We start from the raw sequence: 60948 nt of genomic DNA on the forward strand, positions 1-60948 counted from the left end.
CAGCTTTCGCTTTAGTTTTAGCAGTTGAGGAACTTTTCGTCGGCTTCTTGGTTTCAATAGGCTTCCCTTTTGAAACACCAGTAACATTATCACTAGTTGACAGCAAGGCCGTGGGTGACTTTACCTGTTCTTTGACAACTCTTGGACTCAAACACGATCCTCCACTTTCAGAGCTGTTGGTTGTCGATGTGGAGTTCTTATTTCTTCCAAGCTTAGGAGATACAGCACGTGTTGTTGGTATCTGTATGATCAAGAAAATTATCATGTGTGCTACTTTTATAAATTCAAGTTAACAGGAAGAGAACATGATGAGTCATGAAATCTTAAAATGTAACCTGGAAGCTAATATGGGGTAGCCTTAAAACTCTGTTGGCATATACTTAGTAACTAAAGCATTCTATTGCAGGATAAGCACTAGTAAAATGTGGAAAGGGAAAAGGAACACGCCATATCATTAGATGAACACACAACCCTTATCATCCAGCGGGATCTCTCGAATGTCCTTGAAAGAGAAGCAGCAATGGTCATTCAAATGAAGTATCACAATCAAAGAGCGACCTGACATATCAAAAGTATACTAGCCTTTTGTAAATACTTAAGTAGTACCTTCTTAAAACCATCTTTATGACTGGAAACATAAACGAGCGCAATTATACCTCAAACTATGTCAGATTTGAAGAAAAATTGATATGCTTCTTTATTAGATAAATAAGGTTTATACAACAGTTTTCAGGTATTGCAAGTAATGCATTACTACTTATTCATTTATGGCTATCAAAGTCCAATACTATCTACAATTGTCATTTTTAAGGAAAGAAAAATCCATCAGCATAGACCCCATTTTGGTTTTGATATCAAGAAACAATCCCAATCCGCAACATTCGAGTTTTGAACATTATCTCTAAAAGTACAAGTATCTCATGCTAACGAGCAACCATGTTTACAAACTTTGAACTTAAAAAGGAATATGCCACCTTTTTCATCCTTGTAGCATAAACAAATAAGTATTTTAGGAGAAGAGCATTTAGTTAACAGAATTTCAGGCAGTGCCATGCCAGTAAAGTGTTTTCCAAGTCTTGTAATTTCATCATAAACACTGCATAAAAATTGCAGTCATGAAATCAGCATCTTTTTAGCTCTGCTCATTGAACTCAAGAATTTCTATCAATAAAGCGTACTGATGATACTTATCACATTAGTTGGCAGCACATTTATTTTCTTAAGGGGGCGGGGGGTCGCTATTACGTATCCCTGCTCTCTCAAGTTCCCATTCATGAACATGAGATCATTTTTTCCTCAAGCATCCACTAAGATAATGTAGATGCATAAAAATATAGGAAAAGCTGGAACTCAGCATCAAAATCAATGGAAAAAATAACAAAGCAACTGAGACAAGTAACTGGGAACTTGAACATGTAGAAATCCTAGTACAATTCAGCAGTTACGCATCCTATCCATGCGCCTTTACTGCAACGGGTGGATCCCCAGGATGGCCAATGCCTATGCCATCAGTGTGAGGGCATCCTGTCGGGCGAAGTGGGGTGGATCCCCAAGATGGCAAATGTCTACGCCATCAATATGAACTACTATCTTGAAAGGATTTCGAAAGTTAAAACCGCTCTACTAGCAATTACATCTTGTTAATTTCTGAAGTTAAGAAAAACTTTAACATGTCAAGACATGCTGAAGATGAAGGTTTTTCAGGTTAGAGGATGTCAAAACTAACACATTAATGTGTTTTCTGAAAGTTAGGAACCAGTGTGTCAACAAAGAACACCCCTGTTCTCTTTTCGAATTAAGATCAACACTTTACCTTCCTTAGCTCAACTTTTGGAGGGGGTTCCTTGTAAAAGCTTGGCATTGGTGTAGCTTTAAATGTCAAGCTCTTCCTCAGTTGCTTTATCTCCGCCTCTTGGTTTTCCTACATTCAAAACCCAACTTCAATTTTTTTTTAAAAGGCTTGGGAGAGACTAGATCTTAAATAGTTAACCAGAAAAAGTACAGTAATATATTTTGAACCAACCTTGGATTTTGCTTGCATGTTATTCTTTTCCTCTTCCTTTGCCTGTATCTTCTCTTCTATCTTTGCCAAGAACTAACAAAGAAAGAAACTTTGCACTTGAGCTTTGCATAAAAAATCACATTCCCTCATTGGTAAAGAAGAAACAAGTGCGAACTACAAACCTCCTTCCGCTTTTCAGCACGTTCTTCCAACCTGAAAGAAAATCCAGCAATACTGGCCCTTCGTTGTCCACGAGGAGTGGTACTTCTGGTAACCGCAGAAATAAAAGTAGATTTAATTGGCCTAGAACACTAAAGATGATGAACAAACCAATGGAACAACAGAATGACAACAGTGTAAAGAGAAAATCAGTACGAGGAAGTGGTAGAACGAGCATCCTCATCCTCTTTAAGAGGCAGCAATGCAGCTTTAGTAGGTTTTTTGTTTTCGTCATTTGATCTGCAGTAGGAAGAAATAACTTAACTAAAGAAAAGTTCTTCGGCAAAATGAAACATAATATAAAGTAAAAACTTCGATTCTAAAGGCAACAAGTGTAGACCAAAAAAACTTCATAAAAATGCAAGCAACAAATTCACTTACACTTCAGATGTAGCTTTCTTTGCACTTCCACCGGCCGGAAGAGATTTCCCGGACTAATAGACAAAAACAGGTTAGAGACATAGTGAGATAAAGCATCCATTAAACAAGTCAAAGGCAAAATATTATAAGGGTCAATACCATAGACTGACGGAGACTGGGAACGGCTGCAATAGTTGTCCTTCTGCTGGTTGCAACACCTCCATTTGCGTTTGCGTTCTTCAATACTCCAGCTGATATACCCTTCGGATTCAAACTAGAAGCTGATGATCCCTTAGAAAGTGAAGTCTCATTTTTAAACCCCTTTGTTTTCAATTCCTTGGCATCTGATTTCTTTGGGTAGACATCAATGCTCTTCCTCATTACATCGGAACTATTACCTCTTGCAGGGAACGATAGACTTTGTGATATACTTGCCTTTTTCGAACGAGTCAATGCAGCTGTGCCTCTTAAACTAGCCTGATCCTTAGCCATTTTATTGTTCTTTGTAGTTTCATCACTAGCAAGCTTTCTTTGACTTGATGTTTTGCTCTTTGGAACATTCCCAGACAATTCAGTTTTGACATTAGGTGTTACATTAGCCTTCTCCTCATTTGCATTGGTTTTTTCACTCACATTCTCCTTCACACTGACATTCTTTTCAGCCACAACAATCTTTTCCTCTTCAACTGGAACCCCATTTTCGGACTCCATTTATCTAAAATATCTAAAGTAACACACACAAAAATGCACAAGAAATCTGGAATTTTAGGTTGAATCAACAAGGGCAAGACAAACTACACAAGCCTAAATCCAATTTAACCAGCACAAAACTTCCATACTGAAAAAATCTTCCCAAACAAGTCACTTTCTTCCAAAATATCTTCAAATAAAACGACAAAACACATAAATGTGAGAAAAAAGAAAGATTTTCAATTCTTGTTCTCAGATAACCAGAATTTCAACCATCTAGACTCTTTACACTGACAATCAACAAACAATTCAAGAACAACCAAACAGGGCATAAAAGGTAACCAAAAATGAATACCAACCTCGTAAAATCCCATAAAAGTAAGAAAAAGACAAAGATCCAACAGAATTCAAAACAGTAACAAAGAGTGAAAGGCTACAGTCTTGAAAACCAACATAACCAAAGGAATATGATGAGAGGAAGGAGGGTACAGTACCTTTTGTCTGATTGGTGACAAATTGTGCTTCTTGAATAGTACAAACAATTATGATTTGAGAATTCAAATACTACTTTGGAATGAAAAGTTAGTTAGAAATATTAGAAACAGAGGACATACAGACAGAGTAGACGGTGGTGTCCAGTGGAAGTTAAAAAGGTATAGGCAAGTTCTTTTTTCTTTTTCCTTTTTTTCTCCAAAGGGGATGGAATTGTGGATTGATTCAATTGGTAAAATGACCTCTCTTTTTTGTCTTGATCAGAAAAGAAGAAAATAAGGGAGAAGTAGAGAAAGAGAGAGAATGTGAAACCTTTTATAATACTCTTTCCGTTTTATTTTATGTGATACAATTTAATTGGATATGAGTTTAAGAAAAAAATTATAATTTAAAACAAGTCATATATATTTATATAGTTATAAATCATATCATTAGAAATAATATTTAACCTAAAATTTAGCTTTAAATTAATCAATTAAAATTTAGGTCACAAGCAATCGAATTAGACCAATTTAACTTAACTCTTCGATGAATTAGAAATGATTGTAATAGAAGATAAAAGACAATAAAATAGACAATTGCACTTAAAGAAGGGTAAAGAGATTCTTATAAATAAAACAGTGATCAGTGTTAGTGGAACGACCCATTTGTATATACACATTACTCCCTCCGGTCCACAATTAATAATTTTTTGGTATTTTTTTTATGGTCCAAAATATCTGTATTTTTCAGATTTTAAGAATGAATTAATTATTTTTTTCTTACATTGCCCTTGGAGTAAATAGTGTTGGAGTATATGTTATGAGTGTTTATGTGAAGAAATAGTAAATGTTAATATGATCAATTTCATTACTAATTAATGTTAAAATGTGAATTTCTTAATCTGTATGAAAACAACCAAAAAAATTACTTATTGTAAACCGGAGGAGTAATATTTAAGGAAGTAAAATGAGACCAAGGTAGTTTTTGGATAGGCTTGGCTTCATTAATTATATAGATTACTTGTTTTTCCTTACATTAAGAGTTGGAATATCGAAGGGAATATCCATTATCTATTACAGATTAATGAATACAAATACCTGAAATTATTAGACATGAAAATATAAGTTTGATAAAGAGAATCAAGTTCTAATATGGGAGGTAATCATCTGATAAACCTAAATTATTTTTCTGTTATGTTTAAACGTATAAGTGTTATATATGTTCTTTTGTTTGAGTATTCAACATAAATTTTGGTAACTTACTCTTAAAATAGCAATAATAGTATACATGTCATCTCAATAATTAAACCACCAGCTGATTATTGTATCCATTAATGGATAATTTTGTGATTATTATTTAGTCCCAAAGGTCAGCATGTGGAGGACACGTCTGTGATAATCTAATATCCATGTCAAGAAGAGTATAAAAGATTTTTCAAATATAAAAAGAGCTAATAATATTACTAATCAATTAGCCAATGCTTTCATTTTGTTGGACAGGGTCATGCAACTTTTCCAATTATTTAATATCTTGAAATTGTCTTATTATGTGATGACAAAAGAATCCTAAGAAAGCAAGGAATCCGACCTATATCTTACTAATAAATTAAAATCTGACCTGTATAATTATATATCTAAAAGAAGGTAAATGAATGAGAAGTATGGTTTTTGTTTTGTATTTCTTGCTGATTCAATAATGCATGCTTCCAACAACCAAGAGATCTTGTCAACAATATATTTTATTATCTCTTTGCAAGACTTGCACATACTATTAAATAATTCTGACTCTCATCACAATCTTACCTATCGAGGAAGCCAAAGATAATTCAGAATTTAAAATTTATGAATTTCTACAAATTCTTCAATTAATACATAATAATTTTGAGTTTATAATTAATATCTATATATATTTAGTGAATTTTTTTAATATATATATATAGAGAGAGAGTGTGTGTTTGAAAAAAAAAAATTCCCGTAAACTTGTATGAAACACCGGAAGAAGGTAGTACCTTTTCTGTTTGAAAAAGATGGAGCAAAAAATGTTTGACTCGAACATTGCCGAGTTGATAGTTTCTTTTTTTGCAATTTCATAAAAACCATTAATAGATGACAAAATGTTGGGTACCACATCCTATTTAGCAATCAACATCCTTAGTTTTGACGTATTATCATGAAATTTGATTTGTAAACAAAAGAGCGATTTGAGTACAATAATCCGTTCTTTTACTTAGGAGTAAATTCTAAGATTAGAAGTATGATAATCTCACTTCTTTTGTCTCACGACTAATTTCAATGTTAAAACTCTAATGAATTTTTTCAATATTTGGGATAGACATGCTTGAATTGTTCAGTTTTATAAACCGTATCATGGGAAATTTCCAGTAACATGAATTAGTTTCTGAAAAAAACATTTTCCTCGAAATTCAGTGTTTGGTTGGAAGTTGGAATATTTTAAAAAAATTATTTATTAAAGATTAATTATAATGTTAACAAATGGGATATTGCACTCAAAATCTTAGCAGTTCAATTGATTGGCTACATGTACTTTCATGTTGTTAGCTAGAATTCAATTTTCCACCTTGTTATTCCTTCTCTATTTTTTTCTCCCTTATGTATAATAAAAGATTTTTTTTAAAAATGGAATGGTACCCTTATGAAAATTTTTAGTATTAAAAAATAATAATCCCTTTGTCCAAAGATTAAGAAATAAAAATAAATAAAAAATAAATAATTATTTGTGTGATTATAAATCCAAACAAAGAGCAGCCAATGATTCAATGCTAAATTACATCCCTGTAGGAGAACGTGCGTATTGAGTCTGGTTCTGGAATTTGGAGGGGCCTGTCACCTTTGTGCATGCAGCCTACGTGGCACTACCACAGAACGTGATCGGGTCCCACGTTTCTCAATTTCTTCCTTTCATTCGGGGCCCATCCCTAAACGTGTTCCAACAACCGTTTCGCGGCGTGAGTTGTCAGAACGTGCCGGGTCTTGATCCTACGGCGGATTTGTTCGGTGTGAAGGCATCACAGCCGTAGATTTGGAGTCAAATCATTTTCTCCGTTTGGAAAAATTATAAGTGTATGGGATTTTGTGGATGGTACGTTACGTTGTATTCAAGATTTATTAAATATAATTTCTTAATGGAACTATTCAATTAAAAGGAACTTTATAATTTTATACTTTAATTTATATCAAAAGAGGAACAAAGATTCCATTTACATGGAAGATACGAAATATACTAGTACCTCCACTCCTTTTCTCTTTTCCTTTCTACACATCGATCAATTTTACTCAATTATTCTTAGTTTAACATGATTTATTCATACTCGTTTGTTTTGATTTGGTTAGTTAACTTAAATCATTAACCAATCAAATTGAAACAGTAATAATATCATGTTTAATTACCAAAACTTGTAATTGTAAACATGAAGTTTTTTCATTGACTTTCTAATTTTACTTGGATACCATGTCATTTGGCATGCAAAATGATCGGATTGGCTCCTTCATTTGACTCCGCGCTCCACATCATGACACATGTTTTGACCTTTAGGATAAGATGACATCCAATAGTGAGCTCATTATTTATAACCCAAATAAATAGAATAGCCCGATAAATTTAACTTTTAAATAAATTAATATTTATTTATTTGATTTAAATAACCGATTCAATAAAATTTAAATGTCCCCTCGATTCAACAAAATATATCAAATAATTTTGAAGTATTTCTTTAGTTCATGTCTTGCTCTTTAAATATAGTGGTTTATATGGCCTTTGGTCCGCAAAATCAAAATACGGAACATAATTCTCTTGAGAAGTGGTAGATAGCGATACATTTTTATATCCGAGGGTTCAAACACTTTATATTTTCGGATGTGATCCAAACAAGTCTTATTTATGATTTGTGTTTACCCGAAAAACGGATGGAGTTAAATTTATATGTAGTTCTAAGAATACCTGGTATAACTTGATACGAATTGAAAAGATAAGTAAAAATATATCGAATATTGACTGTAAAAATGAATGAATACCAAACCAATTTGAGTAAAGAATGGTTGATAAATGAACAATATGAATCAATGTCCAAAGCCCAAAAAGGGATAATATTTGCTATATGTATGTAAATCTCAATAATCTCTGGATGTGAGGGTGTCTCAATGTATTTCAATGTCCGTTTCACAAATGATAGTCACTCTTCATATAGTAGAGGAACCCTACTTTGGATATAATTAAAAATATATAGTGGGGATCCCCATGATAGATTAGTTAATTAGCTTTTCCTTGATTTCCGCCGAGATTCTCTTCCCTAGTGCAGTTACAACGACTCTTTGTCTCTTGGCTCGATCTCGATCTTGGTCGGTCTCGGTATTGGTCGGTCTCTGGGTCTCGAGCTTGATCAGTCTTTGGGACTCGAGTTTGATATTAATTGGTCTCTGGGTATCGATCTCGATATTGACTCGAGCTCGGTATTGATCGGTCCCTGGATCTTGAGCTCGATAACTCAACTTTACATCACAGCTTGAAATTATAATGTCGACCCTCGGTCCATCATGCTCCCATCTTGACTAATTACATGAATGGCAAACTTGATTTTGACTGTATACAGATAGTCCACTCGTTTCTCGGAAAGAAGGTGGTGAGAAACGATATAATTTTTCAACCTCTGACTAGATACATACTGACGTCTGCGTCGAGCCCGATTGTGACGTATGTGACAAATGTCTCGTCGGTCCAGTTATCAAGGCATTAAATGCGTGTCAGTCGATGGTCGGCCACTACCAATTTTGAACCGTCACTGTGAAATCTATAAATAGCCCCTTCTTCATCATTTCAAACTTTTACCTTCAAATCTCTTCTTATTTTAATCTTCACAGTTCTTCGTCTTCCCCAAAGCTCTTTATTCCCAGGTTTTGGATTTTCTTTACATGTTCTTCTCAAAACACGAAATACCTTACTCTCCCTTCTTCTTTGTTCACAAAAATTTAGATGGCAAAAATATCTAAAACTGTTCCGCAGAAAGAGGCTGCTTCCTCATCTCGGCCGGCCGGCAAAAAAACAACGGTGGAGCCACGCCTTGAAGAACTTGTTCCTAGGGGGTGTGTTATTGATTTCGATTTTAAGGTCGAGAAACCCTCATCGATGGATGGTCGATGTGAGCCGGTATCGAGATATATATACTCGATACCAAAAAACCTTCTTGACCTGGTAAAAAAGGACTGCCATTGGAAAAATAAAGAGGTTGTGATACCAGCACCGGAGGAGGCGATTACTACCCACGTGGAAGGGTACCTTAGTATTTACACTTACCCTTTTACGCTGGATCCCCTCGATCCGATCATCATCAATTTTTGCAAGAAGTACCAGGTGACCTTTTGCCAAATTCATCCTTCTTTCTGGAGGATCGTGATTCTGCTCCATTTCTTTGTGAGCAAAATCGATGGGCTTTCGTTTACCCTCAACCACCTCGTAAGATTATATAGTCCTCAGCTTTATTGAGGTAGGCTGATAAAGCTTCATCGCCGGGCCACCAAGTCTTTTGCCTTGAGCATAGATGAAGACACAGATCGAGGTTGGATGGGCCGGTTTGTTTGGGTGAAGACTTCGGACCTGATCCCAGCTGAGAGTATGCTATTTCTCGAGAAATGGAATATGAAGCGTAAGTATGATCTTCTTTTATATTTTGTTTGTTGTTTTACTTCTTCCCCCTTTCTTATCAGTATTTTTCTCGATGCAGTCGTTGTTTGGATGCCGGGTGCAGTTCCCCATCTTGAGAACTGGGTCACGAGCCTGGTTTCGACGTCAAAATACGTCGAGCGCGCATGGCGTGATTTGTCAAAGGGCCGTTGGGAGGCTCGTACTCACGGTAAGCCTTCAACTTGGATTACCGACTTGCCAATCATTCGAGGCGACATATTTGCCCGAAGCATGAGTTTTTCTTATTTTTCTCCTTTTGCAGGTCTTGAAAAGGATGCAGCTATGAGGCCCCCGTCCGGTAATGAAGAAGTGTTATCGTCGGTCTCGAAATCGGGGAAGGAAAATAAGAGAAAAAAGACCTCGGACTCCGAGGGTTAAAAACCTAAGAAGAGAGTGGCCCGTAAACCCAAGAGGATCACAATCCCACTGTCTATGGAGTCAGTCCAAAGACTAAGGGACGAAGAAGAAGAAGAAGGTGATTCCGGGCTGGTGGCCCGTGCTCAAAATACTCCGGTACCGGTGGGAGCTGATACCGCTCTGTCCAGGCTTGAAGAGGTCGAAGAGGAGATTCTGACCCAAGTTCCCGAGCCGAGGGCGACCGAGGATGTTTTACCTCGGGGTAAAGAGACCGTCGAAGAGGCGGTGAAGGAACCGAGCTTGAGGATTCACAAGACGGAGGCTGCACCCCGAAAAGCTTACTCGGGGCAATAGAGATCGGTGATGCCCCATCGCTTCCTTCGTTTTTGCAGTCGATGATACGTGACGCTCAGGCCATGGAGGCCTATCATGGGGAAGGAGCCCATAAAGAGGAAGACCCTTTCCGTGGTTATTTTATCGGGGTAGAAGATGTCACCGATCTTGGTGACTCGGAAGCTCCAAAGAAGAGCTCGGGCGAGGTGGGAGTGTCATATCTTTCAACGAAGCTCAACAAGACCTGAATCGGGTAATTTTATACTTTGTCTTTGTCAATTTCTACACTTTGTATTTTCTTTCCTTGTATAATTCCTTTTTTTATTCCTGTAGGCTTCTGCGCTTCATCACGAAGCATTCCTCCTATCCCGAGGGGAGCTGAGCCGGTATGAAGCCGAAGTTCAAAGTCTTACTGAGCAGAGAGATGTCTTTAAACTTCTCAGTGAGCGGAGAGAAGGAGAAGCAAAGGGACTTCGGGCTAAGCTAGAAGCAGCTCGGAAAGAAAAGCCGATTTGTCTGAGAAAGTAAAAAGAATTTTTGAAGCTAATGACACTGCCTTAGGCGTGATGGTTAACAGTTCGGTTCCATAGGTCCAACAAAAGTTTGACGTGATCAGGCAACTTCGTGTTGAAGTAGACGTAGTGAGGGCGGAGGCTGAAGAGTGGAAAAAGAACATGGATCGCCTTGACTCAGAAAAGGAGGCCGCCCGAGCTCAACTGGCGTCGACTGAGACCCAACTCCGAAGTTTGAAAGAGAAAACCTCGATGCAGGATAAGAAAGTCGAGGAGTTCCAGTCTCGGTTGGGCTCCGTAATTTCTTATCGAGAGAGACTGACCACAGAACTTGTAGTGGCCAAATCGGAGGTCGAGATAGCCACTGTTAATGTTGACGCAATGGTGGCCGTCTATCGGTCCGATGCCGAAGCTGCTCAAGTCCGAGCAAAAGAGGTTGTTGAAGCTGCTCAGGCTCGGGCAAACTGGGTTGCCGAGCATGTTAAATGCCAATCTCTAAGGGAGACTCTCGAAGAGATTCATGCTCGTGGCTTCGATCTTACAGCCGAGATCGAGAAAGCTAAGGAGCTTGAAGCTAAAACTAGAGTGATGGCTTTTCCCGATGATGATGATGATACCGGGAGTACGAGCGGATCTGAAAGTGAAGGTCGTGCTGGTCTTTTATAGAGAAATTTAATCGGGTCGTGTTGTTCTTGTAAATGATTTTTGACATGTAAAAATAACTTTTTCCCTTTTGTAGCTTCTGAATCTTTCTCCCCTTTTTGTTAATTTATACAAAGGTCAAAAAGTGCCTTAGCATGGAATAATTATTTGAAGGTCCAAGACTGAGATAGTAAGGACTGGTAGCAAGTACTGTGCTTAACCGTTTCTTATAGGTGTTCCCCGAGTGAATGTTCGAATTTGAACTGAGGCGGCTCTTGGGCTTGATAGATTGCCCCCAAGTGAGAATGATTGCTCGAACTCGAGTTAGAGTAGCCCTTAGGCTTTATGGTTGAGTGAGGATTTGCTCAAACTCGAAATAAGGTAGCCCTTGGGCTTTTGCACTCGAGTGAGGATTTGCTCGAACTCGAAGTATTGCAGCCTTTAGGATCTGTAGTCGAGTGAGAATGATTTCTCGAACTCGAAGTAATGGTAGCCCTTGGGCTTTGTAGTCGAGTGAGAATTTGCTCGAACTCGAAGAAAAAATAGCCCTTAGGCTTTATGGTTGAGTGAGTGTTTGCTCAAACTCGAAGTAAAAACAACCTTTAGGCTTTATGGTCGAGTGAGTGTTTGCTCGAACTCGAAGTAAAAAATAGTCTTTAGGCTTTATGGTTGAGTGAGTGTTTGCTCGAACTCGAAGTATTGCAGCCTTTAGGCTTTGAAGTCGAGTGAGAATGATTTCTCGAACTCGAAGTAAAAAATATCCTTTAGGCTTTATGGTCGAGTGAGTGTTTGCTCGAACTCGAAGTAAAAAATAGCCATTAGGCTTTATGGTCGAGTGAGTGTTTGCTCGAACTCGAAGTATTGCAGCTTTTAGGCTTTGTTGTCGAGTGAGAATGACTTCTCGAACTCAAAGTAATGGTATCCCTTGGGATTTGTAGTCGAGTGAGAATTTGCTCAAACTCGAAGAAAAGCAGCCCTTAGGCTTTATGCGTTGTTTCGAACTTGAATCAATGTAGCCCTTGGGCTTTGTATAATTCGATTTCGTTGATTTTTCGGATGATAGTACCCGATTTATGGGGTAATCATTCAAACTCCAGTTATGGTTGGCCCTTAAGCTTGTTTGCATAATAGATCGAGAATATGAAGTAGAAGAACCTTTCTGAGGTATGAGATATCGGTAAAGAAGAAATTTCTCTTTATATGTCATCATACATGTGTACATATTTTGTGTCAGGGCTTGAGCAAACTATGCGGGCATGGTTCATTTGATCATTTGTCCCTTACAAATTTTTCTTGTCGAGACCCTGTTGCCATGAAGTAATTTCCTTGTATTGAACTTGATATATTCGAGGGCAATACCCCCCAGTATTCGAGGTTGATTGTAAAGAGACCTCGGATACTGTTGAATTTCTCTAAGTTAGCACAATCAATGGTCGCCTCATTAAAAACCTCGCCGAAAAACCAATTTGGGACAAAATCGGTCTAAGGGAAAAAGAGTGCAACGCATGCTTTCAGACCTAAAGGCTTCAAGTTGAATAATCCATTCCTGTTTCTGGTCGAACACCTGCAATGGTTAGTTTCGAAATACAAATGAACATGGGAGGGTCGTACCTTAGCAGTAGTATTGCTTCAGGTGCGATATGTTCCAATTGCTCGGTAGTCGTTTGCCGTTTATCATAGCGAGATTGTAGGATCCTTTTTCGATGATTCTGAGAATCTGATACGGTCCTTCCCAGTTCGGACCCAGTTTTCCTTCATTCGGATTTTGGGTGTTGAGGGTGACTTTTCTTAGCACCAAGTCCCCGATTTTAAAATGTTGAAGATTGGTCCTTCGATTGTAGTACCTCTCGATTCGCTATTTTAGAGGCCAATCAGACGATAGCAACTTCTCGTCTTTCATCCAACAATTCTAGGCTCATAATCATGGTCTCGTTATTCGAATCCTCTATTGCATATCAAAACCTGATGCTAGGTTCTCGGACCTCGGCCGGGATCAGGGCTTCGACGCCATAAACCAACGAGAATGGTGTTGCTCCGGTACTGGATTTCGATATTATGATGTATGCCCATAGGACCTCGGGAAGTATTTCTCTCTATTTTCCTTTGGCGTCTGTCAATCTCTTCTTAAGATTTTGGATGATGGTTTTGTTGGTCGATTCGGCTTGTCCGTTCTCGCTGGGATAATACGGTGTTGATAGGATCCTTTTGATCTTGTGATCCTCAAAAAATTTAGTTACTTTGCTTCCGATGAATTGTTTTCCATTATCACATACAATGTCGGATGTCATTCCGAATCGACATATGATGTGATCCCAAATGAAGTTTATCACTTCTTTTTCTCTGACTTTCTCGAAAGCCCGTGCTTCAACCCATTCAGAGAAATAATCAGTCATAAACAAAATAAACTGAGCCTTACCTGGGGCCGATGGGAGGGGGCCAACGATGTCCATTCCCCATTTCATGAAAGGCCATGGAGATAGGACCGAGTGGAGTAGCTCCCCGGGTTGATGAATCATGGGCGCTTGTCTTTGGCATTTGTGGCATTTTCGAATGAACTCCCTTGCATCTTTGCCCATATCGGTCCAATAATACCCTAATCTGATTACTTTGTGGACCATCGAATCAACACCGGAATGATTTCCACAAGTGCCCTCATGAGTTTCCAGTAGGATGTAATCGGTATCTCCCGGTCCTAAACATATTGCCAACGGTCCATCGACTTCTAAATAGTGTTCCATCTTCGTAGAGGGTGAATCGTGCTGCCTTTGTGCGCAGAGCTCTCGATTCCTTCGGATCCGATGGGAGCTTCCCATTCTTAATGTAATCTATGTATTTGTTTCTCCAATCCCAGGTTAAGCTTGTGGAATTTATCTCGGTGTGACCTTCTTCGATTAGCAATCTCATGAGTTGTACGACAGTCCCCGAGTTGAGTTCGTCATCTTCGACCGATGAACCTAAGTTTGCAAGAGCGTCGGCCTCGCTGTTCTGTTCTCGGGATACATGTTGCAAAGTCCATTCCTTAAATCGACGTAGAGTCACCTGTAGTTTATTCAAGTACCTCTGCATTCGGTCTTCTTGGGCTTCGAAAGTCCCGTTAACTTGGTTTACCACGAGGAGGGAATCACACTTAGCTTCTACGACTTTCGCTCCCAAGCTCCTAGCTAGTTCGAGACCTGCAATCATGGCCTCATACTCGGCCTCATTGTTAGTCAATTTTGTAGTTCTGATAGACTGTCTGATTATATTACCTGTGGGTGATTTTATTACAATGCCTAGTCCCGACCTTTTCACGTTCGAGGCACTGTCAGTAAAGAGGGTCCAGACTCCCGAAGAGGTACCTGATTTTATCAATAGCTCTTTTTTAATCTCGGGTAAGAAGGCCGACGTAAAATCAGCCACGAAGTCCGCTAAGATTTGAGATTTGATAGCGGTTCAGGGTCGATACTCAATATCGTACCCGCCGATTTCTGTGGCCCATTTGGCCAATCGAGCCGAAAGCTCAGGTCTGTGGAAAATATTTCGAAGAGGATAAGTTGTTACAACATGTATCAGATGACACTGGAAATATGGTTTTAGTTTCCTAGAGGCGCTTATTAAAGCAAGCGCTAATTTTTCTAAGTGTGGATATCTAGTTTCGGCCTCGCCTAAGGTTCGACTGACATAATAAATAGGGAATTTTGTACCTCATTCTTCTCGAACCAGAACTCCACTTACCCCTATTTCCGAGATAGCTAAGTACAGGTAAAATTGTTCGTCTACTTTCGGGGTATGAAGCAGCGGCGGGCTCGATAAATACCGCTTTGGTTCTTCCAAAGCATGCTGGCATTTCGGAGTCCATGCAAAGTTGCTTTTCTTCTTCAGCAGCGAGAAAAATCGATGGCTCCTATCTGAAGATCTCGAAATGAATCGTCCTAGGGCGGTTATCCGCCCCGTTAGCCTATGCACGACCTTTACATTATCTACTACAGTGATGTCCTCGATAGCTTTGATTTTATCGGGGTTGATCTTGATCCCTCGATTGGACACCATGAAACCAAGAAACTTGCCCGAGCCAACCCCGAATGCACATTTTTCGGGGTTGAGCTTCATATTGTACTCCCTTAGTATGTCGAAAGTTTCCTGCAAATGCTTTAAATGGTCCTCTACTTGCAGGGACTTAACTAGAATGTCATCAATATAAACTTCCATTGATTTTTCTATTTGTTTTTTAAACATTCAATTTACTAGGCGTTGATAAGTTGCACCAGCATTTTTTAGACCGAATGGCATTACGTTATAACAGTATGTACCATACTTAGTGATAAACGAAGTCTTTTCCTGATTCTACGGGTTCATCTGTATCTGGTTGTACCCGGAGTAGGCATCGAGAAAATTGAGAGTCTCATGGCTGGCCGTGGCATCGATCATACGCTTGATATTAGGCAAAGGGAAAGAATCCTTAGGGCATACTTTGTTCAGGTCTTTATAATCTATACACATTCTAAGTTTGTTTCCCTTCTTAGGGACTACCACAACGTTTTCTAGCCATTCGGGGTATTTTTCCTCTCGAATGGATCATATTTTAAGAAGTTTGGTTACCTCGTCCTTGATGAAGGCATGTTTGACTTCGGACTGGGGCCTTCTTTTTTGCTTCACCGGATGGAATTTCGGATCCAAACGTAGTTTATGAGTGGTTATTTCCGGTGGGATCCCTGTCATGTCAAGATGGGACCAAGCAAAACAGTTCATGTTAGCTATAAGAAATTGAATAAGACTCTTCCTGAGCTCAGGATTTAACCTCATGCCCAGGTATACCTTTCATTCGGGCAGATGTTTGATTAACATGATTTTCTCCAGTTCTTCAACCGTTGATTTGGTAGCGTCGGAATCATCGGGGACCATGAAGAATCGAGGGACCCCATAATCATCATCTTCGTCAGTCTTTTGATTCTCTAATTGGGTTGAGGCTAACGTTTGTGATTGCTATTTGGTGTCCCGTTTCTCCTTCGAATCTGATCCATTTGATGATAATGATGATATCAGAATCATTTCATCGACGACAAACATTTCTTCTGCAGCCGGTTGCTCCCCGTAGACCATTTTGATTCCCTCTGGTGTTGGGCATTTTAGAACCTGGTGAAGGGTCGAGGGTATTGCTCTCATGTTGTGGATCCACGGCCTCCCGAACAGGGTGTTATATCTCATGTCACCCTCGATCATGTGGAACTTCATTTCTTGGATGGTTCTTGCCATGTTTACTGGAAAAAGTATCTCGCCCTTAGTAGTTTCACACGCCATATTGAATCTGTTTAGTACCAGGGTTGCGGGCACGACCTGATCCTGTAGACCGAGTTGTTCTACGACCCTCGATCGAATGATGTTGGCTGAACTACCTAGATCAATTAACACACTTTAATTTGAGTTTTATTCATAAGTACAGATATTACCAGTGCATCTTTATGGGGCTACATGATTCCTTCTGCGTCTTCGTCACCAAAGGACAAGGTTCCTTTAGGTATGTAATCCTGAATTCGAATCGCTTCTCTCTTGTAATAGACATCTTAGTGCGTTAAGCACCGACCCCTGGGGGATATCGATTCCTCCGATGATCATGTGGATGATGTGTTGTGGCTCTTCTTGTTCGTTTTGTCTGTTGAACTCTTTGTTTTTGAAATGGTTCTTGGCCCGGTCACTTAAAAACTCTCGAAGGTGCCCTTCATTGAATAACCGGGCTACTTCCTCTCTTAACTGCCTGCAATCGTTTGTTCTGTGGCCATGGGTACCATGATATTTGCACATTTGATTGGGATTTCTCTAGGCTGGATCATACTGTAGAGGTCGAGGCCATTTAGTATCTTTGATACGTTCGATAGCCGATACAATGGCTGATGCATCAATATTGAAGTTATATTCTGATAACCGTGGTGCTTCCTTAGGTCCGGCATGCCTGTCGAACCCACTCTTGTTCATCAGCCCTCGAGACCCTTGGCCTTGATCACTTCTCCTTTCGCCTCGTACGAGGTTATGTCCCGGTTCGCTACCCCTATTATCTTCGTTAAACGGCCGGTATCAGTCCCTGTTCGACCTTGGTTCTCGGTTGATGTCCCTTTTAATAGGGGACCCAAAACCCAACTGGTCGTCTTCGACTCTAATCTTTGATTGATATCGATTGTGTACGTCGGCCCAGGTAACAGTCTGGTGCTCGATCAAGTTATGTTTCAACCGTTGTGAAGCCATCGAACTTCGTTCGTTCAGTCCTTGGGTGAAAGCTTGAACGGCCCAATCGTCCATGACCGGTGGTAGATCTATTCATTCCATTTGAAAACGAGATACGAACTCTCTTAGCATGTCGTTATCTGTTTGTCTTACCTTAAAAAGGTCCGACTTCCTGGTTTCGACCTTTATGGCTCCGACATGTGCTTTTATGAAAGAATCTGCAAGTATAGCAAAAGAATCGATAGAGCTAGGCGGTAAATTATGATACCATACCATCGCTCCCTTTGACATGGTTTCACCGAACTTCTTTAATAATACGGATTCGATCTTGTCATCTTCTAGATCGTTCCCTTTGATGGCATATGTGTAAGAGGTGTCATGTTCGTTGGGGTCGGCCGTTCCATTATATTTAGGAATTTCGGGCCTGCGAAACTTCTTGGGGACCGGTTTTGGAGCCGCGCTCGGGGGGAAAGGCTTTTGTACAAACTTTTTGGAATCCAATCCCTTCAATATTGGTGGTGCCCCCAGATCTGATCAACCCTGGAGTTATAAGTTTCCACTTTTTTGTCGTTTGCTTCAATCTTTCTTTTTCCTGACTCTATTCGTTTTGTCAGTTCCTCAAGCATTTTAATAATTTCGGGATTAGTCCCCGATTCTTATTCATTTGACCTTACTACAGCTGGCCCCGTTTTGTGGGTGACTTCTTGGGGTGGACCGGGCTCGAGCCTACTCGGTGCCTGGGTTTGGCTCTGCAACTGAGCTATCCTACCTGTTGAGCTTGCAACATTTTGAAAATCATACGCATGCTGATCCCGTCTTCTCCAGCATTTTGGGTATTTCAAACTGCAGATCGAGGTCCACCATGAATGTTATTTTCGGGGTCGGAACGTTGGTTCGCCTCAATGGCCACATATGAATTAACGTCAATTGGATCTATGACTCGAGTTCCAACGGGGTCGGCGGGTGGCCTTTCATCCCCGGGCGTCAGGTTGTTATTCTCATCTTGAAGGCCAGCTTCGTTATCGATAGGTAGGGCCATTATTTGGGAGTTCGTCATTTTTAACTTGAAATCAAAGTCACTTTCAAGAGCAAGTGTAAAATAGTGTTTCACAGATATTCATACCAAATAACCACTATTATCCTTAGCCCCACGGTGGGCATCAAACTGTTTACCCAAAAAATGGATTGAGTTGAATTTATACGTAGTTCTAAGAATACATGGTATAACTTGATACGAATTGAAAAGATAAGTAGAAATATATCGAATATTGACTGTAAAAAAGAATGAATATCAAACCAATTTGAGTAAAGAATGGTTGATAAATGAACAATATGAATCAATGTCCAAAGCCCCAAAAGGGATAATATTTGCTATATGTATGTAAATCTCAATAATCTCTGGATGTGAGGGTGTCTCAATGTATTTCAATGTCCGTTTCACAAATGATAGCCACTCTTCATATAGTGGATGAACCCTACTTTGGATATAATTAAAAATACATAGTGGTGATCCCATGATAGATTAGTTAATTAGCTTTCCCTTCATTTCCGCCGAGATTCTCTTCCCTAGTGCGGCTACAACGGCTCTTTGTCTCTTGGATCGATCTAGATCTTGGTCGGTCTCGGTATTGGTCGGTCTCTGTATTGGTCGGTCTCTGGGTCTTGAGCTTAATATTGACTCGAGCTTGATCAGTCTCTAGGACTCGAGCTCGATATTGACTCGAGCTCGATATTGATTCGAGCTTGATATTAATTGGTCTCTAGGTATCGATCTCGATATTGACTCGAGCTCGATATTGATCGGTCCCTGGATCTTGAGCTCGATAACTCAATTTCACATCACAATTTGAAATTATAATGTCGACCCTCAATCCATCATGCTCCCATCTTGACTAATTACACGAAGGGCAAACTTGGTTTTGACCGTATACAGTTTGCATGATCAATTAGATGAAAAATGGTTTATGTCAGTAACTTTCGATGTGTAAAATAAAAAAACATCAACTTCGATGACGATTGAACAAGGTTTATGGTTTGATAAATGCAATTGCTCCTGTTAGTCAAAGTACTTGTTACCCTACAAAGCTGCGCAAAATAATTCGATATTGTTACGACCCAAAATCCCAACCTGTCGTGATGGCGCCTATCTCGATACTAGGTAAGTCGATAATCTCGATAAACCATAATTTCTCTTAAGTTTAAAAATACAATAATTTAACAATACAAAATCCCATAAATACTGACACGAACACTTCCCAAAACCTGGTGTCACTGAGTACATGAGCATCTAATATGAATACAAGTCTGGAAAATATGGTCTATAATAGTCTGAGACCAAATACAGTAAACAAGGAGATAAAAAAGGAGAGACAAGGTCTGCGAAACACGACAACTACCTCAAAATCTCTGGAAAATCAACCGCGCGAAAGGAACAACACCCGCTATGTCCGAAAACACCTAGATCTGCACACGAAGTGCAGGGTGTAGTATGAGTACAACCAACTCAGAAAGTAACAATAATAACTAAGGAACTGAAGATAATGACGAGCTACACAGTTATAGTTCACTTTCAGTAATTCAAGCAAAGAATAGACATGCTTTCAAATCCAGCAGTTTAAGTCAAATCAATTTTATACAGTTCAAGTTCATGTAATCCGAATATAAAATCTTTCAGAGATTTCACAACAATGATATATAGCAACCAAGTGCAACAACAAGTGCAAAGCAAGCACAACCTCTCAGGCAACAATCACTCAACTTATCACTTGGCTCTCAGCCCTCAGCACTCACACTCAATGGGTACCCGCGCTCACTGGGGGTGTACAGACTTCGGAGGGGCTCCTACAGCCCAAGCGCCATAATCTGCACAAACAACTCATGTGCTATAATATCCTGCACGGACAACTCACGTGCCATAATATCCTTACCTCACTGGCAGGCCCTCGGCCTTACTCAGTCCTCAACCTCCCTTGTCTCTCGGGCTCTCAGAAATCACAAAGATTATCCCAAACAAAGATAACATAATGCATCAACAAATATCAAGAAATACTGAGGTATGATACGCAAGTAAAATCATGACTGAGCACAAGATAGCAATTAGCAAATAATTCAACAAGTATGTGACCTCTGTGGGTCACAACAATACTATCACATAGCCTAAGCATGATTTCTAATATGATTTATAGTCAAATTTCTTCAACACATAGAGAGAATATAGCTAACAATAAGTTATTTAACTTTACAGTTTCACGGGACGGACCAAGTCACAAACCCCTCGGTGCACGCCCACATGCCCATCACCTAGCATGTGCGTCACCTCCAAAATATTCACATGACATAAAATTCTGGGGTTTCATACCCTCAGGACCAGATTTATAACTGTTACTTACCTCAAATCGTGAAATTCTTATTTCGCTAAGCCTTTGCCTCGTGAATTGGCCTCCAAACATCTCGAATCTAGCCACAAATAATTCGATTCAGTCAATAAAATTTACTGGAATTAATTCCATAAGAAAATGCTAATTTTCCATAAAAATCCGAAATTTAGCTAAAACATTGCCCGTGGGGCCCACATCTCGGAACCCGACAAAGGTTATAAAATCCGAACACCCATTCCGATACGAGTTCAACCATACCAATTTTATCAAATTCCGATAACAACTCGACCTCCAAATCATAAATTTATGTTTTTGGAAGATTTTGCAAAAATCTTGATTTCTTCCATTTAAATCCAAAATAAATGATGAATATAACCATATAATCATGAAACATAATCATTTTCGGATATAGAACACTTACCCCAATCCATAAGGTAAATATCGCTCAAACATCGCTTCAATCCGAGCTCCATAGCTCCAAATATGTTAAAAATGGCTGAAACTTCGAAATATAGTGCCCAAGTATTTACTCTTCGCGATCGCAAAGCACAAAATTTTTCAGCCCCAAAACTGCTCTTCGCGATAGCGGAAAACCAATCGCGATCGCGAAGAACAAACTCCCCAACATCTTCCAGATAGCCTCTAGTATAATGGTCATAACATTTTGTACAAAACTCCAAATTGCAAATGGTTTACAATATCTGAAAACTAGACATCAAGGGTTACAACTTTCATTTTTGGATCATCTCCAAATTCCTTATACATTGCGAGATATAAGCTTTCAAAGTCGGGTCAGTGCAGTAGGATTTTCCTCTACGCGATCGCAAAAAGGCTTCCACGATCGCGATTCACAGTGTCCAAACAGCAAAATTGCTCTTCACGATCGCAACCATTTGTCCGCGATCGCGATGCATACCTCTGTGGCCGAAAACCAGCAACTAAGAATGGCCTAGAAATGGCCTGAAACCACCCCGAAACTCACCCGAATCCCTCGGGACCTTAACCAAATATACCAACAAGTCCTAAAACATCATACGAACTTAGTCGAAGCCTCGAATCACATCGAAAAAATGCTAAAACTACGAATCGTACCTCAATTCAAGCCTAATGAAATTTGAACTTCCAAATTCTATATCTTGTGCCGAAATACATCAAATCAATCCGGAATGACTTCAAATTTTGCACACAAGTTATAAATGACATAACGAAGCTATTCCAATTTTCAGAATCGGATTCCGACCTCGATATCAAAAAGTCAATCCCCCGGTCAAACTTTCCAAAATTCAACTTTCGGTATTTCAAGACTAATTCCACTACGGAACTTCAAATAATTTTTCGGACACGCTCCTAAGTCCAAAATTACCATACGGAGCTATTGGAATTATCAGAATTAAATTTCGAGGTCGTTTACACATAAGTCAATATCCGGTCAACTATTTCAACTTAAGCTTCCAACATGAAAATTCATTCTTCCAAGCTAACTCCGAAATACCTTAAAACCAAAACCGACAATTCACACAATTCATAATACCTCGTAGGAAGTTATTCAAGACTTCAAATAGTTGAAAGGAATGTAAATGCTCAAAACGATCGGTCGGGTCGTTACAATCTCCCCCACTTAAACATACATTCGTCCTCGAACGTGCCAAGAGTTGTTCTTAACCTTCAAATCTATATTCCACCTTACCACGCACATACCCGGGGGTGATCTCATGTCACCCTATTCTATATAGGCCTGACCACACAACATAACTGAAAATCATTAATTTAACATTAGCCCAAAAACCTTGGAGCCAAATTTCTAACATCCAGAATTCTTTTCAAGAGCCGAATCTCACATTTACACACTGTATAAGCCTGAACAAGCTGTATCAAGCCATAACCATAATCCTAGATATAATCGCATAACATACTACACAACTCGCATACTCGTAACACCATTTCTGATCACAGTAACTACTCAAAACCAACAAAGTACTAGTATAAAACCTCATATCAAGCCAAAACTCGTTCCTAAACCTTCGTACACTGCTGATAATAAAAGAAACATGCAAATATCTCATGACCCCTTATCAGAGCAACAAGTCATGGAGCTCTCTCACCCCAACCAGAACCATAATCACTTTCTAAGCCGACTTTCAATATTATCCTCCCGAATATACCCTAATCAAACCTGATAGTAGCCATTCTAGGTCCAATGACCTTATATAATTAAACACAACTATCCCACAGACACGCCACATCAATATAACTCAAGCCACAACTGCGCAATCCGTGTACCCAAATATGGGAGATGTCTCAAGGAAGAGAATCGTATTGCAAGTTCAACAAGCACCACCACAACCGCAATGTTATAACCAACTCCTCAAATTTCGCAAAGCCGTAGGCGCATGTGCACAATTGTAGAGGAAGGAAATTAATGAATCAGATAAAGTATCATAGAAATAAAATTCCCACACACGACACGGACGACTCACGTGCCAATAATATGAATCGCCCGGCATAGTCACAGGCCCCCAGTCCCAGCATATCATACAAGAATAAGATTCCCATGCTCTTGGACCGGCATAAATAACACTCCATAGTGTAAGCATGTGCAAAGTCTACTATCACACTTCAAATAGGCAATTTAACACAGAAATAGTAACTACCCTGTTTATTCAAGGAAATTGACCTCTTTGTAATCTCAAATGTAGCCAAGATAGTTTTCAACAAAGGTATGAACATGTGAAACGTTATAACTTTATGCTTAACAGTCAACTCTAGGCATATCATAGCCTAAGAATTCTTTCGAGTATGAATACATGCCCTGATGCTCGCACATTGGCTCAAACCTCTCATATATGCACACTTATAGCGCGTAGCTATCACAAATAATTAATGCAACTAGTGCCTCCACTGAGTTTAATGAAAATACTCATCTCAAACAGGTCGCAACCCGAAACAATATACTTCAGAGAACTCCCAGTCTCCAAATTCATCAAACACATGAATCACCGTAACTGATCTCAACTCCAGCACTAGAATGAGTAACACATCTTCCATTCACGATCTTCCCATAAGGAATACTTTCATAATCCTTCTGTGCCACATAGCAATAATTTGAATATCAGCATTCTATCAACCAGGTGAGTACTGCACTACAACATTCGTAAGTCAAAACACAATGCACCTTTTGAAATGCGCACCCTTCTCAGGGATTACTGAGCAGTTGTAATATTTATCTAATTACCTGAAATTGACCATTCTGTCCAAAATTCGTGATCTTCCTTTCAAGAATGAACTGCCACCTTGTACATGTAAATCTTAATCCTGCGCCACATACCACATCTATCATGTCATCATGTGAAAAGCACGAGAATCTCATTATCAACTTTGGGTAACCAGCAAATTACATACCCGGTCATTCAGTAACCTTCATCTTGCTTCCTTCCAGGAGAAATTCATAATACACAACACGTTCCCTACACCGGTAGAATATATCCGGTTTAACCCATGGTAGAAACCATTAAGAACACTTTGAAATCCATTTGCACATAACCAAGCTATCAGAACTAAATCCCTATAACTCCACCAAGCCACACAAGTTGCCAAATCCGAGAGTATTGCCACAAAACACCCGTAAAGCCTCACCTCATCATAAGAACTAAAAGAACCGAGCATACCATTACCATATTGATCCATCATGTTACCCATTTGTCCTATTTTCTCTGAGTTTCTTCTGGATTATCCTCAAGTTGCCATTTCCCTTGTTAGAACAACACTACTTTACCCAAAGCTCACTACAAGACATCCTAACATAAAACTACACTGCCCTAAGGCCCATAAGCCACTGTATTCTTCTTAAGCACCTCCATAAATACCACAACTGTAACACTCACTCTGAAAATACCTTATGCGAATTTAAAATTGTTCCTCTTTCCTTTTTTTATACTGAAATGTAGAATCCCTAGTCAAACAGAATCACCGCACGTCCCGATACCATACAATGTAAGTAACCGATTCTAGTGATATATAAATTCAAAAAATTTTCAATTTTCACATATACAGTTTGAATCCATTAGAACCCTCTCGAGAGTCATTCACTTTGCTCAAATCTAATTTACTCCGCCCCAAACGGGCCAAAAGATATGTGCTCCTTTAGCACGATCAACACTCAAAGAAGTAACCATGCCTTAACACGACCAATCGAATTCATACTTCGTGTGCACCACATCCTTCAAATTAACAACTTAATCATTCCATAATTTTCATATTTTCATAAAGTTTAATATAACTCGTATCCAGGAATTTACTTACCCGAGTCGTCCTCGATCTCCACCTCTGCAAGTCATAACTAACTCACAAGTATGCCTCAAACCAAAACTAAATTTTAACATATATCCATGAAATTGAATTGTCAATAGCAGACTCCTCACTTGGCTCAAAGCCATAGAACAAAACACTCGATAACTCATAATACCCATACTTCATTACTGCCATAATACTGTAGTTAGTTCAATGAAAATGCTTCTCAAGCTTATGCAACACCCACCATAAAATACCTCAATCACCCGCTAAGTTAGCATTTGTTCTCGTGACAATCAAGTCAAATTTTCTCAACCCGATTCAAATTCAAATCTCAACACATACGCCCCGTTGGTAGAAAAGAAACTCTCTATTCACATCATAAGGAATATACCTACATAGATTACTGTGCAGGAAATAACCCACATGCTTAGTCTCAAATTGGCATCTTGTTATACCCTTTCGCAACCACAATTACTATGAAATCACTTAATCTTTCTCAGTCCAAACTCATTAACCAGACACGAGAATTTAATTTGCCCCAAAATTTAACAACGTGAAAGATCTTTCAAAATATTCACACTCGAGATTGTACGTCACATCAAAACAAAAATAAAGCACCCAATGGCCTTCCTTTACATTTCAAGGAAACACTTCTCGTCACATTCAAATCGTCTTAACACATCCTGCAGTTACATCATACTCATCACAAAGCCTTTTCACCGCTCATCGAGCCATAAATTCCACTCGTATGGATATTATCGGACATATGAGTCCAAATGTACAGGTTAAAACTGAAGCTACCGAGCCTAAGCTGCAGTCTAAACCTGGCCTCAAGTCCTCCAGACTAGCCCATCACCAAAACACAGAATACACATCCTGAACCTCGTTCATAGAATCACAAGCCGGTGATGCACAGCTGATACCGAGCACTCATGTGCATATATGAATGCGTGGAAGAAATTCAAAGAGTTATGTTTTAAGATGAATCAATTCCGCATGATAGAATACAAGAAAGTAAAATTTTCCTAAGGGTTCGGCAGCCTCTCGAAGATAAGTACAGACGTCTCCGTATTGATCCGCAAAACTCTACTAAACCCGCCCATGACTTGTGAGACCTATGTAACCTAAAGCTCTAATACCAACTTGTCACGACCCAAAATCCCAACCTGTCGTGATGGCGCCTATCTCGATACTAGGCAAGACGATAATCTCGATAAACCACAATTTCTCTTAAGTTTGAAAATACAATAATTTAATACAATACAAATCCCATAAATACTGACACGAACACTCCCCAAAACCTGGTGTCATTGAGTACATGACCATCTAATATGAATACTAGTTTGGAAAGTACGGTCTATAATAGTCTGAGACCAAATCAGTAAACAAGGAGATAGAGAAGGAGAGACAAGGTCTGCGAAACACAACAGCTACCTCAAAATCTCTTGAAAATCAACCGCGCGAAAGGATCAACACCCGCTATGTCCGGGAACATCTAGATCTACACACGAAGTGTAGAGTGTAGTATGAGTACAACCAACTCAGCAAGTAACAATAATAACTAAGGAACTGAAGATAATGACGAGCTACACAGTTATAGTTCACTTTCAGTAATTCCAGCAAAAAATAGACATGCTTTCAAATCCGGCAGTTTAAGTCAAATAAATTTTATACAGTTCAAGTTCATGTAATCCGGATATAAAATCTTTCAGAGATTTCACAACAATGATATATAGCAACCAAGTGCAACAACAAGTACAAAGCAAGTACATCCTCTCAGGCAACAGTCACTCAACTCATCACTCGGCTCTTAGCCTTCAGCACTCATACTCAATGGGTACCCGCGCTCACTGGGGGTGTACAGACTCCGGAGGGGCTCCTACAGTCCAAGCGCCATAATCTGCACGGACAACTCACGTGCTGTACGGACAACTAACGTGCTATAATATCCTGTACGGGCAACTCACGTGCCATAATATCCTTACCTCACCAACAGGCCCTCGGCCTTACTCAGTCCTCAACCTCCCTAGTCTCTCGGGCTCTCAGAAATCACAAAGATCAACCCAACCAAAGATAACATAATGCATCAACATATATCAAGAAAGACTGAGGTATGATACGCAAGTAAAATCATGACTGAGCACAAGATAGCAATTAGCAAATAATTCAACAAGTATGTGACCTCTGTGGGTCACAACAGTACTATCACATAGCCTAAGCATGATTTCTAACATGATTTACAGTCAAATTTCTTCAACACATATAGAGCATATAGCTAACAACAAGTTATTCAACTTTACAGTTTCACGGGACGGACCAAATCACAATCCCCTCGGCGCACGCCCACACGCCCGTCACTTAGCATGTGCGTCACCTCCAAAATATTCACATGACACAAAATTTCGGGGTTTTATACCCTTATGACCGAATTTATTACTGTTACTTAACTCAAACCGTGAAATTCTTATTCCGTTAAGCCTTTGCCTCGTGAATTGGCCTCCAAACGCCTCGAATCTAGCCACAAATAATTTTATTCTGTCAATAAAATTTATTGGAATTAATTCCATAAGAAAATACTAATTTTCCATAAAAATCCAAAATTTAGCTAAAAAGTCACCCGTGGGGTCCACATCTCGGAACCCGACAAAAGTTACAAAATCCAAACATTCATTCCGATACGAGTTCAACCATACTAATTTTATCAAATTCCGATAACAACTCGACCTCCAAATCTTAAATTTCCATTTTTGGAAGAATTTGCAAAAGTCTTGATTTCTTCCATTTAAGTCCAAAATAAATGATGAATATAACCATATAATCATTAAATATAATCACTTTCAGATATTAAACACTTACCCCAATCCATATGGTAAAGATCGCTTCAATCCGAGCTCCATAGCTCCAAATATGTTATAAATGGCTGAAACTTCGAAATATAGCCACTGCCCAGGTATTTACTCTTCGCAATCGCGAAGCACAGAATTTTTTCAGCCCCAAAATTTCTCTTCGCGATTGCGAAAAACCAATCGCGATCGCGAAGAACAAACTCCCCAACATCTTCCAGACAGCCTCTAGTATAATGGTCATAACATTTTGTAAAAAATTCCAAATTGCAAATGGTTTAATATTTCTGAAACCTAGACATCAATGGCTACAACTTTCATTTTTGGATCATCTCCAAATTCCTTATAGATTGCGAGATATAAGCTTCCAAAGTTGGGTCAGTGTAGCAGGATTTTCCTCTACGCGATCACAAAAATGCTTCTACAATCGCGATTCACAGTGTCCAAACAACAAAATTGCTCTTCGCGATCGCGACCATTTGTCCGCGATCGCGATGCATACCTCTATGGCCCAAAACCAGCAACTAAGAATGGCCTAGAAATGGTCTGAAACCACCCCGAAACTCACCCGAGCCCCTCATGACCGTAACCAAATATACCAACAAGTCCTAAAACATCATACGAACTTAGTCGAAGCCTCGAATCACATAAAAAAATGCTAAAATCACGAATCACACCTCAATTCAAGCCTAATAAACTTTGAACTTTCAAATTCTATATCTTGTGCCGAAATACATCAAATCAATCCGGAATGACTTCAAATTTTGAACACAAGTCATAAATGACATAAAGAAGCTATTTCAATTTTCAGAATCGGATTCCGTCCTCGATATCAAAAAGTCAACCCCCCGGTCAAACTTCCCAAAATTCAACTTTCGGCATTTCAAGCCTAATTCCACTACGGACCTCCAAATAATTTTCCGGACACGCTCCTAAGTCAAAAATCACCATACGAAGCTATTGGAATCATCAGAATTAAATTCTGAGGTCGTTTACACATAAGTCAATATCCGGTCAACTATTTCAACTTAAGCTTCCAACATGAAAATTCATTCTTCCAAGCTAACTCCGAAATACCTTAAAACCAAAACCGACAATTCACATAATTTATAATACCTCGTAGGAAGTTATTCAAGACTTCAAATAGTTGAAAGAAACATAAATGCTCAAAATGACCGGTCGGGTCGTTACAGATATTATGTTATACCGTATTTGATTGACATTTCGTTTTCATTATAAGTAGAACCATTATAATTTTATGTCATAATTTCAATATTTTGTACTTGATTTAACAAGAGATACCTTTTACGGGAATCAACTTAACAGAATAAAATGCCTAAAACACTAAAATAACTTTTATTCATGTATACGGTCAAAACTGAGTTAGCCCTTCGTGTGATTAAGATTGGAGCATGATGGACCGAGGTTTCATTATAATATCGAGCTGTGATGTGAAGTTGGGTTGTCAAGTTCGAGACCCAGAGACCGATCAATACCGATATCGAGTCAAGATCGAGAATGAGTCAAGAGACCGATCAATATCGAGCTCGAGTCGATATCGAGCTCGAGACCCATAAGTTCAATCTATATCGAGCTCAAGTCAATATCGAGCTCGAAACCCAGAGACCGACCAATACCGAGACCAGCTAAGATCGAGATCGAGCCAAGGGACAAAAGAGTCTTTATAGCCGTATTTGGGGAGAGAATCTCGGCAGAAATCAAGGAAAAGATAATTAATTAATCTATCATGGGATCCCCACTCTGTATTTTTTATTATACCCAAAATGGGATTCCCCCACTATATAAAGAGTGATTGTCAATTTGTAAGAGGAGGGAGATTGATACATTCTCACATTCAGATATTATTGAGATTTATAGCATATAGTCGAAGATTATCCTTTTTTGGGCTTACGATATTGACTCATCTTGTTCGTTTATCAATCATTCTCTATTCAATTTGGTTTGTATTCATTCCTTTTTACAGTTATTATTCGATATATTTCTACTCATTTTTCCAACTTGTATCAAGTTATACTACATATCCTTAGAACTACGTATAAATTCAACTCTATCCGTTTTTCGGGTAAACAGTTTGGCGCCCACTGTGGGGCTAAGGATAATAGTGGTTATTTGGTACGAATCTCTGTGAAACACACTATTTTACACTTGCTCTTGGAAGTGTTTTTGATTTCAGGTTAAAAACGACGAACTCCCAATTAATAGCCCTACCTATCGATAACGAAGCTTGACTTCAAGATGAGAATAACAACCTGATGCCCGGGGATGAAAGGCCACTCGTCGACCCCGTTGGAACTCGAGTCGTAGATCCAATTGACGTTAATCCACATGTGGCCATTGAGGCGAACCAACAATCCGATCCCGGAAACAACATTCATGGTGGATCTCGATCTGCAGTTTGAAATACCAAAAATGCTGGAGAAGACGGGATCAGCCTGCGTATGATTTTCGAAATGTTGCAAGCTCAACAGGTAGAGATAGCTTAGTTGCAAAGCCAAACCTAGGCACCGAGCAGGCTCGAGCCCGGTTCACCCTAAGAAGTCACCCACAAAATGGGGCCAGCTCTAGTAAGGTCAAATGAACAAGAATCAGGGACTAATCCCGAAATTATTAAAATGCTTGAGAAACTGACAAAATGAATAGAGTCGGGAGAAAGGACGATTGAAGCAAACGACAAAAAAGTGAAAACTTATAACTCCAGGGCTGATCAGATCCCGGGGGAACCACCAATATTGAAGGGCTTGGACTCCAAAACGTTCGTACAAAAGCCTTTCCCTCTGAGCGCGGCTCCAAAACTGATCCCTAAGAAGTTTCGCATGCCCGAAATTCCTAAATATAATGGAACGACCGACCCCAACAAACATGTCACCTCTTACACATATGCCATCAAAGGGAATGATCTAGAAGATGACGAGATCGAATCCGTATTATTAAAGAAGTTCGGTGAAACCATGTCAAAGGGAGCGATGATATGGTATCATAATTTACCACCTAACTATATCGATTCTTTTGCTATGCTTGCAGATTCTTTCGTAAAAGCACATGCCAGAGCCATAAAGGTCGAAACCAGGAAGTCAGACCTTTTTAAGGTAAGACAAAAAGATAACGAGATTCTAAGAGAGTTCGTATCTCGTTTTCAAATGGAATGAATGGATCTACCACCGGTCACAGACAATTGGGTCGTTCAAGCTTTCACCTAAGGACTGAACGAACGAAGTTCGATGGCTTCACGATGGTTGAAACAGAACTTGATCGAGTACCCGACTGTTACCTGGGCCGACGTACACAATCGATATCAATCAAAGATTAGAGTTAAAGACGACCAGTTAGGTTTTGGGTCCCCTATTAAAAGGGATATCAACCGAGAACCAAGGTCGAACAGGGACCGATACCGGCCGTATAACGAAGATCGTAAGGGTAGCGAACCGGGGCGTAACCTCGTACGAGGCAAAAGGAGAAGTGATCGAGGCCAAGGGTTTCGAGGGCTGATGAACAAGAGTGGGTTCGATAGGTATACCGGACCTAAGGAAGAACCAAGGTTATCAGAATATAACTTCAATATTGATGCATCAGCCATCGTATTGGCTATCGGACGTATCAAAGATACTAAATGGCCTCAACCTCTGCAGTCCAATCCAGCCCAGAGAAATCCTATTCAAATGTGCAAGTATCATAGTACCCATTGCCACAGAACAGAAGATTGCAGGCAGTTGAGAGAGGAGGTAGCCCGGTAATTCAATGAAGGGCACCTTCGAGAGTTTTTAAGTGATCGGGCCAAGAACCATTTCAAAAACAAAGAGTTCAACAGATAAAACGAACAAGAAGAGCCACAACACATTATCCACATGATCATCGGAGGGATCGATGTCCCCAAGGGGTCGGTGCTTAAACGCACTAAGAAGTCGATTACAAGAGAGAAGCGATCTCGAACTCAGGACTACATACCTAAAAGAACCTTGTCCTTTGGTGACGAAGACGCAGAAGGAATCATGCAACCCCATAACGATACACTGGTAATATTTGTTCTTATGAATAAAACTCAAGTTAAATGTGTGTTAATTGATCCAGGTAGTTCGGCCAACATCATTCGATCGAGGGTCGTAGAGCAACTCGGTCTACAAGATCAGCTTGTTCCTGCAACCCTGGTACTAAACGAATTCAATATGGCGTGTGAAACTACTAAGGGAGAGATAATTTTGCTAGTAAACATGGCCGGAACCATCCAAGAAACGAAGTTCCACGTGATCGAGGGCGACATGAGATATAAAGCCCTGTTCGGGAGGCCGTGGATCCACAACATAAGAGCAGTACCCTCGACCCTTCACTAGGTTCTAAAATTCCCAACACTAGAGGGAATCAAAATGGTCTACGGGGAGCAACCGACTGCAAAAGAAATGTTTGTCGTCGATGAAGTTATTCCGATATCATCATTATCATCAAAGGGATCAGATTAGAAGGAGAAATGGGACACCAAATAGCAATCACAAACGTCAGCCTCGACCCAATTAGAGAATCAAAGGACTGATGAAGATGATGATTATGGGGTCCCTCGATCCTTCATGGTCCCCTATGATTCCGACGCTACCAAATCAACGGTCGAAGAACTGGAGAAAATAACGCTAATCGAAAAGCTGCCCCGAACGAAAGGTATACCTGGGCACGGGGTTAAATCCCGAGCTCAGGAAGAAGCTTATTCAATTTCTTATAGCTAACATGAACTATTTCGCTTGGTCCCATCTTGACATGATAGGGATCCCACCGAAAATAACCACTCATAGACTAAGTTTGGATCCGAAATTCCATCCGGTGAAGCAAAAAAGAAGGCCCCAGTCCGAGGCCAAACATGCCTTCATCAAGGACGAGGTAACCAAACTTCTTAAAATAGGATCCATTCGAGAGGTAAAATACCTCGAATGGCTAGCAAACGTGGTGGTAGTCCTTAAGAAGGGAAACAAACTTAGAATGTGTATAGATTATAAAGACCTGAACAAAGCATGCCCTAAGGATTCTTTCCCTTTGCCTAATATCGATCGTATAATCGATGCCACGGCCGGCCACGAGACTCTCAGTTTTCTCGATGCCTACTACGGGTACAACCAGATACAAATAAACCTGGAGGATCAGGAAAAGACTTCGTTTATCACTAAGTACGGTACCTACTGTTATAACATAATGCCATTCGGTCTAAAAAATGCTGGTGCAACATATCAACACCTAGTAAATCGAATGTTTGAAAATCAAATAGGAAAATCAATGGAAGTTTATATTGATGACATGTTATTTAAGTCCCTGCGAGTAGAGGACCATTTAAAGCATTTGCAAGAAACTTTCGACATACTAAGGGAGTACAATATGTAGCTCAACCCCGAAAAATGTGCATTCGTGGTTGGCTCGGGCAAGTTTCTTGGTTTTATGGTGTCCAATCAAGGGATCGAGATCAACCCCGATAAAATCAAAGCTATCGAGGACATCACGGTAGTAGATAATGTAAAGGTCGTGCAGAGGTTAACGGGACGGATAACCGTCGTAGGATGATTCATTTCGAGATCTTCAGATAGGAGCCCCCGATGTTTCTCACTGCTGAAGAAAAAAAGCAACTTTGCATGGACTCCGGAATACCAGCATGCTTTGGAAGAACTAAAGCGGTATTTATCGAGCCCGCCACTGCTTCATACCCCGAAAGTAGACGAACAACTTTACCTGTACTTAGCTGTCTCGGAGATAGCGGTTAGTGGAGTTCTAGTTCAAGAAGAACGAGGTATGCAATTCCCTATTTATTATGTCAGTCGAACCTTAGGCGAGGCCGAAACTAGATATCCACACTTCGAAAAATTAGCGCTTGCTTTAATAAGCGCCTCTAGGAAACTAAAACCATATTTCCAGTGTCATCCGATACATGTTGTAACAACTTATCTTCTTCGAAATATTTTGCACAGACCCGAGCTTTCGGGTCGATTGGCCAAATGAACCATAGAAATCAGCGGGTACGATATTGAGTATCGACCCACTGCTATCAAATCTCAAATCTTAGCGGACTTCGTGGCTGATTTTACATTGGCCTTCGTACCCGAGATTGAAAAAGAACTACTGATAAAATCGGGTATCTCTTCGGGAGTCTGGACCCTTTTTACGGACGGTGCCTCGAACGCGAAGGGATCCGGACTAGGCATTGTACTAAAATCACCCATAGGTAATGTAGTTAGACAGTCTATCAGAACTACAAAATTGACTAACAATGAGGCCGAGTATGAGGCCATGATTGCAAGTCTCGAACTAGCTAGGAGCTTGGGAGCGGAGATTGTGGAAGCTAAGTATGATTCCCTCCTCGTGGTAAACCAAGTTAACGGGACTTTCGAAGCCCGAGAAGACCGAATGCAGAGGTACTTGAATAAACTACAGGTGACTCTACGTCGATTTAAGGAATGGACTTTACAACATGTACCCCGAGAACAGAACAACGAGGCCGACGCTCTTGCAAACTTAGGTTCATTGGTTGAAGATGACAAACTCAACTCGGGGACTATCGTACAACTCACGAGATCGGTAATCGAAGAAGGTCATGCAAAGGTAAATTACACAAGTTTAACCTGGGATTGGAGAAACAAATACATAGATTACTTTAAGAACATGAAGCTTCCATCGAATCCGAAGGAATCGAGAGCTCTGCGCACAAAGGCAGCACGATTCATCCTGTCCGAAGACAGAACACTGTTTAGGAGGGCGTTCGAGGGCACTTGTGAAAATCATTCCAGTGCCGATTCGGTGGTCCACAAAGTAATCAGAGCAGGGTATTATTGGACCGATATGGGCAAAGATGCAAGGGAGTTCGTTCGAAAATGTGACAAATGCCAAAGACATGCGCCCATAATTCATTAACCCGGGGAGCTACTCCATTCGGTCCTATCTCCATGGCCATTCATGAAATGGGGAATGGACATCGTTGGCCCCCTTCTATCAGCCCCAGGTAAGGCTTAGTTTATTTTGTTTATGAGTGATTATTTCTCTAAATGGGTTGAAGCACAGGCTTTCGAGAAAATCAGAGAAAAGGAAGTGATAGACTTCATTTGGGACCACATCATATGTCGATTCGGGATGCCATCCGAGGTTGTATGTGATAATGGAAAATAATTCATCGGCAGCAAAGTAACTAAATTTCTCGAGGATCACAAGATCAAAAGGATCCTATCAACACCTTATCATCCCAACGGGAACGGACAAGTAGAATCGACCAACAAAACCATCATCCAAAATCTTAAGATGAGATTGACCGACGCCAAAGGAAAATGGAGAGAAATACTACCCGAGGTCCTATGGGCATACCGCATAACATCGAAATCCTGTACCAGAGCAATACAATTCCCGTTGGTTTATGGAGACGAAGCTCTTATCCCGATCGAGGTCAGAGAACCTAGCATCAAGTTTCAATATGCAACAGAGGAGTCAAATAACGAGACTATGAATACGAGCCTAGAATTGTTGGACGAAAAATGAGAAGCCGCTCTCGTCTGTTTGGCCGCCCAAAAATAGTGGATCGAAAGGTACTACAATCAAAGAACCAATCTTCGACATTTTAACATCGGGGACTTGGTGCTAAGAAAAGTCACCCTCAACACCCAAAATTCGAATGAAGGGAAACTGGGCCCGAATTGGGAAGGACCATATCAGGTTCTCGAAATCATCGGAAAAGGATCCTACAAGCTCGGTATGATAAACGACAAACAACTACTAAGCAATTGGAACGTATCGCACCTAAAACGATACTATTGCTAAGGTACGACCCTCCCATGTTCATTTGTATTTCAAAATTAACCCTTGCAAGTGTTTGTGCTAACTTAGAACAATTCAACAGTATCCAAGGCCTCTTTACAATCAACCTCGAATACTGGGGGGCATTGCCCTCGAATATCATGTTCGGGCAAGATCGTTACTTTATTTCAACAGGGTTTCGATAGGAAAAATTTGTAAGGGTCAAATGGTCAAACGAACCATGCCCGCATAGTTTGCTCGAGCCCTGGCACAAAACATGTGCGCATGTATAATGACCTATAAAAGAACAATTTCTTCTTTACCGATATATCATACCTCAGAAAGGTTCTTCTACTTCATATTCTCGATCTATTATGCAAACAGGCTTAAGGGTCGACCATGACGGGGGTTCGAATAATTACCCCGTAAATCGGGGACTGCCATCCGATAATCAAAGGGCTATTTTTTACTTCGAGTTCGAGCAAACTCTCACTCGACCATAAAGCCTAAGGTCTGTTTTACACTTCGAGTTCGAGCAAACTCTCACTCGACCATAAAGCCTAAGGTCTGTTTTACACTTCGAGTTCGAGCAAACTCGCACTCGACCATAAAGCCTAAGGGCTGTTTTACACTTCGAGTTCGAGCAAACTCTCACTCGACCATAAAGCCTAAAGGCTATTTTTTACTTCTAGTTTGAGCAAACTCTCACTCGACCATAAAGCCTAAAGGATATTTTTTACTTCGAGTTCGAGCAAACTCTAACTCGATCATAAAGTCTAATGGCTGTTCTACACTTCGAGTTCGAGCAAACTCTCACTCGACCATAAAGCCTAAGGCCTGTTTTTTACAATTTCACAGAAAGGAGGAAAGTTTTTATACATGTCGAGAATCATTTACAAAGGCAGCATGGCCCGATTAAATTCCTTTACAAAAGACCAAAACGTTCTTATAAGAAACATAAAAAATACTAAAGGACTTAATCCTCTCCAGGAGCAGCATCTTCGCCCTCGAGGCCCCCTCTACTTTTAAATCCGCTTGTATTCCCGGTATCATCATCATCGGGAAAAGCCAACACTCTGGTTTCGGCTTCAAGCTCCTTAGCTTTCACGATCTTGGCTGTAAGATCGAAGCCACGAGCATGGATCTCTTCAAGAATCTCCCTTCAAGACTGGCATCTAGCATGCTCGGCAACCCAGTTAGCTTGAGCCTGAGCAGCCTCAACAACCTCCTTTGCTAGAACTTGAGCAACTTCAGCATCAGATCTATAAACGGCCACCATTGCATCAACATTGGCCATGGTTTTCTCGACCTTCGATTTGGCCGCTGCAAGTTCTGTGGCCAGTTTCTCTCGATCAGAATTTGTTGAGCTCAATCGAGACTAGAACTCCTCGATTTTCTTGGCTTCCACCAAGGCTTTCTCTTTCAAGCTTCGGAGTTGGGCCTCAACCGAAGCCAGTTGAGTTCGGGCAGTCTCCTTTTCTGAGGTGAGGCAGTCCATGTTCTTCTTCCATTCCTCGGCCTCCGACTTCACTACGTCCACTTTAACACGAAGCTGCCTGATCACATCGAACTTTTGCTTGACCTGCGGGACCCAACTGTTAGCCACCACTCCCGAGTCAATATCGTTAAATTTAAAGATTCTTTTACCTACTTGGACAACTCAGTTTTTTCTTTTCGAGATGCTTTTAGCTCAGCCCGAAGTCTTTTTACTTCTCCTTCTCTCTGCTCACTGAGAAGCTTGAAGGCATCTTTCTCCTCAGTAAGCCTTCGAACTTCGACTTCGAACCGGTTCAGCTCCCCTCGGGATTGGAGAAATGCCTCATGATGAAGCACAGAGGCCTACAAACATAAAAGGAAGGGATCATACCAGGAAAGAAAATCACAAGTATGAAATTTGGCAAAGAAAGTATGAACTTACCCGATTCAGGGCCTGTTGGGCTTCGTTAAAAAGGCAAGGTGCTCCCACCTCGCTCAAGCTCTTCTTCGAAGCCTCCAAGCCACTCGGACCGATGACATCTTCTACCCTGATAAATTAACCATGGAAAGGATCCTCCTCTCCATTAGCTCCTTCCCCGTAACCAGTCTCCACAGCTTGAGCGTCACGTATCATCGACTGGGAAAATGAAGGAAAAGAGGGGGAATCCTCGATCTCTATTGCCCCGAGTAGGTCTTTTTGGGAGCCGTCTCCGTCTTGGGGAGCTTCAAGATTGGTTCGCACACCAGCATCCATAGCTTCTTCGACGGTCTCTTTGCCTCGAGGTAAAACATCCCCGGTCCCCCTCGGCTCGGGGACTTGGGTCAAAGTCTCCTCCTCGACCACATCAAGCCTGGACGGAGCAGTATCAACTCCCACTGATACCGAAGTATTTTGAGTATCGGTGCTAGCCCGTGTATGGGCCACTAGCCCGGAATCACTTTCTTCTTATTATTCATCCCTTAGACTCAGGACCAACTCCATAGTCAAAGGTATTACGTTCACTTTAGGTTTACGGGCCGCCCTCTTCCTGGGCTTTTGGCCCTCCGAGTCCGAGGCCCTTTTTCTCTTAATCACCTTCTCCGGTTTTGAGATAGGCGGTAAAGCTTCTTCATCACCTGATGGGGGTCTCATAACCGCATTTTTTTCGAGGCCTACAAAAAAAAGAGTAAGTAAAACTTATGCTTGAAAATCTACTCGAACGGTAAGCAAATAGGTAAGCCAAGAAGAAGGTTTACCATGAGTACGAGCCTCCCACCGGCCCTTTGACAAATCGCGCTATGCGCGCTCGGTGTATATTGACGTCGAAACCAGGCTCCTGACCCATCTCTCGAGATGGGGAATCGCACTCAACATTCAAGCAATGATTGTGTCAAGAAAAACACCGATAAGAAAAGATGAAGAAGTAAAAACATCAAAAACTGAAAACGGGATCACACTTACGGTTCATATTCAATTTCTCGGGGAATGGCATACTCTCAGCTGGGATTAGGTCCGAAGTCTTCACTCGAACGAACCGGCTCATCCAACCCTGATCTTTGTCTTCATCTATGCTCGAAGTGAATGCCTTGGTGGCCCGATGTTGAAGCTTTATCAGCCCACCTCAATAAAGCCGAGGACTATATAATCTTACGAGGTGGTCGAGGGTAAAGGGAAGTCCGTCGATTTTGCTCACAAAGAAATGAAGCAGTATCACAATCCTCTAGAAAGAAGGGTGAATTTGACCGAGGGTCACCTGGTACTTCTTGCAAAAATCGATGATGACTGAATCGAGGAGACCCAGCGTGAAAGGATAAGTGTAAACACTTAGGTACCCTTCCACGTGGGTAGTGATCGCCTCCTCTGGTGCCGGTATCACAACCTTTTTATTTTCCCAATTACAGTCTTTTTTCACCAGGTCAAGAAGACTTTTTGGTACCGAGCATATATATCTCGATACCGGCTCGCATCGACCAGTAACCGATGAGGTTTTCTCGACTTTAAAATCGGAATTAATAACGCACCCCCTGGGAACAAGTTTTTCAAGGCGTGGCTCCACCACTGTTTGCTCGCCGGCCGGCCGAGATGAGGAAGCAGCCTCTTTTTGCGGAACAGTTTTAGATATCTTTGTTATCAAAATTTTTATAAACAAAGAATAAGGGAGAGTAAAGTATTTGGTGTTTTGAGAAGAACAAGCGAAGAAATTTCAAAACCTGGAAATAGAGAGCTTTGGGGAAGACGAGGAACTGTGAAGATTGCAATGGAAAGAGATTAGAAAGTAAAAGTTTGAAATAATGAAGAAGGGTGATATTTATAGATTTCACAGTGACGGTTCAAAATTGACAGTGGCCGACCATCGACTGATGCACATTTAATGCCTTGGTAACTGGACCGATGGGACGTTTGTCACATACGTCACTATCGGGCTCGTCGTAGATGTCAGTATTCATCTAGTCGGAGGTTGATAAATCATATCATTTCTCGCTACATTCTTTCCGAGAAACGAGGGGACTATCTGTATACGGTCAAAACCAAGTTGGCCCTTTGTGTGATTAATCAAGATTGGAGCATAATGGACCGAGGTTCGTCATTATAATATCGAGCTATGATATGAAGTTGGGTTGTCAAGTTCGAGACCCAGAGACTGATCAATACCGAGATCGAGTCAAGAGACCGATCAATATCGAGCTCGAGACCCACAAGTTCAATCTATATCGAGCTCGAGTCAATGTCGAGCTCGAAACCCAGAGACCGACCAATACCGAGACCAGCCAAGATCGAGATCGAGCCAAGGGACAAAAGAGCCGTTATAGCCGCATTTGGGAAGAGAATCTCGACGAAAATCAAGAAAAAGCTAATTAATTAATCTATCATAGGATCCCCACTATGTATTTTTAATTATACACAAAATGAGATTCCCCCACTAGATTAAGAGCGGTTGTCATTTGTAAGAGGAGGGAGATTGATACATTCTCACATTCAGATATTATTGAGATTTATAGCATATAGTCGAAGATTATCCATTTTTTGGGCTTACGATATTGACTCATCTTGTTCGTTTATCAGTCATTCTCTATTCAATTTGGGTTTGTATTCATTCCTTTTTACAGTCATTATTCGATATATTTCTACTTATTTTTTCAATTTGTATCAAGTTATACTACATATCCTTAGAACTACGCTTAAATTCAACTCTATCCATTTTTCGGATAAACAATTCATCTTTCTATTTTTAATTTAATTTAAAACAAGGGTAACATCGTAAACTCTTATATTACACATAACATTATCCCATTTTTAAATAATGAACCAAATATTCGTTAGAAATAACTTATGTACTAAATAATTTGATTATTAATAATCCTTATATTACAATTTCTATATAATTCAAACCTCAAACCAGACAACTCCTAAGCACTTTTATTCATCTTTAATTGTACCTGTTTACCCTAAAATTCGAGTAACAATTAAACTTATTTAGTGATTTTAAGGATACGTAATTTAATTCAATACCAATTGATAAACAAGGAATTGAATCGATAATCTGAATAGTAAAATAAATCAAACCAGTGTTCTAGCAGTGCTTTTGACCTCGATTCGAGATGGTTTCGAGGTTGGGTAAAAAGAACAGTAAAGAACAGAAAATAAATAATAATGAACAGTAATGGATAGTAAGTGAAATTGAGAGCATCATTTTTGTATATTCTTATCAGTCAAATCCTCCGCTTCCAACCAAGAGGTTGTGAGTTCGAGTCACCTAAAGAGCAAGGTGGGGAGTTTTTGGAGGGAAGGATGCCGAGGGTCTATTGGAAACAGCCTCTCTACCTCATGGTAGGGGTAAGGTCTGCGTACACACTACCCTCCCCAGACCCCACTAGTGAGATTATACTGGCTTGCTGTTGTTGTTGTTATTATTAGTCAAATCCTGTTTACAAATGAATAGGGTCCCTATTTATATAGTAGATGAATCCTAAATAAGGTACAATTCTAAAAACGGAAACAAATCCCATGATTGGTGTCAATAACCGCTTGATTCGATCTGTTCCGGGATTTTCACCGAGATCTTCGGTCGGTTGATAATATCTCGCCATTCCGTTATTATGCTCGGTCTCGATCTTCAGCGAGCACTTCGATCTTCATGCTCCATACTCTGCCATTGACCTCGAGCCTGATCTATTACGAGCTTACTCTCGAAGCAGCTCCTCGTGCCTATGAAATCAGACATGCCCGATTTCGACCGTATACAATATCAAACAAAAAGACAAAAATGAGCGGTGAGAAAAAAACAAGACAAAAACGAACAAAAGATAATGCTTCCCTCCCAAAAACAAAAGATGTAGGGTGAAAACAAAATATTTTCCATCATGGAAAAAATGAATGGAAAACAGCCAATGGAGGTAAAGCCACATGATAATTTGTCTTCATTCATAATCATAACAAGACTTTCCAAATAATAACGAGAAGAGCTTTGACATCCCTCATGTTCCTGAATCGTTACTACTCCTATTTCTTATTTGTACCTTTATTACTTACTATAATTTGCTAATAACAAATCTTGGAAGCATTGTATTCATTGTTCTCTCTCAATTTCAATGATTCAATATGTTTTTTCTTCTTTATCTTCTCTTCCATATTGTTCATCGTCGTCCACTACTCCATATATAGAGAAACTAATAATACAAACCAATTTATTGATGAGCACCCATCTCTCTTCATGAACTTCAGATTAAAAGTAATTGACCACCCGTAATTTAAAAATTCGTGATCCGCCACTTACTATTCTTTACAACACACTTACAATTTCTAATAAAAAATATTTTGATAGGTCACATTTTTTATTTTTTGATAATGATAGTGTGTGCCAGCATGTGTGATTTTGTACTAATTCATTAACTACGTGTTATCTTCTATCAATATAGGTATTCACAAACCTATCTACGAAGACTTAGACAAATAAGAAATAATCACTTGGCTTTTTTTTTTTTCCAATTGCTTGTCACTAATGGTTAATCCAATTTCATTAACCGTTCGGACATACTCTTGAATGCACTTTGATAAATGATAAGTATTAGTATTTCATCCGATCTTAAGTTTGTAATGTTATTTTGAAATTATAATTTTGTCTACGTTTAAATTACTTACGCAAGAATGACAAACTAGTTGTGATAACTGATACTTAGAGAACATAGGTTGCCAATACGCCACCAAAATGAAGGTTGTCACTTTTAAATTGCAATTACTTTAAATTGTCAGTACTAAAAAATTTCAAAGATGATGACTTTCCTTTTCTCCTAAATTAACTAGGCGGGACCCAACTTTATCATCACAATTTCTTTTAGTTTATCACTTTGATTAGACAGGTTTTGAGCCAACTGTAAGCTAAATTAGGTTGAAAGTACAATTAAAGAAGGATATGTACACCCCACTCGGATTTGCATTATCAAGTTGACTAATTTGCTTAATTTTTATTCTCTAAATTCCTCCAACAAAAACTGGTTCTAACTTGTTATACAGAAAGATCAGTCATTTCCATAATTTAGTCATCTTAATTTCTAAACAGCCTTTACACGGTTATGTATAATAATGACCTTCGAGAGGTGCGAATTATACTACTATTCTTGATTTATCAATAATTAATCAGTTGAGTCCAGCAAGTGGTTAAATAGCTTAGTTTAACAAAAAGCAAATTATGTGGTTATAATTGACATAAAGAGGCTCCACAAATATGGGGAATAAGATAATAATGGAGTATAAAGAAGGTATAAAGTACACTCTGTTGAAGATATTCAATACAACAACAAATAAAAAAAGGGCAAAGGAGAAATGGTAACAGCCATTATCTTGCTTCCTTTGAAATATAATGCAAGACTACATCCTATAGTTTTCAATACTTTATCTTTCGGAGTAAACACTGAACTGGCAAGCAAATAAGCCACAGCTCCAGACTACATGAAAGGGAGCTGGCATTTGCTATGTGCCAGCATCAAATGATACTTAAATCTGCTACACTTCTATACATGTTGAAAATGTGGGATTATTACAAAGAGAATACAAGACAGGAAAAGAAGAATTACAAAAGGTCATGACTGTATCAGCAAACCTCCATTGCTTCCCTAAATCCAATGTTAAAATTATTTGGCAACCGATTCTTACCCAAGTCTGCATTTCCTTTGTGCATCATGGCCACAAACTCATTGTAATCTATCCGACCATCCTGAAAGATTAGAAGATAGTCAGTTGTACTAATAACAGAACAAGAATTAGTGCCAGTAATAAGGACGGAAGTATCAATGTGCGGTCAGTGACGGATTCAAAAATTAGACGCTAAGGGACCTAAATTTTGTGTCTAACTCTATCTATACTTGTTTTCTGGCATATATATAAGGTTCGACCCTGAATACTATGTTATGCTGAACCCACTGTTGGATCCAGCACATGGAGCCTTATAGTCTAGCGAAGCATGAAGGCTCCAAAGCCTGAATACTATGTTATGCATATGTTTTTTATGAACTTTGACTAAGGCCTAATAATCGGCTTCATTGTCTGACTGTCCAGCACTTAGTGTGCTCAATGTGACATCTTTTTGGGCCACCAAACTCTACAACTGGCCCTAAGTCTATGCATAATTTAGAAGCTTACCTATACTGTTTAGTTAGAGTAGTTAATAAACACATTATAAAATGGTCAATAATATTAAATCACAAAGAGAGAAAAAGAATTCGTCCTTTTTCTTATTTTGTGTGGCACAAAATCTGGAGTTTTTCCTTAGACGCGAATTTCTTAACGAAATCTTTTAAATTAGCATCTCCTTAAAAAAAGTCAGGTTTCTGGTTTATGAACTCTCAAGTTACAAGCTAATACAAGTTTCATGTATTGTTAAGCTCTTATGGAGTAAAGAAATGGCAGAGGAGCCAACTTACATTGTCTTGATCAGCTTCTTGAATCATTTCTTCCAAGTGAACATCCTCAATGCCGAATTCTTCACAAGCCTTTTGAAGCTCGTCAGCTGTAATATAACCACTTCCATCTTTGTCGAAGTATGAAAAAGCTGCAAACAAATAATCTTCCTTCTCGATTTTGTTGGCGTGCAGCATTGCAGCTACGAACTCCCCATAGTCAATTGTTCCACTATTGTCAATGTCCGCCTGCATTTTCAGCAGAAGATTGGAGCTAAATATAATGAAAGAGATGTACTATGTTATCTAATGAAGACTACCTACACACACACTTGTGAAATCCTTAGATATTAGCTAAGTTAAACTGCTCATAACAAGCGTGACTACATTTTTGAAGGAAAAGAAAGTCCATTTGTTTCTCATAAAGTCAATAATTTTATATTGCATAACATACTCAAAAACTCATTGACATATAAATTACTCTTACTTTTCAATCTTGAGTTAGGAAGGCACTTTGTACTGATTGACCTCAAGCAGAACTAAGTATGAAAATGTGGGAGTAACCTGATAGATAATGGCAAAGTACAAAAATATTACACCAGCGGTACAGATTTTTTTGAGAGAAAATCGCAAAAGATGTGGAAGACGGAGAATCTCAATTGGCACCTGGTAGACTTAGTCTTCTAAGATTATAGGGGACAAAAGTTGTATGGAACTTGGGAGAAACAGTAAACATATGGGTAGTTGTTAAAAGGAGTATATAATAATTTGAAAATTCACAACTCGGTAGATGGAAGTGCACAAGCTATAAGGATCATCATCATCTTTATAAACTCTAAACTTCTGCATAAGTTTCATCATCTTCAAGATTTATTAAGGAAAACCTGTCACTAAAATTGTTTAAACTGTGTGATGCAGATTTAGAATTCAAACTTTTAGGCTAAAATTTGGTGAATGTCGCTCTTCCTTTTTGAAAGATGAAGAAAAGAACCCTCCAGTATGAAAACAAAATAAGTCGATGACATGACATATAGCACTAGAAGGAAAAAGAGACTTACAGCCTTCATCAAGTCGTGTATCTCTGATTCATTAAGATTAGCTCCAAATTTCTTTAATCCAATCTTTAGTTCATCGAAAGTAATTTGGCCACTGTTATCTGTATCAATCATTTTGAACATCTCTTTCAAGCCAGCGATTTCCTCTTCAGAAAGTTTCTCTGCAATAACCTGCATAAATAAAACTTCATTTTAGAAGACATGGATAACTATAACAATTAGAAGAAGAACAATAACTAAATCAATTTTCCATGTAACTGTGCAAGTTATACTAGCATTTTACCCTGATAGCCATTTTCTTCAACTTGTTCATAGCAGAAAACTGTGTTAAGCGAGTCAATATTGCAGAATCGAGAGGCTTATCTGGGGCCACACCATCAATCTGCACCCAAGGATGACCTGCAAAAGAAAATATAAGAATAACAAAAGGAAAATTTTGAAAGTTCAATGCCAAAGCACCAGCCCTGTATTGGTAATCAGTCAAATGAAAGGGATAACTATTGAACTTTGAAAAGAAAACAAGACTAGTTTAGACGATCTAACTCAAATGACATACAACTAAAACCACTGTATGCAAACAACATTACTGTATTAACTCTTTAGAGTTTATTATTTCACTGCAAGGTGCTTTCAGTCGAATAAACTTGCATATTATAGCCAACTAAAATAACAAACTACCCTATATGACAAGTGGTTTATCATCTTACTTCCATCAGAAAACTTACGTATTCAGTCATATTTGAACTAGACGCAAAAGACACATCATACTTTAAGGACTCGCATTATCAGACAAACAAAGGAGGACTCTAAATATTATATTCTCTCCGCCCTTAGCAAAACAGTTGTCCTGACAAGTTATAGTTAGCCAGATTCTGAATACAAAGATGAAGATAAATGATGACTCACATAAAACTTCATGTGCTGTTAGTCGCTTTCTGGGGTCTCTGACAAGCATTCTCCTAACCAAGTCCTTTGCACCTTGAGAGATTTTAGGCCAAGGATCCAACTCGAAGTCTATATCACCACGTAAAACCTCATCAAATATTTCCTGCTCACTTTCTGTCCAAATATCAAAAGAAGAATGAGAAGCTCATTCTGTACTCCATACAACATAATTGCGAAGTTACGAAAATATGGCATCTCACAAGACAATAAAAGATCAACTTACCACCCCAAAATGGAGGAACGCCACTTAAAAGGATGTAAATTATAACACCCGCACTCCAGATATCAGCCTCTGGACCATAACGCTTACACAGAACTTCTGGAGCAACATAATAGGGGCTTCCAACAACATCATCGAATATTTTCCCTGTGGTTCATAACTTAAATCAATCATCTAGACACTGTAAAACCAACATACATAAGGAAAGAAACCAAGGAAATGCCAGAAAGCATGTCGTACAGATAGTTTTAGAATTGCGTGAAAAATAACTGATACTTGAAATATATATTCCTGATCAAATGATAAGCACACAAGGAAAAAAGTTACAATTTTTAGTCCATAAAACTTCTACGAGCTCTCGAAATCTGCATCACTTTTCCTACTAAAGAATTATGAAGAAGAAAGATCCGTAAAATGAATTTGGAGCTTTCTAAGTTTGTAGATTAGAGTAATATAATCCGTAAAAACTGAAAATTTCGATAAAGTTAGTCACAGTATTGCTCGACTAGAGCAGTGTGATCCCTCACATTCCTACTTTATCTTGGACTTGACAATCATCTACAAATATTGGATTTTTGATTACTCTATGACAACTCGATGATCACTACTTTGTTACATGGCCTCCAGGAGAAAACTTAAACACTTTACTTCTGCATTTGTATCTGGTAACTGGTAAGGAAATAAACTCAGGGGTAGTTGCATTTATCAGCTAATTGGCTTTTATTACATGAAGAGAAGATATCCTCATTTCTCCTTATACATTATTAGCCTTGTGTGACCCCCGTAGATTACCAGAGCTGATCTAAATTCTATGTACTAGCTAAAAATTCTTCTACCGATTTTCCTGATTTTTTTTTTCATTTGAGTAAAGTTTGAGGTGCGTGCTAGCTTTCTCCTCCACAAGAAAGAGTTATTAGATCAACCACCAGGAGAAACCACATATCATCTTGTCAACTAGGAGAACCAAACTAAATGTATCAATGCAGATTAAGTATTAATATACTAGCTTTATTAGAAGGGGAAATTGTACGAACTGAACTACATAATTGTTATCTCAATTCTCCTCGCATGAATCATATCAATTGCTAGTAATATTTCTCCTTCTGTTTCACACTCTTTTCATTCCAATAATTCTCAATAATCAATCTCTTATTCCAACAGAGAGCAGAGCGAAGCTGTGTTCTGAACTCAACTTTTAAGGATAACAACTTTTGTTTCTCAACCAAGAGCATTTCCACTCTTATCCCTAGAGCTTCATTGAAAATGAATTTTACAGTTTTACGCGGATGCCTTCTATGATTTCCCTTCTAAATAAATCATTGACCTCAGAAGTAGGCATAAAATCGTTCTGGTAAATTCTGTCAACAAAATCTGAAACTGTAGATTCAAGCTGAAAGGGAAAATGACAAGTTATGATTTGAAATCTTTTCTCAAAGTACAGAATTTGAAACACGTGAAACATTTCTAATTACTAGCCACTTCAATCTACAACATCGTTGAAGTCCAGCTCTATTTTCAGAAGAAGTGGTAATTCCAATGCAACCAACAATGTGTAGCAATAAAATGAAAGAATATGAAGGGAAATGGACAGATACCTGGCTTGAAGAATACAGACAGCCCAAAATCTATAGTCTTAAGAGGTGAATCCTCTTCCTCATTGACAAATAGAAAATTTTCAGGCTTAAGGTCCCGATGCATGACTCCAAGAGAATGGCAAGCTTCTACCACACCAACTATTGTTCTTGCCAGCTCAGCAGCCTGTCTCTCGGAGTAATGCCCCCTCTTAACAATCCGATCAAAGAGTTCACCTCCGGTACATAATTCCATCACGACATGAACTGCCACAGCATCCTCATAAGCCCCTTTGATTGAAATGACGTTAGGATTCCCTGACAAGTGATGCATGATCTGGATTTCTCTCCTTACATCTTCCACATCTTCATCTGTCAACAGCTTCCTTTTTGCAATAGATTTACAAGCATACTTCTTCCCTGTTGCCTTTTGTACACAGAGGAATGTGGTACCAAATTGGCCATGTCCGAGCTTTCCCCCCAAATTATAGTGCTCCTTTAGATGACCAGTTTTGGTTTTCAATACAGAATCAACCTGGAGTCCTGCACTTTCCATCCTCTTCACATTGTGAGGCTTCCTTGCTTTTGCAGGCTCTGCCGGCTTAGCCTTTTCAGGTCCCCCCAACATTTGTACAGGCTTCAAATCAACTGTTATCTTGATCGTGTCTTCCGGTTTCACCACCCGTGCATCTTTCATCTCATCCTTTACAATGATGATCACCTGCTCGGACGGTGTACTTTCTATCTTCACCATTTCAGGAGGCTTATTTTGAACAGAATTAGGATCTTCAGTCTCTTTCTCTGTAGTAGATGATTGGGAACTGCTTTGCTTTTTCTGATACGTTATCATATCCGGCGATCGTGACCACCAAATGGAGCTGAAGAATCCATCCTTTGAGATCTTTGAATGAACACAATTGTTCCCCATCTATCACTTCTCCACCAGTATCTGCAAATTAATTGCTATTCACACTTGAGCTCAAACATTAAGAACCAAACTCAACCCCATTTCTCTCCTCTCAATTTAAAGCATTTGAAGCAGTAAACCATGAATATGATGCCTTATTCAAAAGTATGACCTACTCAAATCACAGTTAAACAAATGAAGAAAATGAAAGTCAACATCGCTACATGCTTCACACACTTCAAAACTAAAACCTTTGACCCTGTAAAGGTCCTTTTCTTTTTTCGTCTGATCTTGTAAAGTCCAACTCCTAAAATTTGAAGATACCAATTAAGTGTCAACATCGACACATATTTGGCTTAACCTTGACCCTGTAAATTCTCAACTCCAGAAACTTACTAATTCCAAATAAATAGTACAAGTTAATTTCACACAAGGTCACTGAACTTTACTCGTTGCATCAGTAAAATAAAAAATCTATTATTTGTATCATTAAAATCACTGAACTATGTAGTAATCTCTTAGAAAATACAGTTCACCAGGAAAGTCAAATTTCCAGCACCGAAATGACACGTCATCACACTAAAAAAGAGAAAGAAGAGGGAAAGAGAAAGCAGGGTATGAAGGGTGAAGAGAGTCTAGGTATTAACGAACATGACTTATGAAACAGTGTTTAACACAATCAAATCATCAATGGAGCTAATCCCAACAATAAAAAAAAGGTTCTAGCAATGAATAACCAGCAAACAAGTTGGAACAATTTCAGAACAAAAGGTTCAGCATGAATATACATGACTGCAGTCTGCAGCATACCAAACAAACAACATGAATTAATAATGGACAACATACCATGAAATTCCTTCTGAGCTTCTGAGCTATGGTTTCTTTTCAAGAAATGGGGAAGAGGAAGAGCCAAAGATGAATTGAAAACAACTCAATACGTAAAAAGAGGAATATAATGTATTGAAGTATTCAATGAGAAAATTACCAACCCAAATTGAGTAAATAAGAAGAAAACTGGAGCAACCCAGTCTAGGAAGAAAAGAGGAAAAGGGAATTAACGTTTTGAATTTGGAAATGGTCGTTATCTGTGACCCAAGAAGAAGAACTTTTCGCTATCCACTTGTATATAAATGCTACGTAATTTTTTCTTCTTTTTGGAAATGAAAGGTATTGGTTTAGGGTTTTTGCATTGACTAATTTCTTGTTAGAATTGTTTTGGTAAATACTAGGAGAGAATGTCGCGGGACAGAGGGAGAGTGGCAGGTTTTTCAGTTACAAACGCGTCTGGATGAAAATACTATAGTTGCACAAGTAATGCTAAAATAAATGCAAATAATTTCACTCACCCCCGCTTAGGTTTTCGATAGTTCATAATGTTGCCTACTTTTAGTAACAACTAACAACACACAATGCCTTTTAATTATTTCATATACTCACTACTTTTCCTTTACGTTGGGTAATAGAAGTGTATAGAGGATTTATTTGCGAGCGAGATCAAAAGATGGAACCAACGTGAGATATAAAAAAGATCAAGTTTTGTGTTGAGGTGTTTGTTTACCCGAAAAATGGATAGAGTTGAATTTGTACGTAGTTCTAAGGATATGTGGTATAGTTTAATACAAATCGTAAGGATAAATAGAAATATCAAATACGGATTGCAAAGAATGCAAAATAAACAAGGTTGGAAAGAAGATGATTTTTAGGACTAAGCAAGATGAATCAATTTATGAAGGTTAAAAGAATAACTCTTCAATATAGGAGTATATGGTGCTTGAGTTACAATATAAGCAAAGAACTGTCCTTTACAGAAATGTAGCCATCCTTTTTATAGTAGAGGATCCTACTTTTAGATATAATTAAAAATACATAGTGGGAGACCCATGATAAATCAGCTTTTCCATAAATCCTGCCAGGATTCTCTCCTCTAGTGGGATTGCAACGGCTCTTGCCCGTGAGCTCGATCTTGACTCGAGCTCGATTCTGACTCGGAGTCTGGTATCGATTCGGGGTCGGTGTCGGTCGGTCTATGCATCTTAGGCTCGACAATTTCGCCTCGCCCCGTAGTTCGATTTGGATACGAGCTCGATAATGATGCTGAGTTTGTCATTGATCGGTCCTTGAACTCGAAGCTTGATGACTTGACTTCGGACCTCGACCTGGTATTACGAAGCCGCCCTTCGATCAAAGTATCACCATACCGACCAGTCTGTATGATGGACTAATCATTTTTTACCTTATACAGATAGTCCCCGCATTTCTCGGGAAGAATGTAACGAGAAACGATATGATTTTCCAACGGTACGATTAGATATATACTGACGTGTGCATCGAATCCGATTGTGACGTACACGATAGCTGTCCCATCGGTTCAGTTCAGACGGTGGTCGGCCATTACCTATATTGGACCGCCACTGCTCAGCCTATAAATATCCTCTTCTTTCACCATTAATCACTTTTACATCTTCTAATCTCAAAATTTCCTAAGCATTTTCTCATACCTTCTAAATTAAGTGTGAAGTTTTCCTTCTATGGTTTTTACTGCAAAATTTTTCTTTGAAACACCACATCTTCTTTATTTCTTTCTTCTAAATTCAAAAAATGGTGAAAACATCAAAATCGTCCCTAAAAAAAAGAGGCTTCTTCTTCACAGCCCGCCGTCGATAAAACACCGATGGAGCCACGGCCTAAGGAGTTTGTTCCTGGAACGTGTCTTCTCATATTCGATTTTAATATTGATAATGGCTCGTTGGTTCCCAGTCGGTGTGAGCCGGTATCGAGGTATTTGTGCTCGATAACCAAAAAGCAACTTGTACAGTTAAAGACAGATTGCAACTGGGATAACAAGGAAGTGGTAATTCCGGCTCCCGATGAAGATATTACCACCCACGTGGAAGGGTTCCTTAGTGTATATACTTACCCTTTTGACGTTAGGACCTTTCGACCCTGTTATCATCGATTTTTGTCGTCAATACCGAATAACTCTAGGTCAGATTCATCTTTCCTTTTGGCGGATCGTTATCCTGATCCGTTTTTTTGCAAGCAAGATCGAGGGGATGCCTTTCACCCTCGATCATCTTATTAGATTGTATAGTTCCCGCCTCTTTCAAGGTGGACTAATAAAACTTCAACGCCGGGCTACCAAGGTACTGTTCTTGAGCTTAGATGAGGACAAAGATCGAGGTTGGATGGACAGGTTCGTTCGAGTGAAGACTTCAGACCTGATCCCAGCCAAAAGATGCCATTCCCCGAAGAATGGAATATGAAGCGCAAGTGTAATTCTGCTGCTTATTCCCTATCGCCTTGTCTCTTTGTTTCTTTCTTGCTGATATCTCTTTTGTGATGCAACGGTTACTTGGATGCCCGGTGCCGTTCCTGATCTTAAGAGCTAGGTACGGGCCCTGGCTTCGACCTCTACATAAGCCGAACGTTCATGGCGTGATTTGGCAAAGGGCCGATGGGAGGCCAAAAATCATGGTAAGCCTATTTCTCATGCTTTGAGAGTTCGAACGAAATATTTTACACATATGCAACCGATTTTCTTGTATGTAGGCCTGGGTAGAGATGCGGTTTTGAGGCCCCTGCCCGGCGAGGAAGAAGCCTCGGACCCGGTTTCTAAACCGGTGGAGGGAAATAAGAGAAAAAGGGCCCCTGCTCCCGAAAATCCAAAACTGAAGGCAAGGTCGACTCGTAAGTCGAGGAAGAATACCATCCCTTTGACCTTAGAATCGGTTCAGCGTCTAAGGGATGAAGATGAGGAAGAGGAAGACGATGGGTCCGTATTGGTGGCCCGATCGAAGAAGACCACCGATGTTCCACAGGCAGCTAGATCGATGGTGGTTTATAAGGCTCCGCCTCGAACTGAGGATATATCGTAGAAAGATTCGGGTAGAGTCCCCAAGTCATTGGAGATCGAGGATGCTTCCCATCGAAGCCAACGGATGGGGGATATGTCTGAAGGGGCTCTCCCCGAATCTCTTCGAACCGAAGAGAATGCCCCAAGTGACTTACTTGGGGCAGTAGCAATCAAAGACTCGCCCACCTTTCCTGCCTTTTATGAAGGGGCGATTCGGGAGGCCCAAGCTTTAGGGGCCCTCGAACTAGACAGGCCTCATGAGGAAGAGGATCCTTTTTGTGACCTATTTACCGGTGTCGAAGACGCTGCCGTCACTAGTGATGCATCAGAACTTTTTCACGAAGTGCAGCAGGCTTTGAATCAGGTAAGCCTTAAATTATTTTGTTGGTATTATCTCCTATGTATGTTTTTCTTTTTTTAATATGTTTATTCTTTCTTCGTAGGCCGTGGTAGCTCATCGAGAAGCATGTTCTCGATCCCGAGCTAAGCTGCGTCGATACGAGGCTGATCTCTAATGGGCCACGGAGGAGAGGAAGGCCCTTAAACTCCTCTTAGGGCAAAGGGGAAAAACAATCAAGGACCTCCGAGCTGAGTTGGCCAAAGCTCACCAAGATCAGAACGATCTGTCCGAGCAGGTAATGACACTATTAAAATCCTATGGACTCGATATTAGAACGATGGCTAATCTTTCGGTCTTACAGCTACAACAGAAGCTTGAGATGATCGGGAAGCTCCGTGAGGAGGTCGATGTGATAAAGAAAATATGGACCGCTTCGCTGCAGAGAAAGAGGCTGCTCGACCCCAATTATCATTGGACGAAAATCAACTTCAAAGTCTGAAGGAGAAAATCATGGTTCAAGCAAGGAAAACATAGGAGCTAGATATAACACCCTGGAAAATTTTGAAGTACTTAAGCGCTATTAAGAAAGTCGATGTGCGCTAATTATATTATTTTGTATGTAGACAAGGACTATTATATGAATGATATCAATTGATCATGATAATATATGTATGAGGTGCATTAATAATGGTTTATGGTCTAAGAAGGGCCCCAAGGCTAAGTCAAGTTGAAAATTTTATGATGGGATAAAGTTTCAAGTGAGTTCGCACAAGACCTAATTTAAAATGATCATACCTCTCTTTATATGAAGAGTTATATGGTGTATTGTATATCAAACTAAAGCCCTTTGAGTCTACTTTCCAACTCTTTAAACCGTTCGTCATTTGGACATTCCTACAAGAAGTTATGACCAAATTACCAAAGGCTGGAAACATACAATTCTGCGACCAATTCTGCGATCGCAGAACCATTATGCGATCGCAGAAGTAGTTATGTGACCGCAAAATGGTCGCAGACCTATCCAGTGAAGCCCATTTTTGGGCATCAATTTTACGGTGCATTTTTCAATCCGCATACCCATTCTGCGGTCCATTATGCGATCGCAGACCTGCTTTCGGAGGGTTGATTTTTCTATTTTCATAACCCGACCCCATTTTGATAAATAGCCTTTGGGGCTTATTTTGGGGTGTTTTCCTGAGGGTTTTAAAGAGAGGTGAGAGCATTTTAGAGAGAGAAGGAGGGAACCTAACATTATAATCATCCAATCTTTCACCAATCTTCAAGAATCAAAGAAGCTGATCATAAGATCTTCATCTAAGAGGTAAGGTTCCATACCCTAGTTTCCAATTTCGAATTTGGGTAAAGGATGGTTGATTTGGAGTATGATTCTTGGGTATAAGAGCATTATTTATACATGCTTGTACTAATAAGGTTTGTGGAAAGATTGTTGAGCTCAAATAAGTAAAGATTGGGTTGTGGAGTGAAGGAAATCTTGTAGAAGAACCTTGTAGTTAGATTTGCACACCTAGTGTTTGATAAAATGCACAACTGAGCTGAGATCATGAATATATTCCTAATAATGGTTCAATTTTATTATGTCTCAAAATAGATTGGGATTGCTAGAATTTTTGAAACGTTGTAGTAATTTAAGGAAAGCTCAAAGCAAGGTATGTTGGCTAAACTTTCTCTCTTGGAATTGAATTCCATAATGTTTCCGTGAGTTTCAAAGTATGGGTTGCATATTAAAAGGTTATGGCTTTGAGTCGTGTTTCAATGAAAGATAGTATGCCAAATTATGTGAGAAAATCTCAATATTCTTAAGACTTTTAATTGCTCATATGTGTACCTAAAGTCTTGATTTGGAAATATCTTGTTGTTAATAATCTATAAAGATGGTTAGAAATGAAATAATTGAATTGGGGATATAGAGTGTGGCCAACGTGCCAAGAATTTAAGTTAATATTGTGGCTAGTAGTGCAAATGATTTGAGAAGATGCGATAAAGAATATGAAATGAGCCTCGACTCATTTGTTTAAAAATGACTTCGAAGATAGAATTGCCTAAAAGCTTTTGTACTCAATTCATGCCCATTAATGCTTGCTTTAACTAATGCTTTGCTTTATAAATATATCTAGTGTGATTCGAGTTCTATATACTCATTTGTTGAAATTATACATTGTCATTTCTTGGAAAGAGTATTGCAAGAGTAAATGGTGTATTGATTGTTTATGATTTTTCATGTGTGTTTCTATTGTTGGTTGGTATGCCTCATTCTTTGGGAAGAAACCATTTGTGTTTAAAGTTCCCATTTCAAATAGATTGGAAGTATATGATTTCTGAAATTTTCTATATGTTGATATTTGATGGTGATCTTTGAAATTGAAAGAGGTGAAAGTGTGAAATATGAAATACGGCTATCGTGCCAGGAATAAAGAATCTTGTGAATGGCCTAATGAGCCAAGGAAATATTATTGTTGTGAATAACTGAAAATACTAATGAGAATTTATACAATATGAAAGATGTTGAGGTGAGTACAATTGTATTTATGATATTTTTGTTTGCAAATCAAATCAAAAAAATATTTTTGGGAGCATCATTAGCAAAACCGAAGAAGGGTGGGTCATAAGGCCCACACCTGAAACTACACGTGCTGGTGTAAGGATGGATTGTGATTATTCCCCTTATTTGGGATAAAATTGGAACCTTTGGGAAATTGTGATATTATTCCCCTTAATTAGGACGAAACTGGAACCTTTGTGGATTGAAAAAGTCAACTCGCACGGCATATGTGGGAAGGCGACCTAGGTGATCGGGTAGAGATCAGACTCCATATTGCGCATATGGTGGTACTACTCTTGGTAACAACTTTCTTTCGCATCACATGTCAAATCACATTTTTCGTGGGGAGATGTCCTAGCCGATCGGGCGTGATCGGACTTCGTGCTAACAAAGACGGTGGTATATCAATGCTAATGATCTCCCAACCAAAATTATATATGAAGTTCGTATTTTGAAAATTATTATGTTTTAACTGAACATTTGGATATTGTTGATTGTGACTTGTTGTTTCTATGTGTTGCCTTTTCTTATATGGGCATTCTATTTTTAAAAAGGAATTTTAGCTATACATACTAGTGCTATTCGACAGTACTAACGTCCCTTTTTCCGGGAGCGCTGCATTTTTAATAGATGCAAGTGGTTCTACAGCAGGCGGCATTGATCAGTTATAGCAGTACACTCTTTTCAGCTGATTTGGTGAGCCCCACTTCATTTCGGGGTCATGTATCTTTTGTTTCTCATGTATTTTTTTTTTGAGGTATAGCCGGGGCCTTGTTGTCGGCATTTCCATATTACTCCTCTATTGTATTTAGAGGCTCCGTAGACAGGTTGTGGGTTGTGGTTGATGTTGAGGAATTGAACTACAAATGTTAGTATTTGGAAATCATGTTTTTCATTAATTCTATAAACTCATAATATTTTGAAAATTATGAATGAAGCTGCTAATGGAAGTAAAAAGGAAGTTGTTAATAAAATATTTATAGTGTTTGATTAATGGAGTACAAATCCTCTTTATTCATGGATAAATTTGGGTAGAAGGAAATCTAACAGGCTTGCTCGGCCGGGTTCTCTCGGTTGAGCGCCGGTCGCGCTCCCCGAGTTTGGGGCGTGACACTCGAAGCTCGGTTGGCTTCTGAACTTGCCAAGGCTGAAAAGACAAAGGCCGATGCAGAATCATTTGTGGCTGTTTATCGGGCCGATGCTGAGGCCGCTCAGTCGCATGCGAGAGAAGTAGCTGAGACCGCTCGAACTCGAGCACATTGGATTGCCGAATTTGCTAAATGCCAATCTCAGAGGGAAACCCTCGAGGAGATCCATGCTCGAGGCTTCGATCTTACTGAAGAGATAATAAAGGCAAAAGAGCTTGAAGCCGATGCTGGGGCCTTGGTCTCCGATGATGATGATGATGGGAGCAAGAGCGAGTCTAAGAGTAGGGAGGAGCCCGATGGAGAAGAGACCGCCCCCCGGGGATAACCAAGAAACTTAAACCTTAGTTTCCATTTTGGATTTTGCAAACAATCAAGTAAACAATCTTGTAGATATATACAAATATCTTTTCTTTTCCCGTCTTGCCTATGTTTTATTTTCTGTCTTGTGAAGATTTCATTTTATTCATGCCTTATGAATGTTTTCATAAGGCTTTAGGCAATTTGATCGAATTCGGACTTTGTAGCCTTTATATCCGAGTGAGCGTTTTTGAACTCGAAGTGATATAGCCCGTAGGCTTAGTGATTTCAAACTTGAAGTATTGTATCCCGTAGGCTTAGTAGTCGAGTGAGTGATTTCGAACTCGAAGTAATGTAGCCCGTAGGCTTAGTAGTCGAGTGAGTGATTTCGAACTCGAAGTAATGTAGCCCGTAGGCTTAATAGTCGAGTGAGTGATTTCGAACTCGAAGTAATGTAGCCCGTAGGCTTTAGCAGTCGAGTGAGTGATTCGAACTTGAAGCAATGTAGCCTGTAGGCTTAATAGTCGAGTGAGTGATTTTCGAACTCGAAGTAATGTAGCCCGTAAGCTTTAGCAGTCGAGTGAGTGATTTCGAACTCGAAGCAATGTAGCCCGTAGGCTTAATAGTCGAGTGAGTGATTTTCGAACCCGAAGTAATATAGCCCGTAGGCTTAATAGTCGAGTGAGTGATTTCGAACTCGAAGTAATGTAGCTCGTAGGCTTAATAGTCGAGTGAGTGATTTTGAACTCGAATTAATGTAGCCCGTAGGCTTAATAGTCGAGTGAGTGATTTCGAACTCGAAGTAATGTAGCCCGTAGGCTTTAGTAGTCAAGTGAGTGATTTCGAACTCATAGCAATGTAGCGCGTAGGCTTAATAGTCGAGTGAGTGATTTCAAACTCGAAGCAATGTAGCCCGTAGGCTTAGTAGTCGAGCAAGTGATTTCGAACTCGAAGTAATGTAGCCCGTCGGCTTAATAGTCGAGTGGGTGATTTTCGAACTCGAAGTAATGTAGCCCGTAGGCTTAATAGTAGAGTGAGTGATTTCGAACGCAAAGCAATGTAGCCCGTAGGCTTAATAGTCAAGTGAGTGATTTCGAACTCGAAGTAATGTAGCCCGTTGGCTTAATATTCGAGTGAGTGATTTCGAACTCGAAGTAATGTAGCCCGTAGGCTTTAGCAATCGAGTGAGTGATTTCGAACTCGAAGCAATGTATCCCGTAGGCTTAATAGTCGAGTGAGTGATTTCGAACTCGAAGTAATATAGCACGTAGGCTTAATAGTCGAGTGAGTGATTTTGAACTCGAAGTAATGTAGCCTGTAGGCTTTAGCAATCGAGTGAGTGATTTCGAACTCGAAGCAATATAGGCCGTAGGCTTAATAGTCGAGTGAGTGATTTTCGAACTCGAAGTAATGTAGCCCGTAGGCTTAATAGTCGAGTGAGTGATTTCGATCTTGAAGTAATGTAGCCCGTAGGCTTAATAGTCAAGTGAGTGGTTTCGAACTCAAAGTAATGTAGCCCGTAGGCTTAATAGTCAAGTGAGTGATTTCGAACTCGAAGTAATGTAGCCCGTAGGCTTTAGCAGTCGAGTGAGTGATTTCGAATTCGAAGCAATGTAGCCCGTAGGCTTAATAGTCGAGTGAGTGATTTCGAACTCGAAGTAATGTAGACCCTAGGCTTAATAGTCGAGTGAGTGATTTCAAACTCGAAGTAATGTAGCCCGTAGGCTTTAGCAATCGAGTGAGTGATTTCAAACTCAAAGCAATGTAGCCCGTAGGCTTAATAGTCGAGTGAGTGATTTTCGAACTTGAAGTAATGTAGCCCGTAGGCTTAATAGTCGAGTGAGTGATTTCAAACTCAAAGTAATGTAGCCCGTAGGCATAATAGTTGAGCGAGTATTGATCGAACTCGTTGATTTTCCTTTTGCATAATAAATCTCGGAATAGGGGAATCTTTCTTGGATATAAGATATCGGTAAAGAAGAAATATTTCTTTGTAAGTCATTATACATGTGTCCATGTTTCGTGTCAGGGCTTGGGCCAACTACATGAGTATGGTTTGTTTTGACCATTTGGCTCTTACAATTTTTCCTATCGGAACCCTGCATCGAACTTGATATATTTGAGGGCTAATGCCCCCCAGGATTCGAGATCGATTGTAAAGAGGCCTCGGATACTGTCGAATTATTTCTAAGTTAGCACGATCAATTGTTGCCTCATTAAAAACCTTGCCGAAAAACCCATTTGGGATAAAATCGGTCTAAGGGAAAAAGAGTGTAACGCGTGCTTTCAGACCTAGGCCTTTGTATTGAAGGATCCATCCTAGCTCCTGATCGGGCTCCTGCAGGGGTTAGTTTCGAAATATAAACGAATATGGGAGGGTCGTACCTTAGCAGTAGTATCGTTTTAGGTGCGACACATTCCAATTGCATGATAGTTGTTTGCCGTTTATAATACCGAGCTTGTATGATCCTTTTCTGCCGTTTTCGAGAACCTGATACGGTCCTTCCCAGTTCGGTCCTAGTTTTCCTTCGTTTGGATTTCGGGTACTGAGGGTGACTTTCCTTAGCATTAAGTACCCGAGTTAAAAATGGCGAAGCTTGGTTCTTCGATTGTAGTATCTTTCGATTCGCTGCTTTTGGGCGGCCAATTGGACGAGAGCATCTTCTCATTTTTCATCCGATAATTCGAGGCTAGTGTTCATAGCCTCTTTATTTGACTCTTCTGTTGTATATCGAAACCTGGTACTGGGTTTCCCGACTTCGATTGGAATCAAGGCTTCGGAGCCATATACTAAGGAGAACGGGGTTGCCCGCGTACTAGATTTTGATGTTGTTCGATATGCTCAAAGAACTTCGGGTAGGATTTCTCTCCATTTTCCCTTAGCATCGTTCAGCCTTTTCTTTAGATTTTGAATGATAGTTTTGTTCGTTGATTCGGCCTGTCCGTTCCCACTGGGGTGATACGGTGTTGATAATATCCTTTTTATTTTGTGCTCTTCGAGGAATTTTGTCACTTTGCGCTGCCGACAAACTGTTTCCCATTGTCATACACTATTTTTGCGGGTATCCCGAATCGACATACGATATGATCCTAGACAAAATCTATAACCTCTTTCTCTCTTATTTTCATGAACGCCTGTGCTTCAACCCATTTAGAGAAATAGTCAGTCATAAATAAAATGAACTTAGCTTTACCTGGGGATGATGGCAGAGGGCTGGCGATATCCATTCCCCATTTTATGAAAGGCCATGGGGATAGGACTGAGTGAAGCTGCTCTCCGGGATGATGGATCATTGGTGCAAAACTTTGACATTTGTCATATTTTCGAACAAACTCCTTTGCATCTTTGTCCATATCGATCTAATAATACCCTGCCCTGATTATTTTTTGGACTAATGAATCGGCACTAGAGTGATTTCCACAAGTGCCCTCGTGCACCTCACGTAGGACGTAGTCGGTGTCTCCTGGACCTAAGCATACTGCCAATGGTCTATCGAATGTCCTTCTGTATAATGTTCCATCTCCAGTCAATGTGAATCGATCAGCTTTGGTTCGTAGGGCCCTCGAATATTTAGGGTCCGATGGGAGCTTTCCATTCTTTAAGTATTCAATATACTTATTCCTCCAATCCCAGGTTAAGCTTGTAGAATTTATCTCGGCATGACCTTCTTCGATCACGGATCTCGAGAGTTGAATGACAGTCCCCGAGCTTATCTCGCCTTCCTCGACCGATGATCCCAAATTTGCAAGTGCATCGGCCTCACTGTTTTGTTCTCGTGGAACATGCTGTAAAGTCCATTCTCTGAAATGGTGCAAAGTGACCTGCACTTTGTCCAAATACCTTTGCATTCTATCCTCTCGAATTTCGAAGGTTTTGTTTACTTGATTTACCACCAGTAAAGAGTCACATTTGGCTTCAATGACTTCCGCTCCCAAGCTTTTAGCTAGCTC

General features: G+C 39.7%; 2 protein-coding genes across 4 annotated transcripts in view; both read right to left on the reverse strand.

Moving 5' to 3' along the window:
• The window catches only part of LOC107778724 (protein WVD2-like 4), a 4475-nt gene extending 424 nt beyond the window's left edge, over positions 1–4051 (reverse strand). The window contains exons 1-8 of one of the 2 annotated variants that reach the window (XM_016599011.2): positions 3766–4051; positions 2741–3305; positions 2603–2655; positions 2378–2461; positions 2185–2269; positions 2024–2095; positions 1814–1921; positions 1–241 (exon numbers count right to left, since the gene is read on the reverse strand). The exon at positions 1–241 is cut by the window's left edge and continues 424 nt beyond it. In XM_016599011.2, the coding sequence (XP_016454497.1) occupies positions 1–241; positions 1814–1921; positions 2024–2095; positions 2185–2269; positions 2378–2461; positions 2603–2655; positions 2741–3292 (1195 nt within the window). In that variant the 5' untranslated portion in view covers positions 3293–3305; positions 3766–4051. The other variant, XM_075239839.1, reaches the window with a different exon arrangement.
• A 38887-nt stretch (positions 4052–42938) lies between these two features.
• On the reverse strand, positions 42939–50095 carry LOC107803647 (calcium-dependent protein kinase 26-like). Of its 2 annotated transcripts, XM_016627412.2 has the most exons (8): positions 49646–50095; positions 47917–48841; positions 46325–46468; positions 46063–46215; positions 45440–45555; positions 45160–45327; positions 44126–44350; positions 42939–43419 (listed from the first exon to the last, which is right to left on the reverse strand). In XM_016627412.2, exons 2-8 carry the CDS (start codon positions 48818–48820, stop codon positions 43297–43299), a joined length of 1833 nt encoding a protein of 610 aa, XP_016482898.1. In that variant the 5' UTR covers positions 48821–48841; positions 49646–50095; the 3' UTR covers positions 42939–43296. The 2 variants fall into 2 exon arrangements, with proteins under 2 accessions (XP_016482898.1, XP_075095941.1); XM_075239840.1 differs by lacking the exon at positions 49646–50095 and having other exon boundaries at positions 47917–48915.
• Between the last annotated feature and the right edge of the window lie 10853 nt (positions 50096–60948).

Source organism: Nicotiana tabacum, chromosome 19 (genome assembly GCF_000715075.1).
Source record: "Nicotiana tabacum cultivar K326 chromosome 19, ASM71507v2, whole genome shotgun sequence".
NCBI classification, from domain to species: Eukaryota; Viridiplantae; Streptophyta; class Magnoliopsida; order Solanales; family Solanaceae; genus Nicotiana; species Nicotiana tabacum.

Coding starts and splice junctions, on each gene's coding strand:
- LOC107803647 (XM_016627412.2), bottom strand. CDS start 48,820: ATGGGGAACAATTGTGTTCATTCAAAGATCTCAAAGGATGGATTCTTC. Junction 46,216..46,324: donor CGTTCCTCCATTTTGGGGTG/GTAAGTTGATCT, acceptor ATATTTGGACAG/AAAGTGAGCAGGAAATATTT. Junction 45,556..46,062: donor AACAGCACATGAAGTTTTAT/GTGAGTCATCAT, acceptor TTTCTTTTGCAG/GTCATCCTTGGGTGCAGATT.